The sequence below is a fragment of the Ascaphus truei genome, chromosome 14 (assembly GCF_040206685.1).
Source record: "Ascaphus truei isolate aAscTru1 chromosome 14, aAscTru1.hap1, whole genome shotgun sequence".
Taxonomy (NCBI): Eukaryota; Metazoa; Chordata; class Amphibia; order Anura; family Ascaphidae; genus Ascaphus; species Ascaphus truei.
Genome location: NC_134496.1, coordinates 48013705 through 48085793, shown reverse-complemented (window position 1 = coordinate 48085793; position 72089 = coordinate 48013705). Strand labels below are relative to the sequence as shown.

Below are 72089 nucleotides of genomic sequence, written 5' to 3'. Positions count from 1 at the left end.
CTCTCCTGGCTTCCAATCAAATCCCGTATTACTTACAAAATTCTCCTCCTCTCCTTTAAGGCTTTGCACTCCTCTGCTCCTCCTTACATCTCAGCCCTAATTTCTCACTATACACCATCCTGACTCTTGCGTTTTGCTCAAGGATGTCTTCTCTCTACCCTTTTTGTATCTAAAGCCCTCTCCCACCTAAAACCTTTCTCACTCACTGCCACACACCTCTGCAACGTGCTTCTCGTCAATATCACAGACACCCTCTCTCTCCATCTTTAGGACCCATCTTAATACACACCTCTTTAACGAAGCATATTGGTAGCTCTGGTTGCTGATACTATACTGTACATCTCAGATGCACTGTCCTTGGCCCCTTGCAGTTGTACTTACCATAACATCCTCCTACTGTCTCTGTTAGTTCTCCCTAATTACCACTTAGATTGTAAGCGCTTCGGGGCAGGGACCCTCTTTCCTAGTGTTACTGTCATGTCTGAAGCGCTTATTCCCATTCTGTGGTATATTATTTTGTATTACTTCTATGTAGCGCTATGTACATAAAGGGCGCTATATAAATAAATATATACACACAGACATACAATTCAATATTTAAGTTATTACAGCGCATTGAAAATTTGTTGTATATTATATTGTAAAAATAAATAATGCTATTTAAAAGCAAAGATGAAAGAATATATTGTACATATTGGTTTTGTTAGGGCCTTGTTAATTAATGAGGGCAGAATACAGCAGGGATGTGCTTTGTGACTAGTCAAAAATGAATCACAGACACAGCATTTGATGCATTCCATTGTAATATCTTCTCCCCGTGCGTTTCACTAACGCCTCCTATTGCTGCATATAACCTCTTCTCCACACATCTCTAGCTCACACAGGCAAGATCAAATGGGGGCAAAATAGCTGTGTACTGTTCAAAGTGCTTCTCTTGGCATCAATTTTACAGCAACATTGAGCTTCAAACATAAACTTTTTAATGTGAGGCAGTTTAGCAGAAACGAAAGTTTGAAGCTACCCATTGACAATGTCTCAGACTAATTCAAATGGCGAAGAGTTTCATGATCATGTTTTTCGCCCACTAAGCAGCTTTTATGCTGACTTTCAAGACCTGTCAGCTGAGCACGTCTTCAGGTGTTTCCTTAAGGCTGCTTTTTGTGGAGTTGAAAGCGCATTATTAATATAGTAGACAATAAATCCACAGCGGTTTTGTGAGAGCCAATTCAACAGGCTGTCATAAAGAAATCAGTCACAGCCTATTACAGATTCACAGTGTACTTAATACTCCTCACTTGTCGTCTTTGTGCAACTCCTCTACTTTTTGCTCTCAGACTTACGATTATCGCTGAGGTGGGGGCCTGACTCCTTGTCTATAACGTTCGGGGCCACAAGTGGCCCAGGTCAGACGGCAGGAAGAATACAGACTGAAAAACAGCTGCATTCTCTTTTTTATTTCAAGGATCTTCATTCCACGAGTTCCTGCAGCTTCTGAAGGAACTCTGCTACCTGTTCAGTTGCCACTAAACATTTTGGGTTGTCTTTCATCTACCCATTACTATAATAGAGAAACCTCTCCAATTCTGCAAACATTGGTTTGCCAGAAAGTATGGGGTGGTTATTTTTTGTTGCTTTTTTGTTTTGTATGGGGGCACCGGTCCATCCTGGACATTGTACTCTGTGATTGTACCACCACGGGGAAGGTACAGGACCTGGGCACAAGTGGTTATTGATGAATACTGAAAAGAAATTGGGGTCGAGGCCATTTGTAATGTTTCAACACTAAACGCCATCTCTGTGTGCTTTTTCTAATTGTTCATTAAATGGAGAGAGAGATCTGTGTGTTAAGGCAGTCTTTAACGTAGATAACAATAAAGTATACTTATTGCAGTTTCAGACCCCGTTGTTAACCCCCAAGTGTGCTGGATTAACTGTGTGTGTGTGTGTGTGTGTGTGTGTGTGTGTTTGTTCATTGGCTGTGTATGCATCTTGATAAAGGTTCACCCAGAGGACCAAATCGTTGATCTTTGGTCTTCATTAGAGCACTTTCTTTTTGGAGGAGGGCCTGTGTGTGCCTGGATTTGTTTCATATATCGTAGTTACATAGTAGATTGGGCTGGGGAAAAAAAGACATATCCATCGAGATTCTGGATTTATCCCTATGAGTCCCCTCCGGGACTCGTGAACACATGACCACTTCGTCACTGATGACGGAACTAGTCCTCCCCTTCCTGTCCCACGTACCGACAGAGCACGTTCTGCGCTGGGCGCCATTATGACGTAGCTAATACATCATGGGACTCCTGGGGCACCAGACCTCGTAATGTAGTAGCTACATCTAAAGGGCACCCAAAGGATTAACAAAGATGGCTGAATGACAGGGAACATGTGTCTATGGTTGCAGATGAGCACTGTGATGTTAATTTGACTTGTGTGTCAATTTCATGTTGGGTGGCTTTGTATCAATATATTAAGGAGCTGTTCATCAGCTGTATTCCACGCCCATCAGTGAGCAAGCTAAGGCTGCGCTTATAGTGACAGAGACAGCGACGCGACATTGCGTCAAAACAAATGCATTGTCGCCGTTATCGGCGCTTATAGTGCATGCGACGGAGCGACAGCGCTACCAAAAATCTGGTAGTCAGTGTTATTTGATTTTTTGACATGACCAATCAGAGAGCTTCTCCGTCCCCCTTTCTGCCGTCACTGGCCTTGTAGCCAGCGATGTCGCCTAAACTTAAATTATAACTATCGCAATGGCAACAGGTGATGTCATCGGTCGCGTGGCCTGCAGTGTAAGCGCAGCCTAAGGCAGAAGGACCGGCTCAGTGAGTAAAGGCACTGGCTCTGAAAACAGCGACACTGAGTTTGAAGCGAGTCCACCCTGAATGTTTCCCGTTTGTCTCGGGTTTAACCCAGGGGAGCTCAACTCCAGTCCTTATGACCTCCCCAATGGCTCAGGTTTTCAGGATTATCCTTGCTTCAGCACAGGGGGCTCAATCAGTGGCTCAGTCTTCGACTTGAGGACTGGAGTTGAGAACCCCTGGGTGAACCCAAGTGCCTGAGGGGTCGACGTGAAATGTAAGAAACTCACATTTCGTGCCACTGCGAGTAACAAGACGCTTGTCGGGTAGAAAATGGCGCCGTCTTGTTTCTCATTCCGCAGAGGGTTTTCTTTGCCGGTTATTTTTAACGGAAGAGAAATGTGACTCTGTGTTGTGTTCATCTTTATAGATTTATTCCTATCTACAGAGGACCAAGCCACACCTACAAGGTACAGAGGCTGACGGAGTTTACTTGTTACAGTTTCCGAATTCAAGCTGTAAATGATGCGGGGGAAGGGCCCTTTTCTGACGTCTGTTCGTTCAGCACAACCAAATCTGTGCCTCCAACTATAAAAGGTGAGTGCGGCGAGGGAGCGTCGCTACTGAGGAAACCCGCTACTGCGTTTCATTGTGACTTGCAAGTGAGAGCTTTTACGTCTGCAGAGCCGGTGCGAAATGATGTGCAGTGTGTGTGTGTTCACGGAAGATAGGAAAGAGGTATAATAATGGTTTTACAAAATGAGGGAATGTATTTATTCATACTGAAATGATGAACTCAAACATGTTTAAAATGACTTTAAAAAAAATGGCCAGTACTGCGGTTCCATACGGGCCCTGGTGAGAGGTCCATATGGAACCTGAAACGTTGAACTCTTCACTGCTCATTAAATAAATGGAAGATTAAAATGGCAATCCAAGCCGGGTTTTTTTGCCCCCCTTCATTTTTTAAATACAAACTTGAAGCAGGGGGTCTCCGGAGCTTGAACCCATTCATTTCTGGGGACCCCCTGCTTCCGGAGGGACTTACCTCCGTCGTGGGTGCCAGTAGCCACACCAGGGTTTACATTGTGACCGCATTTTCAAAGCTCCCGGTCCCTGCGGGCCAATAGGAAGCCGTGACATCACCCAGTGCGGCTTCCTATTGGCCCACTTCACCGGGGCGGCTTTAACCTGCAGAACATTGCAGGAGACACCGGCGCCCCATTCCGAGGAAAGTATCTTCGGAAGCAGGGGGTCCCCTCAGCCGAAGGGAATGGGGGTTCAGCTCTGGTGACTCCCTGATTCAATCCTGTATTTAAAAAAAATGAAGAAGAGAAATAACCCGTGGCTTTGAATGCTACTTTAAGAAATTTCTGAGGAGAGATTTGTTATAAATCTAAGTTGTGCTAGCTGCACACACAGAGCTACCCCCCAAATATTTATTTCCCCATTTCATATATTTGGCAGTACTGTAGTTCAACATACTGTATCTACTTGTATAATTTTCTGAAACTGAAATCTTTTCAGATACAGGGCTATGTTTACTTAGCACTGGTTACTAAATATGGGCCTAAATATCAAGGGGGCATTGTTTATTTTGCAAGCTGCGTCTTTCAGCCTTGATCTTATACTATGCCTCTTCCACTAAAATTGTGTTATAGGGGTACCCTGCGACTATTCATTTGACTTTGTGCACTGCAATGATTATCAATACAATTGTGGTCTTCTTGGCTACATGACCTCCTTAATAGGAGACAAGTTCATTTATCGGGTTGTGTTTTTCAACATGAGAGTTTTCACATCTCCTCCAATCAGTGTCTGAATAAATAGGCTTCCATTAAACACCATTAGTTTTCCTGTGATTCACATCCTACTTTCTAGTAATTAGCGTGAGTGATTAGCCATTAAAAAAAAAAGCATTATTGTACAACATGGCATCGTGCGAGACATATCTGACATGCTTAAAATACTAAAGCCATATCATCCTCATTACATCCTTTCTATATCTGGGAAGATTGCAAATAACTGCTTCATAACAGTCTCTAATGTTATGTACCACTTAAATTAGAAAGGATGGATTAATTAGACCGCAATTTAAAATAGCTTCTCTGCACATGAACATAAACATGTGCAGGGCTCGACAAATGCAGTCGCCCGGGCGACTGCATTGTGGCCGCTGTCGACTGCTTACCTGCGGCAGTGTCCCCCGGCGTCTCCCGGTCTTCTCCGTCTTGACCTTCAAAATCATGTTTTTCTCCTGCAGCACCATTCAAAATGACCGCGCGGCGTCATATGATGCTGCGTTGCCATGGTAACGGGACCCCGTGTGACGTCACCGCGCCCCATTGCCATGGCAACACGGCATCATAGGACGCCGCGTGGCCATTTTGAATAGTGCGGCAGGAGAAAAACCATGATTTTAAAGGCGGCAAAACAGCAGAAGGCCGGGAGACGCAGTCAGGACCCCGCCGCAGGTAAGTGTCGTGGGGGGACGGGGCGAGTGACTTTTTGGGGAGGCGAGTGGGTTTTGGCCCAGTTTGTCGGGTCCTGAACATGTGCATTCGTACTTAACATCTTTGCAGCAACTACTGCGAGAAACTCGGCATGCAATATTGCATCTATATTCAGACTGGGAATATAGTATAAATATTGAGATCATATTTGTTTTTAGACATTAATGTGTATGTGATGTATGTAGATGTTTCCCATACGTATATGGGGCACATTTTTACGATGTACTGTATGATGCTTCTGGCCGGTGTTCTCAACGCCAGTCCCCAAACCCCCCAACAGGTCAGGTTGTAAGGATATCTCTGCTTCAGCCTAGGTGGCTCAATCAGTGGCTCAGTTGAAGAGCCTGCTACTACAGGTGGCTCAATCAGTCTCTGCTTCTGCACAGGTTTGCCACTGATTGATTCACCTGGGCTGAAGCAGGGATATCCTAAAAACCTGACCTGTTGGGGGGGGTGGTCCTGGGGATGAATTGAGAACCCCTGGCGTATGAATTTGCTTCCCCCCTTGGTTATGAAAATGAACCTTTTTATTTCAGCACCTCGGGTAGCTCAGTTGGAAGGGAACACATGTGAAATCGCCTGGGAAATGGTATCGCCCATGAAAGGAGACCCTGTTGGTTATATATTACAAGTACAGGTCGGCCGAGACGCTGAATACAAACAGGTATAATTTATTATTAACAATGTACAAAGTACAGGCACGGCTCCGAAGCTTATTCTTGTTTTATAGGGTTTTATTTGCACAATATTAAAATCTGTAATACATCTGTATTGAAACTACTTTAGCTGGAGGGGTGAACTTTTTTATTTTTAAGTATGTGACACAGAACAAAAGCAACAGAAACGGATTGCTCTTAACACTATAACATTTGCACTCCTGGAGGAGGGGAGGCCCGCTCTCCCTCCTCCAGCTCCCCCCTCCTCTAGCTCCCCCTTCTGGTCGGGTGAAAGTTGTATCCCAGCTCTGACAGAAGGAGGGAGCATTCCTTGTTCACCTTGCCCTCAGATCGGCCTTGACTAAGCCCCTTACCCTAAAACCCCTTACCGTTGACTGAGCCATTGATTGAGCCACCTGTGCTGAAACAGGGATATCCTGAAAACCTGACCTGTTGGTGGCCCTTGAGGACTTGAGTCAGGTGCACTCCAGTACTGATGGACTGTTTTGCATAAGGGATCCTTCAGCATGGATATGTTCCAGGAAATAGGAGAAGAGCATTCGGAAAATCAATGTGTGTTCTCACCTACACGTAATAAGGAAGCCAGCGCCTTGGGGGCTGGAGTTGGCCACCCCTGATATACAGCCTACCAACTATGTCAGCAGAACCCAGTTGTACTGTTTGCCAATTTCCCTTCACTTAACATTATGAGCGGAGTTTCCTACGCGTATTCTTGGAAAGAGCGTTCAAAAGTGTAAGGCCTGGGACCCGCTGCGCCCAGCGGCGCGGGCGGCTGCACGAGCTTTCCCCACCAGCAGGGGAATCCTCCTGAGCCGGTCCCGGTCCCCCCTGGCTGCACAGCTCACTACACGCTGTGACGCGTCAGCCGCTAGGGGATTCAAGAGAATTGTAATCCCAAGCGGCGACGCGTCACGGGGTGTGGCTGTGAGCCAATGAGGAGGGGAGGCTTCGGGAGGAGGAGAGGCTTCGGGGAGCGGGGAGGAGAGTGTGGAGGGAAAGCAGCATGAGTGCCTGTCTGTGTGTGTGTATGTGTGTGTCTGAGTGCCTGTCTGTGTGTGTGTATGTGTGTGCCTGAGTGCATGAGTGCCTGCCTGTGTGTGTGTATGTGTGTGTCTGAGTGCCTGTCTGTGTGTGTGTATGTGTGTGCCTGAGTGCATGAGTGCCTGCCTGTGTGTGTGTGCATGAGTGCCTGTGTGTGTGTGTGTGTGTGTGTGTGTATATGAGTGCCTGTCTGTGTGTATATGAGTGCCTGAGTGTCAGCGTGTGAGTAGGGCAGCCCAGAGCAGCTCCCTCCTGCAGCCCGGGAGCCCGAGCCCGTGGAGGGGGGGGGGTAGCGGGTACCTCCGCTTAAACCACGCCCTCCCTCCCACTCCAGCCCCGGCTCCCGCTCCCTAAAGACCGCATATCGCGGTCTGTGTCTGTCAGCGCCCCGCCTGTCTGCAGTGCGGGCGCGCTGACTGAGGGAGCGGGGCCTTAGCCTAACGCTGCCGACGCCTGTTTTTTCTTGACTGTTTGCTCAAATCCTGAACGTGTGTTTTTTGTTTCCAAATAGAATGTGTTTATTAGATGAGGCTTATTATAAATATTTTGATGACCCATTTCCTGGAGATACTACATGTGTGTACAGAAAGCCTTTCTGGGGAAATTCTAGTTAACCACGTGTGCAAATATATGAGGTAGTGACCATGACAGTCTTCGGAATAAAAAGATAAACATTTTAGTTTTTTCTCATGAGAATGGTTAGAGAATTGAACGTTTCAGAAAGTGCGCAATATACAATAGGCAAGAGGTGACAAGTCCAGTCCTCAAGCCCCCCCACCCCCCCAACAGGTCAGGTTTTCAGGATATCCCAGCTTCAGTACAGGTAGTTCAATCAGTGGCTGAATCAAAGACTGATCCTCTGAGCCACCTGTGCTGAAGCAGGGACTGATTAAGCCACCTGTGCTGAAGCTGGGACTGATTTAGCCAGCTGTGCTGAAGCAGGGATATCCTGAAAACCTTACCTGTTCGGGGGGGTGGGGGGGCTTGAGTGGGGCACCCCTGCAATAGACTATCCCCTTAGAGTTGCAACATAATTGCTGTTCAGTTGCTTTGCTATTATTCTAGGTTCCAAGTTGTTATTTTATGTTCATTCAAGTTCAATTAGAGTTTGAAGTAAAAAAATAATCACGCTTTTTACAATAAGTTTAATCATATTTAGGCCAAACTGGCTAAAACCAAGCCCAGTGGCACCTGTCCATCAGAAAAACTCAAAACCCAAACATGTATGCGATGCAACATTAATTAATTCAACGTAGTAATAAAAATAATAATCAATACGTAACAACATGTATGTGTCTGAATCTTACAGTATAACGTTTAGGGCAGATTATATGAGTACTTCAGTATAAAGTGATACCGGTTTTATTTGGACTAACAATTGATATTATAAGACACACTTCCGAGAGGACTCTCTCTTCCTCAGGTCAGCAATGTATGTATGTCTTTATTTATATGGCGCCATTAATGTACATAGCGCGTCACAGCAGTAATACACGTGACAATCTTATAAATAACAGATAATACAAATAACAGATCATGGGAATGAGTGCTTCAGACATAAAAGTGACATTTAGGAAAAGGAGACCCTACCCCAAAGAGCTTACAATCTAATTTGCGTTAGCTCTATTTTCTGCGTGTAGGCTGGGGTAGGAAATGGGTTGGTAAATGTGACACAGATTTGCTTGGCAGGTACATTTATTTTACCAAACACCTGGGAACGTTTGAGACCGATGTTCAGAATTCCTAATCAAATCACAAGCAGATAAATGAGGTCAAATTGGAGAAAAGCTCCTGTGGAGCCTAATTGCTGCATACATCCAATGTATTTTATATGGACCGTTGATTTCTGTGTGTAAAAGTGCAGCTCCTCCCATTTATTTGGGGGGCACAATTTGGGGCCTATGCAGAGAGCAGCGAATTTTCGAAATTCGCCATTTTTTGGAGAAAATCGCGCAGAAAACAGCAGAAAATGGCGAGTTCCGAAAAACGCGCCAATTTTTCTTTTCTATTTGTAAAACTCGCCTCGCGGCTGGCGAGAACCTCAATCTCGCAAGTTTTAAAAATATCCTAATGCAGAGAGCCGCGAACGGCATCTAGCGGCTGTTCGCGCCAATAAAATGGCGCGATTGTCTCCTTTTTGCCTCGCCAGAAAAAATTGGCAAGAAGCTGCCGCTCGCGGCCATTGCAATGGGAAAAAAAAGGCGCGAATTTGTTTTTACACGTTTCTGAAGCGCGCATCTCGCCAATTTAAACTCGCCACACGCATCCATGTTAAACATAGCAGAATTCGCACTTTTCTGCATATGGAGAATAAAACTCTCCAAAAAAGGTACTTTTTACTAAATTCGCCATTTTTAAAATTCGCTGCTCTCTGCATAGGCCCCTATGTATGTTAAGGAGCTTCACATATTTAACATTCAGCTTCCTTTCCAATTCTTCCTTGAAATGATCAAATAAGTACTGAATCGTTTAAATAGTATTCCTTCTCTAAGAGAAAACGTCTACTTTCTTTAATTGGCAAATAAATAGATACAGTATGTAAAATAAAACCTATTATCGTTTATTTGCAAAGCGCCTACATATTGGGATGCAGGGATTTGATCATTTCATCAACAGTTACATACAAACACGGGAAAACAGATACAAGGAGGTAGGCTCGAATCCTGAGAGCTTGCAAACCTGACATTGCAACCTCTGACTGCGACATGATAACAAGGAACAGTCTCCATTGAAAGCGTAATCGCGCTGGTAGAAAGGTTTCATCATTAAAAGCGGAGAGGACGGGAATGCTGCTTTCATTCTTTATCTCCGTAACAAGCAGAAGTTTAAAGCTACCGTTCTGTAGCAGCGATCCAGCAGCTGTAGTATTTTTAGTCTTCATAAGCCCATCGTTGTTACTGGGGCACATGAAATAACGTTTTGCTGGAAGCGATGCCTTTGGATAGGAACGTTGCAGATTCACAGACATGTTTGTGTTTTTTTACACGCCTGTCGGAAGCACTTGAAAGCATTGCACTTGTTATTCTTACACACCGCTCATTCGTTCAAAAGTGATGGAATACTGGTACGAAAAAAATGGTACCAGATGAATTAAAACACGCTGTCGCATTAAAATCGGTGTCATTTGGTCTTTGACAAGACCTCTCGTATTTCTTTGCACCATGAACCGCCATACCTTCCATAGCTAGATTATGGCTCCACCTGTCCAAAATGTGACGCGTGTTACCTGGCTTGTGTTTTACAGGTGTACAAAGGAGAAGACGCATCATTCCAAATCTCAGGTCTTCAAACCAACATGGATTACAGATTCCGGGTGTGTGTATGCCGTCGATGCCTGGAAACCTCGCAGGATCTCTGTGGCTCTTTCAGCCCGTCTGTGTCTTTTCTCGTGAGACGGAACGACCTGGTACTCCCCGGGGACACGGCACACCTTGAACGTTCCAAACTGGGCATGATACCCACCGATGAACAGTTTGCAGCCCTCATTGTAGTAGGATTTGCGACTTTGTCCGTTTTATTTGCCTTTATACTCCAGTACTTTTTTATGAAGTGAATATCCAGCACAGGTTTGAGGTAAAAAAAAAAAAAGACATTTAAAAAAAAAAATACAACGTAACTAATGCTACGCATTATAACCCCTCACATTTATCCAAATATTCCTTTTTAAAGAAATACAAACGTCTTGAGTTCTACATTTTCTATTCATCCTTGTGGTGACCATTTTCAGCTAGATACTTTGTCCGTGTTTTGCTGCACCTTTTTGAAATGCAAAACCAGAGTGGTTTTAACGCCTTGGTTGCCAGGAGCAATATGTTTGTAGGCTGGTCTGGCAGGGAAGGGGTTAACTAGATGTCCAACTATGGGGTGGGCAACTCCAGTCTTCAAGGGCCACCAACCAGTCAGGTTTTCAGGATATCCTCTGCTTCAGCACAGGTGGCTCAATCAGTGGCTCAGTTGTTGGCTGAGCCACCTGTGCTGAAGCAGGGATATCCTGAAAACCTGACCTGTTGGTGGCCCTTGAGGAAATGGTGTTGGCCACTCCTGGTCTAAGGGAATCCGATACCAAAGGTGTTTTTTTTTTCTTTCTTTCAAATTATAGTAATCTATAATTCAAAAGAATTTACTCTCATACATTTGTAAGTCTCTCATATTTTTCACTCAACAATAAACATTTCCAACTTTTTTTTTTCTTCTTTAACTCACACACATGGTTCACTCCTGTGTATATACACCAGCCTGATTTTATTGGTGGGTGCTGTACCTCAGGGTGTCCAAAACCGTGGAATTCATTCATGTATTTGTCATAAGAGTTCTGTAGCAAAGCATTACATTTCCGCGATTAACTACTGTACTCCTATTCTGTAGCAATATTTGTTACTATAAAATGTAATACTTTAATCATGTATAAATTTTTTGTAAACAATACATTGTATAAGTTATGGTGGGTATAAAACGTGACAAACACCCTCCACCGTGCAGTGTATGGCAAATACACATCCCATTTGTGAGCACATGCACATGTCTCAGACAGGTCTGCAGCCCTGTCTTCCACTGCAGCAAGGGATTCTGGGACATTACATGCAAATGAGCACACAGTGTCACCTTTTGCTTCATATCCATTTTAACATGGACCCCCTCTAAGCCTATACCTGCCATATTAAAACCATGACATATATGTGAGAATCTGAAAAGCCCCCCAAATAAATTGAAGAAAAAATAATAATTTAAATATTTTTATGTCCGTGTCAAGTTAAAATAAGCGGGCAGTGTGCAATAGTTAGATATCGCATCCATTCGGCTGCTTAAAAGCTGCTTTAATGCGTTGTCTTAATATCAGAGTACATAACTTCTCCCAGCCTTGTCAGTGTAAAAACCTTGACACACATTTCTACAAATTCTAAACTGCTTTAACGTGAGTCATTTTCACAATACCATTTAACGTTGTATGTGTAATAATCTTAAAATTATGTAAAAGGCTGTGAAATTAAACATTAAGTTGTTCTACTAATGCCCCATATTTTCACATTTACAGTGGGTGAATTATTGTGTTAGATAATATTAGTTAAATAACACTAAACATTCAAGTACTTGGAAAATAAATGACGTCCTTTTCATTTTAACAGATTTGCATAAAGCACCCAAGTTAGTCCAGAAATTATAGTTTGCTCAAGTTAACATTAAATCAAGTTGACATTATTTTGATCAAATCATTCACTGTATATACAGTCATCTCTGTGACAGAAATAATGCTGTCACATTTATATTTCCGGGGGGCTTAAAATGACCGCCATTGTGAATTTTCTCAGCACTGCTTTTTAATTTCCGCGCTCAGATCACAGTATCATTTGAATTGTTGCCACCAAAAAAGCATATTATATATATATATATATATATATATATATATATATATATATATATACACACGTGTGTGTGTCTGTATATATATATATTTATATATATATACAGACACACACACAGACACGTGTGTGTGTATATATATATATATATATATATATATAGTGAATAAATGAGAACAAGGCACTCCGTCAGGTAGATATAGGTGGGTGCTAATCCTATATAAATCAAATAGGCTATACGATACCGTGTAAGCAGATATCTGAGGCAGCACTCCAGTAGATAGTAAAAAAAAAGGTATTTAATGTGACATATAAACCAACGTTTCGGTCCTCCACACGGGACCTTCATCACCTTAAGAAAGGTCCCGTGTGGAGGACCGAAACGTTGGTTTATATGTCACATTAAATACCTTTTTTTTTACTATCTACTGGAGTGCTGCCTCAGATATCTGCTTACACGGTATCGTATAGCCTATATATATATATATATATATATATATATATATATATATATATATATATATTTATATATATATATACATACGTGTGTGTATATATATGTGTGTATATATATATATATATATATATATATACACGTATATGTGTGTTATGAAGAATGGAACGTTCATTCATTTTCTGCCAGAGCGCGGTCAGCAACTCAACTCAATGCAAAAGTGAATTACAAGATGTTCATGAAGTGTCTTTGTCATCAACTCTATAACCTCATTTTCAGAGAGGACTCCTATTGGTGCAAAACAGTGACGCCCAGCAGTCATTTAATGACATCTGCTATCAATAAATAGACCATGGCTCTGATTGGCCCCTAGGTATAACCAATGTCTAACTATGACATGTAGGGGTCTATCCTATATCCTCCGAAGCAGCCAATAGAGTCAATGAATTCAATGGGGAATTCCATTGGAAACAGCCTGATTGGCTGCTTTGGCCGGTGTAGAATAAGCTGTGAAGTCTGCATTTTTGGGGGGTTACTGTATATAGCAGGTATTCCGCAATGTCTCATTCCACTCCAATTCATTTGCACGTGTTGTGGTTTCACACACGGCCCCTAAACATTGGGGACAGTCCCTAAATATGGAGGACAGCCTCTAAACATTGGGGAAAGTCCCTCACTCATAGGTATACGTGGGAAAAACATTCCCCCCTCCTCTATTCTGGTACCTGTCAAACTCTTACAATGAGCATTCCTCTCACAACCCACCCTATTACTAAGGTAGGAAAGAGTGAGGCCAAAACGCGTCTAACTTAATCACTCTAATTACCAAACTCGCACATTCACTTAACACGTCAGGTTCGTGTATGCGGCCAGACATCATGAATACTCTTTCAAATACCCTTTTAACCTAAGAGATTCATATTTTTAGGTGAATAATTAAAAAAGAAAAGTACCTCAGGGAAATATTTCAGCTGAAGGTGCGACTCATTTCCAAAAGGGTGCAACAGGCACAAAATATATACTCTGCTTTTATATAAATATATATATATTGTATATTTTTGCTGCTTGATTTTGCCTTGTCATAGATTTTAATTGTTGCCATTCTTTTGAGATACTGCGTCCTATTCCGACAGTATAACAGCTTGCTAAACCCATAACCAAAGTAATGGGGAAACAACAATATTTAGTTTTAGTTTTATTTATACAGTATATTGCATACAGTACTTTAAATGCCAATTACAGTGCAATATTTTATTTATTGTAAAAAAAAAAATGTACTTAAGTACTAATTTTTTTGTAGCACATTATATTTCCTGTTTTGTAAGTTAGGTGAACTTTTACCCAGCAGCATTAATTAGAAGTGTTATTAGTCTTCTTTACCTATACCTGTTGAGTATGTTTTTAAAATAAGAACATCCAGCGCATTTAATGCCAAAAAACATCAGTGATTGGAAGCGTTCTCATGAAACCAAATGCATAATCATCTCTTCAGTGTTATGAATCACAAATCATGCTGTGTGCCTATATCGATGTAGCAACTGTTAGCCATGTCTTGTAATTTAAAGTTAACAGTAAATACATTAACATCGCTTTTGCAAACTAATTTTTCGGCCAAAGTTGTGGCACGTCAATTTTACGTTTTTTTCGTTTTTTTATTTTTATTTAAATGTATTTTTTAATGCAGGTTATTCTACTTCTGTGTTTTTGTGAACAACAAAAAAATACGCTGGTGTTGAACAGAAAAAGGTCTTTTTTTTGTATTTTTTTTTTTTTTTTACGAAGTAAAATGTAATCTTTGTCCCATTGATTAAGCAAAACGTTTTTGTGATTTTATGAAGTGTTTAAGCAGGGCTGCTATGTAATAAATCACATTTTCTTCAAACTAGAAGGACACCATTGGGGTCAGTTGAAATGTTATGCTTCTAAATCGATTTTCAACACTTTATTTCAAAGCCGCATTATTACCAATGTCTGACATAGCAGAAGAGGCCTGGTAGCCGTGCTATCGGTAGGCAGTATTCAGCAAGCCTTGGAAGGGGGTTACAATGTTTAAAAGATCAAGTTCATGTCTTATCTAATATTTATTACCCACTGGATGCCAAAGTTTTGCTGGAAGGCAAACGTCCGACTGTTTTCAAAATGGCGACGGTCCTTGTGTAATCTCATAGAAATCATAGGGGTAAATACAGATTTAGGAAAACGTACCTGTTTTCGCCACCGGGGGCCACAGTGGGGCAGGAGGATTATAGCTGCGTTTGGGGAGGGGGGGGGGGCGATCCGTAAGCATGGACCCCACCCCCACATCGCAGCATCGTCTCCGGAATATTCCACAAGGAGCAAAGAGATGAATGATCAGCAGTAATTGCACCTTATCTTCAGAAGCCCATAAAGGGGGGAGAGGGGGGGGGAGTTGGAAGGTGTATTTGTGTGTGTGTGTGTGTGTATATATATATATATATATATATATATATATATATATATATATATATATATATATACACACTGTAAACGGCTGGATTTCTTCCGTTTGGTTAAGTACGTAACACTACTGCTTTGAACATTGTTTAATAACTATTCACTAGCAGTCTTTGTGATTGCACTGATCAGCACAAGCAGGTGTTGTAGTTCCTATTATTCAACGTTATCAAGCCGCTATGTTAAAACGTTATATAAGCAATGAGCATAATTTGCCATTTTTACAATATGTCTTTCCGTTCTTTAGCTTTTTTTTTTTTATTATTATTATTATTATTATTATTTTATCAATCATGAAATGTCATTTTATAGAACATTTTCCTGTGTCCATCAAAAGTTTCAATCGACAAAAAATATATATTTTTATATTTTCCATGTTTTTCACACACTTTTTGTGTTGGTTTATGACAGCGGTGGCCAACTCCAAAAAACACGTACCCCAAGGGGGCTGTCGTGACTTTAGTGGCGATATGTGACATACAGTGGTTAGGTTACCCATCCACTCCCCCCAGACGTGGTACAGTGGTTCAGGGTCATACTTGGGTACCCATTTGCAAAAGGTTGCCTCTGGCTCATCACTTCTTCATTGAATTGTAACCTGCCTGAACGTGTTTGATGGGCCTCCTTGCACAATTGTTTCAAATTGAATTACAAAAGTATTTTTTACCTCACTGTTGGACGTACATTCCAAGCATTTCATAAGAGAAATAAAATCACATTTCCTGATATTGTAAATTTGACTACTTTGTATGCATTGTATTAAATCCGCCATATCAACTCTAATGTATAGAATTTGCAAAAATATGCTACAGTATGTAAGACGTAACTGTACCTTTAGTGTATATGTAATATATTTATGCCCAATAAATGTTTTACTTGCTATTGAGATGGTTGGTGCTTTTTTTCTATTCCATTGTTCATTAGGATAAATGAAAAGGTTTTTGTTTTGAACAAACAGTTGGAAGACGACACAGCGTCCAGATCCAATGCTGTTACTGAGACCGATAGCTGAACATAGAAACATGATTGGTCAACCAACAAACTCTATAGTCAGCGGATATTTAATGACAAAAACAGACAGGGAATCCCTGCGCTTCTCCCTTTGGGATAGCAATAAATGGGGATAAATATATATATATATATATATATATATATATATATATATATATATATATATATATATATATATATTTGTGTGAAAATCTATAAGATAAAGGAGACTTTTGGTTACATCCTTTGATCACATAATGCCAAGCCTGCTAAACACATCAAGGTAAGTCTCTATAGCAGGACCCTACGCTAAATACAAACTGGATATTTAATGTCGCCTTAAGAAACGTGTTGGTAAATAAAACTCAATCGTGATTAAGAACTATTTATCAATAATTTCGTTTAAACAAAAGGCTTTCATTTATTATTGTTTTTTTAAGTAGTATTTTATATTTAATATTTTTCACTAGCTGATATACCCGGCGTTGCCCGTGATGTAATGTTCTGCCTCCCCCATCCTCCCTCTCAACTCCCTTCCCCCCCCTCTTCACAGCTGTTCAGGTTTCCCCCCCCCCTTCTCTCCTGACTCCCCCCTCTCTCTCCTGACTCCCTCTCTCCCCCCCTCTCCTGACTCCCTCTCTCCCCCCTCTCTCCTGACTCCCTTCCTCCCCCTCTCTCTCCTGACTCCCTCCACCCCCTCTCTCCTGACTAACTCCCCCCCCCCTCTCTCCTGACTGCATACCACCCCCCGCCTGTCTGCCGCCATCTTACCGGTGGCATCTGCAGGAGGAAGGGGGTCCTTCCGGAGGCTGCCTGCCCACTGCTTGTCCGCCCGCCGGGGAGGGAAGTGAGCGTTGGCGGCTGGGGCAGGCGGGCCGCGCCACGCTTCCCCTCCATCCGGGAGCAGGTGGGGGAGAGGGAGAGAGAGAGTTGGGTGAGGTCATAGAGCCGGGTGACGTCATAGAGCCACCAATCTGATTGGCCAGAGGCTGAGGACCAATCAGATTCACCGCAGCTAGTACCAACCTTTCGATTTTATATATTAAGATATTGTAACAGTACAGTATGTAGATGTCATGCATGACCCATTTTGTGGTAGTGTCTGGGATTGGATTAAAGTCTTTCAACACCGCCCCCTGGAGTATACACACAGTGCTTCATTGTTTGCTTCCCGAAGGAAGGAGCCCCGAGAACCATAATATTAGGTCACCTGAAGTTTGTTATTACATCATAATTAAGCTTTTGAAGCCAGGAGTCCTGTCCCTACAGTATATCAATGCTCAAGGAAGCTGTAGCTGAAGCGAAACTAGAAGCATTAGGCCGCGCTTATAGTCACGGCGACGCTGACGTCACACTGCGGTCGCTGAAAAAATCAAATTGAATTAACTTTCAGCGATCGTGACCAAGCCGTCACTCAGTCTCGCCGTCGCGACGCTCTTTCTATAAACGCACGCGACATATTCAATACATTAGTTTTGACTCGCCGTTGGCGTCGCCGGGACTATAAGCGCGGCCTTATTCACAGTGCAACCAAAATTCACATCGGATTGAATAAGGTCCGAAAGCCTGGATTCACCTAAGGTTGATACATTTTTTTTAAATGGCTTTATCTCTAGAGGTCTGATGTCATAACTAAGAGCAGGAAGTGTGATAAGCACAATGACTGGTCGTTTTATCACGTGGCCTAACAACACGTGGTATGTGATGGTGACGTGCCCTTTAAAAGGGACCATTACCTCCCATATCACCTGAGTTGTTGGAGAGAGCTCTGATTTTTTTAATTTTGACTGTAAAGTGGTGAAGACCAGAATAATTGATGATTTTTTAAATGCTTTTGGCATGGACCTACTGTATAGTATATAACGAAGGGATTAGTTCCAGGAGGTCATTGTCCTTAAAGACCATAGAGGACTTCAAGATGGAATGGCTACCTGATTTTATTTTATCATGAATCCCATCGGGGGCCAATGAAGCAAGATAGGCTTTCCTTGGTGGCCTAGGTAGCCTTGCTGGCACTGAATGGGTTAATGACCACTAATCGGTTAATGACCACTTAACGAATATTGGTTTGTGTCGTGTTCATTTGTAAAATATACTGTTTATGTTTTATTTGTTCAGTGACCTACAGTCCTATTGGCCGTCTATGGCTAGTAGAGCGGTATGTCTTTTATATAGATGGCGGGTCTTGGTATGGTGGGGTGGAAGTAGTTTGGGTGGTTGATGGGAGTAGGTGCACCAAGGTGGGTCTTTAAGCTTTGAGGGAGGGATTTCGTTCTAACCTTGTGTTTGCCAAAGCGGTCGGTAATGCATTGCCAACTAATGTCTTACTAGCCTCTTTGATATGCAAGGGGGATAATCAAACTACAGTAGTATTTGGTATGTATTAAGTCCTTAGTAGACCATAGTGGCCAACTAGCCATACTGTAGGTTGCCATTTGGGATACTGAGGAGTTATTAATAACAAATGTATGTCCTGAGTCAGCTTATTGTGCGTATTGTTTTGCATGGAAGTTCTGTAATAAATCCTCTTACATAACCCGATGGTAGAATAAAGTGATATTTGCATGTGGGGCTTTGCCGTTATTCAGGGAATTGCGATAATAACTTTTGTGGTCTCCTGCATTATCGCCAACACACCATTATGTAGAGGAGGCCTTTTATGCAGTTTTTTATCACATAGAACTCTTCGTGAATACAGAATTAAATCTGAATACATAACCTAGATTATTTATTTTCAATCATACTGAATATTGTCACCGATTTAGTAACTTTTTGTCAATCTATGCCTAAGTGGTATGTTCATCAACCTATTTGTGTACTTATGAGGAGGCCAAAAACATTTCATGACACACAAGAATTTAGGAGGAAATCTGATGGAACGTTCCATGAATATAATTGCCCATGTTCAGCTCATAAAAGTCTGCATATTAATAATAAAACTTGCTGATATATGTAGATGCCAGTACCGTGTCCATAGACATTTCAGATGGATGAAATGTTCGTTCCAGACTCTACATTATTTCATGGAACTTCCATGTAACAAAGACCAGCTCTGATTCTGGCCAGGTGACGATGGTCATGTGGTTGCTGCTAATCTCACCCTCACCTCTACATCTCATTATAACCTTCTCTTGCATGTCATGATGCGAACACCGGTCTCTGCAACTATCTGCATAGTTGTATTTTGTACTTCAACATGTCACAAAATAGCCACTAAACATACAGTGCACAATACAATAAGAAAATAATAAAAGAAGCTAGACATGTCCTTCCAACAGCTTCACTCCCAGCAAAACAAATGTTATACTTGGGCGTATCTTTTATTATCTTGATTTGGTTAGAATTAACCGTCAATCATTGGTCTTCTTCAGGGCTTCTCCTTGCAATGTGTTGCCAGCAGCATCTGAGTCCAGGACTGGGAGCATTAAGCACAGATTTTTTCCAGTAACTGCTTTTGAATAATGGTGCCTAGCACACCGCACTCCACTTCTAATTCAAGCCTTCAGCTTTCCCGAGGGTGACAGATTTCTGACATTTAATTATGTTCCAAGTTATGTATGGTTTGGTGAAAGCTTCTTAATTGGCGCTGTTGAGGGCTTTTTTTTTTTTTCGCAATAAAATGTTAAGGCTTGACAAACGCAATATGCAATTACTACCTTAACCACTTCATATGCAGCAATGCATGGCTGACCTATCGGGCGATGACAGATTAAACACTGATCAGGTGTCAGAGAATGTATCCTATATCATCACTTTTTACAGGTGAACTGACCACAACACCCAGCTGAGGTTTGATACAAAATACTTTTTTCATGTCCCATAAATTAATTTTTAAATTCATTCAGTATCAATCTGGGATTTTAAAAAATTGTCTTGTGAATTGATTTGATGAAGGAGAAAATGATTAATAAATGTATGAACTTTTGAAAGTACAAAGGCCTCTTAACATGATGAGAATACTCGCTAATAGAATTCTCAGGTACGGGCAATTCATGGTGATTCAAGCAAAGATATGAGCGTTGAAAAATGTCTATGAACAATGTTTATGTTGGCTTAGGTGACATTTCCGTGTGAGATGGAAGCGAGAGACAGAATGTGGAATGCACATAGATGGGGCCTCAGTTTGTTTTGGTTAAGAGAGAACCAATTGTACAAATACAGCTGTCCAGGTGCTTAATTGGTGAGGCTGCTCATATACAGTATATATATATATATATATATATATATATATATATATATATATATATATATATATATATATTACTAGCTTTTGTGCCCGGGGAGCTGCCGGCACATCTCCCCGCGCTGCTGCCGCATCTCCCCTTGCTGCCGGTACATCTCCCCGCCCCCCTCCCCCGCTTCCGGCACATCTCCACGCCCCCCCCCCGCCCCCCACTACTGGCACATCTCCCCGCGCTGCTGCCGCATCTCCCCTCGCTGCCGGCACATCTCCCCGCGCTGCTGCCGCATCTCCCCTTGCTGCCGGTACATCTCCCCGCCCCCCTCCCCCGCTTCCGGCACATCTCCACGCCCCCCCCCCCGCCCCCCACTACTGGCACATCTCCCCGCGCTGCTGCCGCATCTCCCCTCACTGCCGGAACGTCTCACTGCGCCCCCCCCCCCTCCCCGCTGCCGGCACATTTCCCCACCCCCCTCCCTCCCCGCTGCCGGCACATCTCCCCGCCCCCCCCCCTCCCCCCTCCCCCCACTGGTACATCACCCCCCGCTGCCGGCATATATCCCCGAGCTGCTGCCGCATCTCCCCTCGCTGCCGGCACGTCTCCCCGCACCCCCAACCCCCCCCCCCCCCTCTGGTACATCTCCCCATGCTGCTGTCGCATCTCCCCTCGCTGCCAGCACATCTCCCCGCCCGCCCCCACCCGCTGCCGGAACAACTCCCCGCGCTGCTGCCACATCTCCCCTCGTTGCTGGCACATCTCCCCGCCCGCCCCCACCCGCTGCCGGAACAACTCCCCGTGCTGCTGCCACATCTCCCCTCGTTGCTGGCACATCTCCCCGCCCCCCTCCCCCCTCGTTGCTGGCACATCTCCCCGCCCCCCTCCCCCCTGCTGCTGGCACATCTCCCCGCGCTGCTGCCGTATCTTCCCTTGCTGACGTCACATCTCCCCGCCCCCACCATCCCCCGCTTCCGGCACATCTCCCCGCTCCCCCCTCCCACCGCTGCTGGCACATCTCCCTGCGCTGCCGGCACATCTCCCCGCGCTGCTGCCGCATCTCCCCTCGCTGCTGGCACATCTCCCCGCCCCCCCTCCCCCCTGCTGCTGGCACATCTCCCTGCGCTGCCGGCACATCTCCCCGCGCTGCTGCCGCATCTCCCCTCGCTGCTGGCACATCTCCCTACCCCCCCCACCCGCTGATACATCTCCCCCCGCCAGCTGGCACACCTCCCCCGCACATCTCACATCACACACTCACACAGAGACACAAAGCCCTGATCCAGCCAAGGACACCTCCCTCCCTTAGTAGCCATGCCACCCCCCCCCCCCCCGCTCCTGCTCTAACATTTTTGCAGGACACCCGATGGAAACTTAGAATGTCCATAATTTGGGAGGTAAGTCATTTTGGAAGCTCAAAATAGCCGCGTTGACCTACAAATCCGCAGCACGGTGTCCAGTAAAAGTTTTGTTGTGCTACGTCGTGCCGTTTGTGAGATTTCGATGCTTCGGACAAACAAACAAACGGAATAACAAACTTAGAAATATAGTATAGATAAAGAACAAGACTCCAAACCTGGACATTTCTGATGGATGTTATTCCTAGCCCAACTACACCATTTTTTTTTCTCTGAACAATAGATGGTTTATAATATTTTAGTTCCACCAGAACTATGACATTGTCCTCTTTTTATTGTCACTGCTCAACATATATGGACATTTAGAGAAATGCAATATCGAAACCTCCTTCACTGCGCATAGTTTGTAGAATAATGTATTGTCGGTAAAACAATAAAAGACACAACCTTTGCTATGTTTCATCACTCTTTATTTTTTTTTGTTTCATCTCTCAAACATTTGGTCTCATTTGACATTAAACAACCTGACTGCATTGAATAACATGACCACTGGTCTTTGAATGCAAAACCCACAAGAACGGCATTAAGCTGAAATAATGCATCACAAAGACTGATGGGCCATAGCAGCACTCCATACCGAGAGCTGAGAGCGTATACCGTACTCTGTCACTTTATCAAAACTCCATTACTGCCGGGCTGAGCAGACTATCCGAGCCATCAATCAACATAACCCAGGGGTGGCCAACTCCTCTCCTCCAGGCGCCACCTGCAGGACAGGTTTTCAGGACATCCCAGCTTCAGCTCAGTCTTTGACTGAGCCACTGATTGAGCCACCTGTGCTGAAGCAGGGATATCCAGAAAACCTATACCTGTTGGTGGCCCTTGAGAGCTGGAGTTGAGAACCCCTAACGTAACCGAATACTTTCACTGGGGAAAAATGGAACAGTAGCTTTTTCATTGAGGCAAAACTGTGTTAGGTAATTCCCCCCCCCCTCCCCCTTCCTGCTGTTTGTTCTTTACGTTCAACACAAAATCCTGCGTTGGACCCAGTAACTAGCGTCTGTGAAGGTGGAGCACACCGATGCTGGATTCTGTAACGTGCTCGGATGCATTATGGCTGCTCTGTTGGCTGGTAAATGTTTTGGCCACTTTTTCCCTTTGCAGATTGTTCTGGTCACGTACTAACATTGGACTCTGTCCAGGCCGGAGAACTTTCCTCGTTTATTATGTACGGGGCTTTCCGGGAGATCTGCTTGAGCCTGAAAAGCCTGCAAGCTGCCACCCGGTATTTGTTCGACATGATGTTGTACAGAATGGGGTTGATGGCGGCACTTAAGTAGAAAAGCACAAAGGACACTAAGTTACAGTACTGGCTGATCACAGCTATTTCCCAGGATCCAGCTTCAAAAGATTTGGAAAACAGGTAACGTGCTACATGAAAGGGCAGCCAGCAAAGAATGAAGGCAAACACCACCACCACTGAAAAAGAGAAGAGAAAGCGTTTTATACAACACCCCCGGCTACCGTGTTCTCTGATCTCTTCCACGCAGAAGGAACAGAATCCCAAATGATGCCCCCCCCCAAAAAAAGATAAACGCCAAGGAAACAGATTAAATAGTTTAATGCTTTTCTAAGATGTGAAACATGAGAAGTTAAAGGGCATAACATAACCACAACTATCACAGCTCCCAAACAGGTGTTAGAAACTTGTAAACAATGTACGCTTAGATTTAGATTGTAAGCTCCTCGGGACAGGGATTACCTGTCTGATTTTGCCCTTTTTGTGTTATAATTCCCTGTGTTGTCTCTTCTGTACAGCACTAAGTACACTGTGGGCACTATATAAATAATGATATACATACATGTGCAGATGAAATGAGCTCTTTTACGTAAATGAGATGGATATCATGCAGTTATCGGATTTATGTTAGAGAGCAGGTTACAATGACAGCCAAGAGGCTTTGATTTCATTACTCTCCATCAATATTGATCCACATTGAGAAAGGCAACATGTGTCAATTCTGTTACAAGCACAATTATTTAATTTGTGGCTTTTAAAGGAACAAAACTGAGTTTACGCTGTTTATTTATGACAATTAACATCTTAAACCCATGAGAGTAGAATCTGCCACATACACAAGCAGCCAACGGATTGAAAATGATTCATATTAGTAAAAAAATAATAATGAATATTAATGTCCACTCACAAGATGGAAGCAGGGTGGACTGTATACTATAATTACTTTCGCATGATGAAGAATCTACTAATTTGTTGTTTCAAAGTATATTACAGCCATCTCGAAAATGTCTATGGGGGTTATTTATCTTGTAGCCGGAGTACTGCTGAGTTTCCGTTTGCAGTTTGATGTAAGATTCAAAGGATTTGCAGTATTTGGTGGTTTAAACTGTGTGTCGCAGTAATACTGCAAATCCCTTGAATCTGACACTAACACGTTCTAGAAAAAAGCCATAAAGAGATTTCTGGCACCTGCCGTTTATTCCCAGACCTTCGTTTCCAGGTTGAATGGAAGAACATTGATGAGTTTGTTTTGTGCTCACTGTCAGCGCCATCACATTACAAGTTTTGTCCCTCGCGATCACATCACAATGGGATTTTCTAACATACTTGAATATAATGCATATATGTCAAGGTTGGAATCATTAAAATACACTTACTATAGTGTAGATAAGAAGAAGAAGAAGAAAGCTATTTGTTATGGCATTTCCGGGGCTTATCTTGAATTATAAAGACCAACTGTTATTTTCCATTCTTTATTTATTTCGTGTCTATAATTGTATCCACCACTATTTGGGATGCATGTCGACATGCCTTGTATCACCGTGACCTTCAAGCAGACTAAGGTCACCGAGCGTTCTCGCATCACAGGGCGCTTATTATAAGCGTGGCACATTACTACATGGAATGTTGATATAAATCTAAATGAATATAATCCTGGCATTAGCATATCATTATTCTTTTTTTCTAACAAAATTCGGAACAAAATGTAGAAGAATTTATTAAACACATAAACCAACAAAGGTTAGATGTTCACGATGCAGATATATATATATATATATATATATATATAGAACTTGTTAATGTATTTTTTTTTTCATTCTATTGCTAATGCACGTGAAAGGCCATTACAAATTGCTGCATACTCTTAACCTCTTGACTGCCAGAGGAGCAATGCACAATATGTGGCAGAACCCTAAGAAATGTCCTGCAACTAAGGGGTTAAAGCAGGGCTTCTCAACTCCAGTCCTCGAGAGCCCCCCCCCCCCAAAAGGTCAGGTATTCAGGATATCCCTGCTTCAGCACAGGTGGCTGAATCAGTGGCTCAGTTTTGACTCACTACCATTCTGCAGGCCTGTCCCTTGCTAGCTAGCAATGGGCATTCCATTGTTTGTAGGAAATAATATGAGCCTGCAATAAACATTTTAGAAAACACAGGACAGAAACGTATTATGTATTTTTCTACTTTGCAATGTGACATAATAACTAATAAGTCACGTGTTGACCACGAGTCGCACTTTAACCCAGGGGTTCTCAACTCCAGTCCTCAAAGCACCCCAACAGGTCAGGTTTTCAGGATATCCCTGTTCAGCACAGGTGGCTCATTTAGAGGCTCAGTCGAAGCCACCTGTGATGCAGCAGGGATATCCTGAACACCTGACCATAGCTAGCAAGGGGCAGGCCTGCAGAATGGTAGCGAGTACAATTATTTGTTTCTATGGGAACCCGTTGCAAAACATTGTTTTTATTAAACAATTATTTTTCTTGCGTTGTCCTTTAACCCATTCGCTTCCAAAGAAAGGGTAAAGTAATATCCATTTATTGAGCTTTGTATCTCCTCTTGTCTGCTTGCTTGACCATTGTGTAGTTTAACGAGGGCGTCTTTACGGGCAAATATTCTGTGGATAGTCAGCATTGGAACATAGCAGGGTTCAAGAACGTTCAATTAAAAAAATATTGTGCCAATGTTGTGTACTTTGTTGTTAATGTGAGTTATTCAACATACACTGTACATGGTATATTTTGAAAGCTGTGTGGTAAAGTGCACAAAATAGTAATTTTTTTCTTTATGAAAGAGCATAAAATAGCAATATTACACATGGCTCAAAACACTGCTTTGGTTCAGTGTTTCCCAACCCCAGTCCTCGGGGAACCCCAACAGGTCAGGTCTTAAGGATATCCCTGCTCCAGCACAGGTGGGGCAATCAGCGGCTCAGTCATTTTGACTGAGCCACCTGTGCTGGAGCAGGGGTATCCGTAAGACCTGACCTGTTGGGGTTCCCCGAAGACTGGAGTTGGGAAACACTGCTTTGGTTAATCTTTCATTTTTGGAGTTTGGTAGAAAAAATACTATTTAAGAACACTCTATAGACAGTCGTAGCTGCACTTGTAATATAAATACATTCCATATAGGAGGTTTTGTTAAGAACAGGGGAAAGTATATTTAGAAGCAAATCAAAAAATTAAAGAATCAACATCTCGATTCATGGTAAAGATTTAGATTTACGTTGTAGATTGAGGTACCCTTGATTGAGTACTGCATTTTCAGATGGTCTTTTTAAACTGTATTAACCATCCAAGGTAAATAGTTCTGTCATCTCCCAAACCCCATGCACCCAAAGTGTGTATGGTTTTCATGGTCCAATAAAATATACCATAACCTGAAAATAACCCTGTTTTCCTTGCATCAGTAAATAGGCTAGAGATTGTAAAATATGTGGGTTGGTTAACTAGTAGATAAATTATATTTTAAACAGAAAAACACTGTAAAAAATAATAATTTGACGAGCACAAAATCATCTCCAGTGTTGCTCGTTCATTGACAATTCACATCAAAAGACACAGACAATGTACAACATACATGAGAATCATACCTAGCATTTTCACAGTCTGTTTGTTGTTCTTATCCCTGATAGATGTGTTTGGTCCTATAGTCTCTCTCCTTCTTCTCCATAGTTTTCTTCCAATTAGACTGTACAGCACAGTGAGGCAGAAGACTGGCAAGAAGAAGAACACGCTGGATGTCCAGACCATGATAGTCAGGAGACCGGACTTGATGGCATACTCAGTAGCTTTGCATTCGTTTGTATCAAAAGGGTTTGTCCCATTCTCGTGTTCAACCCCAACCAAGACAAAGATGGGTCCAGCACTTACAAATGACACAGCCCACAGGACTAGGATAACCAGCTTGACTCTACCTTTGGTGATGACTACTTTTGCTCTCAAAGGGAAACATATGGCAAAGTATCTCTCCACACTTAGAGCTGTGATGTTCAGGATTGTGGAGTAAGTACAACTTTCACTGATAAACTGGAAGAGTTTGCAGAGGATGCTCCCGAAATTCCAGGGTCTATACTGCCAGAGTTTATAAAGATCAAGTGGCATGCACAGAAAGATCAAAAGGTCAGAGAAGGCCATACTAGATAAATACAGATTGGTTGTAGTCCTCATGTCCTTATTCTTAGACACTACTAACATAGTCATTATGTTTCCAAACATTCCTATGATAAAGAGAAGAATGCAAGTCACAGTTATTCCAGTTAGCACTGGTACAGGGAAAAGATGGTCAGGTTCTACTGGCCTGGAGTTGTTGTCAACGTAATCCATGTAATGCAGAGTAAAATTGTACAGGTAATGTCTGCTGGATGTCTCATTGGACATACTTCTGAATGCACCATTGGATAATTGGTGATATTTGTCTGGTTCCATGATAATCAGTGTTTAGAAGAGATCCATTAGGAAGATGGCATATCCACATTTCCAAATGCACTTCAATTAAATCTAAACCCACCATTCAAGTCAATAAATAAACAAGGTCCTACAAGTTAAGAAGCAGTGTCTATTTCTAACTGATAGAAATCCCATTGTCTCCAGGAGAGTTACCCCACATCTCTTCCAGATTTGTAAAACAAATAGAAAAGTAATATTTTCAAATGATAAAAGTCAAGACTATGCCCAGGTTCATGTTACATGCAGTTACTGTACCATGTCTCCTCCTGAATATAATGCACTTGAAGCTGTGATCTTCTTTCCTAGCCTGTACATTTGTTCCAGGTAAAATAATCCCTTTGGCATTCCATGCTTTGAGATTTATTCTTGGTTAGGTTCATTTAGACCCTTCTTGTTCTTCTTCCAGAACTGGCCACACATGCTGACAGATGGTGGACCACTTGTGCTATGAGGGAGGAGTTGTAACACAATATGTCTGAGATTTGCAGTGAGCAGTGCACCTTCTTTCGTGCCTTGATGTGGAGGTTTGGGTTGCATAGCACAGGATTGAGGCTGGGTAAGGGATTCTAGCCCTCCCCCTTCTCTCTTCTCTCTTCCCTCCCCTGTAGTATCTTTCAGCCTGTTTGCTGTCAGGAGGATACTGGGAAAGCTGAGGCAGGACACATTGTGTCAGGCTGTCACACACACATAGCCCATGATGTGATCTTACAATGTAGAAGCTGGTTGTGTTATTGTGGTGTTTAGACCTTAATGAATAAGAAAATATGAGATTCATTAAGGCAAATTAACAGATAGATGGGCATATTTTATTTAAAAAAAAAAAAAACCCCTTTATACAATGAAAAGTGATATGAAACATAATAGAAAAAGCAAATAGTTTGCTCCACTGTGTCTTTGATAGAAGGAAACAAAAAATACTATATACATATATATACATAGCTCCCCATCCGTCACTAGTATAGTACCTAATAGTAAAAAAAAGAGATACTTTCTGAAGAGCGACATCACAGAGAAATGACATCACAGAGAAATGACATCACAGAGAAATGACATCACAGAGAAATGACATCACAGAGAAATGTCCTGTTGAAAGGAAACATGAAGAAAGGAAATGGTTCAGACTTTGGTTATCATGGATTGCACGCTTAGATTATCTCACTATTGGGCAGATCCTCAGACGGTCGTAACATTTTTAACGCGGCATTGTCTATTTTTAACGTATAGATATCCGTAACGCGTATCTCCAAAGGTGCTTCGCGCTCCGATGTCCTGGCATTTTCCTTTAAAATACTGTAAGTGAATGATACATTTGAATGGGCGTTAGGATTACTCATCTACAAATCATAAGTAATGAGCAGTTTACCTAACACGGGAGATCCTCAGACCTCTGTCACTGTTAGCGCATGGGAATAACGCTACGATATTTAGCACCTTCCAAAAGCTGCCGTTACTCACATCCAGACTCTGATTATCATTGCGTTATTTCTGGGGGTAACCTAAAAGTAATGTAATGAGTATAGGACGTAACCCTTTCATTGCAAAAAGTTACATGTCATACAAATATATATATATATATATATATATATATATATACATATATATATATATATATATATATATACAGTTGTGTGAAAAAGAAAGTACACCCTCTTTGAATTCTATGGTTTTACATATCAGGACATAATAACAATCATCTGTTCCTTAGCAGGTCTTAAATTTAGGTAAATACAACCTCAGATGAACAACAACATATGACATATTACACCGTGTCATGATTTATTTAACAAAAATAAAGCAAAAATGGAGAAGCCTTAGCGCGAAACGCGTCCGAGTGTTACATCTCTGTTAATAGCCCTGCCTTAATAACGCGCCTTAAAGTTTGACCAACGTGCATGCGCAGTGTATTAGAGAATGCGTCTCTGAGACATGGAAATCACACTGAATAGCGCTTTGAAGAACGGGCGTCATTATCTTTGAGGATCCCCGTTACTAAGTATCGTTATTAGGTCAAAATGACCGTCGCTCTGAGGATCTACCCCTACATGTATGTAACTAAGCAAGCCTACATGTATGTAACTAAGGAAGCCTACATGTATGGAACTAAGGAAGACTACATGTATGTAAATAAGGAATCCATTTGTGTTACACCTTTATTCAACAAAGGCAGCTGGACAATTACAGTGGTATCATAGTGTAACCTGTAAATGTTTACTTATAATATTCAGTCTGACAAGGGAATACAACTTTTTACATACTGGCACACAGATAATATTCCTAATTAAGAACAATTAACAATATACAGGACAAGACAAATTGCATAACAAAGACGACAATGTGTACTATCATGCAAGGCAACTGGCTACACTGTCAAATATATTGTAGTCAGCCTTTGCTTAGGAATAATGCCAGTTCTTGGTTCATCCAAAGACTGGAATGACACATTTGAGCTATGGTTCATTACACATTATGTTCTTGTTTAAAGCACTTTACAACCAGTCCTTTGTTTTAATGTAGCTAAGATTCAATCTTAGCGGTGACACTAAATCTCTGGACTTAATTGGGAGTTAAGCCCTCATAAACGCCCAGAAAAGGACCTGGGGAACATCAAAGCAGAGGAGGGAGAGGAGAAAGGATGATACAAATGTAATTGTGGCATTCTCTTGCAACAACTGCTCAGTGTGATGGCGAGATCCTTTACAACAGAACAATCTCCAGACACAAATACATTCCCATTTGGAAGCAGTGTTATGCATTGGGAAGAGTCACTCCAATCTGTATAGGAATGAAGTTCAGTGAATACTTATAATTTCTCCATAGAAACACCCCCAAATCTCACTCATTGGGCTCTGTAGACCTAGAAGTATTACTTACTATACAGTAACTTACTCTATATTTTGTATTTGCCTTGGTTATTTACCAATCAGAATATCCTTTACAGATTATAAACACTTCTTTCCCCCCGAATAATGTTACAGTACATCTTATAATTTATGTATTATAAAGGAACAGTCCCACAAGGGAAGCTGCAGTGTCCTGTTTAACAGGTCGCGGGATCCGGTTCACATCATTTTTAATGACAAGTATAAGTAATGATAAATATTATTTCAGCTTTTAACATTTCCATGGAAAACAGGTGTTTTATGGACTTTTACAATCTTTATTCAACATTTTATGGTGGTCAGTCGGATAATACTCAAATCTACAGGTCAAATTTTATTTTTGTTTGTAAAGTAATTGTTATACCCTAATTAGTGAAATAAATAATAACAAAATAAATAACTAGCTACTGTACTATGCATGAATGAAAAGGACTCAGAGAAAAGGGAAGTATATACATTTGTCACAGCGTACAAATAAGAAAGATATGATTACTTCAGGCGTTATTAAATCTCTCCAAGAAAAACAAGACTGATAAGTAGTTTAAAGAAATGTTTGGCCAGCTACGTGGGACATTCCTGTGAAACATTTTGGTACAGCTTTATAATTGCCACATGGCGGGGATTTTATGCTAAAATTGACTTGCACCATTCTCTATTTGTTACAGGGAGAACACAAGTGGTCATGGGCGCAAAGCACCCCTATCTATTTAAGGAAAATGCATCCAAATTCAATGAAAAAAGATCTTTTAAATATACTTTGATTGTTAGCTCTTCGGGGCAGGGACTCCCTTTCCTCTTGTTACTGTCATGTCTGAAGCGCTTATTCCCATTACGTGTTATGTTATTATGTCCCGTGTATTACTGCTGGGAAGCGCTGTGTACATGGATGGTGCTATATAAATAAAGATATACACGCACACGCACACGCACACGCACACAAAGCCTTTGTAAGAAGCTTAAAAACTCCTGTTTGGTTTCTGTCCCAAATGAAGATCAATGAAGTTGAACTTGTTGTGTTCTATCGCCATCTAGTGGTAAAAATAAAAATGTGCACTAAGACCACTGCACAACAATTCATTTCTGGGTGTGATGTCTGTCCGACTATATAATATTATATAATTTATTATAATATAAAGAAAAAGAAACACTGTTACTGACATGTTAATGTTTCCCAGAAACAAAATAGGTCAGAAACTACAATCTCTGCCCTGCTTATTCTGGAATCTACTTCCAAAAAATAGCACAATGTTTTTCATTTTGAAAAACTACAGGCATAAGAGAAAAAAAGATAAATATATTGATAGATATATAAAGATAGCTAGGCCAATATAGATGGATAAATAGATAATGCATCTATAAATAGATACAAATATAGTACTGTAAATAGATACAAAATCTATGTATCAAAAGCAAGATGTTGACTCCAAGTTGTTATTTTGTCCGACCTCGCACTGCGATACATACCTGCGCCACGACATACCTGCACCACGACATACCTGCGCCACGACATACCTGCGCCACGCAACATCTGTGTGTTCATATTTACACCATTTTCGGGTATGTCTGCGTAGGGTCGCCACTTTTAAGTTTTTATAATACGGGACGCCGAAATCCAGTGTGAGAGTGCGACGTCATAATTAGGGGTGAATGATTTGCAAATACTTCAAGCTGAATGGGACATCCCGCGTGACTGCTATGTTATTTGGGTTTTATTTTCTCTGCTCCTGGCCGGGCGGGGGAAAATGCGCGCTGAGCTAACACATAGCGGTGTGAGAAAGAATAATGCCTGCAGGGGTGGGACAGAAAGCAACGCCTATAGGGGCGGGTGTCGTGGTATTATAAGATGACCGGGCAGTGTCTAACTTTATTATTTTAATAAGTAATTAGTAAGGCAACATCTATCAGAAAAGGTCACTATAGCCCTCAAGTAGAAATCTATTAGGTTTTTAGGACTGATTTAATTACACTAATTTTAAGTTCAGGCATTTCACGTCAAGTCGCTAAAATACAGGACAATTATACACCCCGACAGACCTTTCCGGAACAAGTCAATGAAATAAGGGACATATATACAGGATGTCTGGGAACCCTATGCCTGCGTCTGCCTGCAAAAAGATGAGGGTTATATGTAGCAAGTGGGAGGAGTTATATTCATATATTTTTGCCAGATAGATACACAGATAGATAGATTGATAGATGCACAGATAGATTATAGATACAGATAGATAGATAGATAGATAGATAGATAGATAGATAGATAGATAGATAGATAGATAGATAGATGAATAGATGAATAGATAGATAGATAGATAGATAGATGACGTCAGCCAAATTCCCCTGAGGAAGTCACTCACGTGACGAAACGTAGCGCAGGCACTGAGGCCGGAGCCTAAGAATGTGTTACTGCTTAGTAAGTGTAACCCAAGACCCCAGCTGTTTGGCTGCAGAGCGGCAGTTTTGGTAATCAATTGCAAATGAAACCTGCCTATAAATTCCACATGTTGAAACGGGTATCACCATTCATCACATCTTCACCTGCTTGCGCACTCTTCTCTCCCTACAGCAGAAATCTGCTCATGGTTTTAATTTATTTGTAATTAACCTGAACAGCATGGTCTCCATGAGATGATCTGTTGTGCCCTGACATCTGGGGACCGCTCCAGTTCCGGAGCGATCAGATGTTTGGTCCAGCAGGTAAGAATACATGTCCGTGGGCACAAAACGGGCATGGGGTCAGTGTTGCATCAGTCGATTGAGAACCGGACTGACCCGGATTAAAGTTAGACCTTTTTTTCCATTGTGGATTAGTGCTTCATATGGCCCGACAGGTACTCATCCTTACATCTGACATATACTATGGCAGGGCTGGCTAACTCCTTCCTCAAGGGCCACCAACAGGTCTGGTTTTAAGGGTATCCCTGCTTCAGCACAGGTGGCTCAGCCACTGAGCCACTAATTGAGCCACCTGTGCTGAAGCAGGGATACCACGAACACCTGATCTTTTGGTGGCCCTTGAGGATGGAGTTAGCCAGCCCTGCACTATGCTATTTCCAAATGTATTAGCAACTACTAAACCTCTTTTATTATCTCACCTCTGTAGTCACACAATCTATTTGTCCTTTAGGTCACTTTGCTGCCATTCTTAACATCATTTTCACTGATCAGAACGGATATAAACTGCATCCGACTATCAAACGTGGAACAAAATGTTCTTTTCAATCTTGTGGTGGACTGCATAGCTTGAGTGCAATTACAGCTTTGCTTGTATTTTGATAAACAAATATTAGACGCATTAGTGTTGCTATTGAAGCCAATAATATTACCACAAAGCGAACTAATGTGTCCAATTTGCCATGACAGTAAATGTAACTTCCATTAGATACCCAATTCTGCACAGTTAAATGGGCATTCAGAAGAGCTGATCTTTTGCTGAATGCAGTTTGCTGTCCGTTTGCCTTTTCCGTGACATGACATCAGCAGAGCAGGTCACATGACTCACTGGTGTTCTTGTTTCCATCTCGAACGTTCCTGTTTGTCTAATCCTTGTGTTTCTCCTTCTCCTTTGGGATCATTTACATGTGTGTAGCCAGGTTCCATCCGGTCTCCCCGCTCCCCCCCTTACCTCCGATGCAGGGGGATGTTGCAGAGAGGGCGACGGGCTCGCGGCGGCTCCCTCCGCAGGGCGCCGCCATGTTCTGTGTGCGCACGCATGCGCAGAAGCGGCGGTTAGTCGGATAGGGGCTTTCCCGGTTCATGCATGTGCAGGGCACCCCACGGCGGCCATTAGAGTCGCGCATGCGCAGTGTCCTATGCGCACACGGTCCCAATGATAAGTAGGCAACAGACAGACTACAACTCCCATGCTGCATAAGGAGAGGCTGCCATGTGACTCACTGCAAGGAATGGGATGGCTGGGTTGCTCCTGGAAGGGAGGAAAGAGTCATTCACCCCAGGCTCCTAGCGGAGGAGGCTTAGGCTCCTGTGAGCCAAACAGGTAAAAGGGCAGCACCAGTAGCTAATTACAGTCACCCCCCCTAATCTCACTTAGGGGGGGGGGGAAACAGGGCTACATGTGGAAAAAAAACAGGCAAATATCAAACGATACGAGGAAGTTCAACAATATTAATACAATATAGTGGACAAAAAAACCCCAAGCTTTCACATTTACCAACTTTGGAAATCAAAGGTATAGTGTAGAATGTACATAATGTATAATGCAATAGGATGTGGCAGTGTTTCAGGACGGAAGTCTCCTTATTGTCCATGTCGTTAAACAATACGTGTTGTTTATCCAAGCCATCGGTTTAAGGCAGGGGTGGGCAGCTTCAGTCCTCAAGGGCCACCAACAGGTCAGGTTTTAAGGATAGCCACCTGTGCTGAAGCAGGGACTGATTGAGCCACCTTTGCTGAAGCAGAGACTGAGCCACCTGTGCTGAAGCAGGGACCGATTGAGCCACCTGTGCTGAAGCAGGGATATCCTTAAAACCTGACCTGTTGGTGGCCCTTGAGGACTGGAGTTGCCCGCCCCTGGTTTAAGGCAACGTGATCGTCACGCCACTGGCACAATATAATCCGTAGGATGGTGCTGTTCGATTATCACCACGGATATCCTCTCCACTTCTGTGTTTGCAGACTATGTATTATTGCCTTTCTTGTCGCCATTGGTTTTTATGTGAAAAGGGGCTTCTCAACCATGTAACAACGCAGCAGTCCTGTATACTGTATACATAATACATGCAGCTGCAAAGTGCCTGGCTTGTTAAAAAATATCTCAAACAATACAAGGTCACACTTGCTTAATAGACAAAACAAACACCCATTAGACACAACTGCACCAGCTGTATTTCAGAATATTGTTTCATATCATAGAGAACTGACCAGAAAATATGTAAGTTGCAACTTCATATTGGATAAACAGTAACGTTCCTGATCATTTTCATCACAATATAAATGCCAATGCTTAATTCAAATTTAAGTTTTTAGAAAGTCTTAAAGCTGCAGTTCAGTCTTTATCCTGCATGTGTGTTTTTTTTAATAAATCAGTTCTGTAGTAAGAAAAAATACTTTTAACATTTTCTGTTTAAAAAAACAACAACTTTGAAAGACCAATTTTCTTGTATTGTATTTTAACAAGCATGCTTGTTCCTATAGCAACGATTTACATTCCCCATATTTAAAGATGTCGCCACACTTTGCTGATCAATAGACGGAGAACGAATTGACCGGCAGCTATGCAGTTCTTTAGGTAATTAGAGATTGCCCACATGAAACTATTGAAGTAAAAAAATAAATTTAAAAAAAAAGACTGAACTGCAGCTTTAAAGCAGCAGTCCAAGCTGCCATTTTTAAATTTCATTTTCCCCCCTCTAATATGAGCATCATTACAATCCACACAATGGTAAGTAATTAGCTAAGTTGTCAATCAATACGTTCTCCTGTGATCGATCGGCGAAGATTCGGCTCGTGATTCACTAAATGGCTGTCAGTGCAGCAGAAGAGGACCAAAGATGCAAAGTTCTGTGGGGAAGATCATGTGACCAGGCAGTCACTGCGCATCCCTGTTCTAAATGGTTGCTGCAGCAACCAAAGAATGATCAGTACGTTTAATCAAAATCATTAAAAATGGCATTAAAAAAAAGTGCACAATATTATCCAACACTACAGAACTGATTTATTTATTTTTTTAAATTTGATTTGTCATGTTTTGCTGCTTTAACTCTTAAACCAAGTGTAGTAATAGTTAATCGTGCCATGTCTGGGTCTGGTGTATATTTGACAGAATACTGAAAAACCATAACAGCTTCTTCATCCGTTGGAAGATGGAATGAGGAGGACGTGTTAATAAAAACAAGCTAGCAGGTCTTTGCAGAACACCGTAGGAAATGATTACACACCTGAAAGGTTTCATGTTGGTACCTGCATGAAATAATCACATAACAAGCATGCACATTTACCAGTAAATCTGTAGATGTCTCATTATCCCTTTTTTTTAAACAGTGGTTGGTAAGAGCAGGCAAACAGCAACCCCCCCAGGCCAATCAAGCAGCCAAATAAAAGTCCTAAACGGCTGTGCTGTGTACGTTTCTATGCCACGAGTAACTGAGATGCATGAATGGACTTGAGCCATTGTGTTGGAACCTGCAGCCATGCTATTATCCAAACCCTGAAGGTTTCATTAATATCTGCCTGGCTTCCGGTTCAGAGCAGTGATAACCCTGCACAGGATTGAAATAAGGCTTAATGGTTGGAAATCACTAAACTCTGATAAGGGGTATCGGGGCATGATCCCGTATCATCTGCCCTTGACTTGATTTGGCTGCAAGCATGGGTTCGAGCTCAGATATCCCTTACTGGAGATTAGGGAATTCCCCCCCCTCCCCCCACCAATATTAAAGGTACTTTTATAGTACTGTAACTACACATTTGTTGTACACAGTGCCAGTGAGTTTAACAAAAGAACTATCCCATTTGTACAAATACTGTGTATATAATACATAATAAAAAAAAAAAGTATAGTCAAGATATTATGTCTATGTTTCAGTGATTGTGGCTTTAAACAAAAAGTCCAAAAGGATCATGAACTCTCCGGAGATCCGTTCAGTGTTTACTCCGCTCTGCTGAACCATTAGGGGTTGCAGATAATGGATCTTTCTTTGAAAAATCCAGTTGAAGAATCAGTGCATAACTCCTTGTGACCCTGGCAATGCCACGTATCTACCCATGCCCCAGGCATAGAAAGGTGGCATTATAAGATTAATACTGTAGGTTCTGTAAAACTATCTGAATAGCACAGTGTGTACCTTGTCAGCACTATATAAATATTATTTTCTTACCTTTGTCAATTCTTGGTCCATATACCCATTACGTTTTCATTCTTCTCTTCAAGTCTTCTATACCAGGGGTGGCAAACTCCAGTCCTCAAGAGCCACCAACAGGTCAGGTTTTCAGGATAACCCTGCTTCAGCACAGGCGGCTCAGTCTTCGAGCAATAAGGCTCTAGTTATTTTGCAGGAAGGCACTAAATTGCATGATTTGGGGGTGAATATAGCGCCCTTTTGCAACTCGCTGTAACATTGACATGAATATTGAACGATAAGACGTTTAAACTAGCACCAGCGGGACGTGCGTCAGTGTGCGATCCCGGTTACAATCACTGCATGTTACCCTACAAATGTATGTTTGTCTAGTTACAGAGATATAGATGAAATTGTTAACTATTATGTATAAAAACATAGGTGGATTTGATAAAGGGAATAACTTCACTGCCATCTTGTCTTTCTCATACAAACTATTAACCCCGGCTGTGCTGCGAACGCGGTGTAATGCGGCAGGCATAAGCTTATCGGGGTTCCTTGATAAAATGGATAAGTAGTAAAGTGTGATATACTGTGAGTGCTCATTTGCATGACATTACCCAGAATTCCTGGCTGCAGTTGAAGCATTGTTTGCTTAGCGGGGAAACCAGGGTTGCAGACCTGTCTAAAGCCGTGATTATACACCATCCGGCCAGCCGCGCGGCGCCAAAACAAAAGCATGTTTTGCGCTGAGCTTGCGCTAACGGCGCGTGGCGAACGAGGTGGCAAAGCACGCGATTTCTGAGCAGACCTGGGAAATTGTTTTCCCTGAGTGACGGTCGCGTCAAATGAGCGGTTCATCCAATGAGAGCGAACTGCTCAAATGACATCATGACCACACCTCTGGCACACCTCCCGATGCCTCCTGCCTGCAGTGCAGGTGTCGGGCGGCGCATGGCGCTGAGGTAGCGCACGCGCCGGGCTGGGTTGGGTATAATCGTACCCTAAGATATGCACGTGTACCCACAAGGGGTATTTTTCTTTGCTGTGCAATGTGGAGGATTTTTGTCACCTTCTTTTTTAACCATCATAACTTTTTTTAATGTCTGGTTAATACAAACTAGCAAGACTTTAATACGTACTTTGAAAAAAATCAACTTGAAATCAATGGTTTTCTTCCTTTGACGAATCTGTTCTATCTTTGCATGTTAAATATTACCTGAAGTATTTTTGTATTCAGTGTCCTATTACTCATTACTCATGATAATGACTAATTTCAGTATTGTACACAATTTAAACGTTCTCTCTGTTTTACATTTAAAAAAAAGATATTTTGTGAAGCCAAAACAGACCATTTTCATTTCATATCAGCAATATTTTTATTTATTGAGATGTGACAAGAAAAACATATATATTTTTATACACACATATAATGTGAGAACAGTGACCGATTGATAAAAAAATATATACAGTATTATATATATAAAAAAGGAAAAGAGAGGAGAGAGCGCACGCCCATAGCGTATAAAAGTATATTTAATGAAGGGGAGGGGGGAGGGAGGGGTAAAAATCCCTTTGAAAAAGTTAGCCGAGACTGACGAAACGCGTCAGGGAGCGTCGTGACGTCAGACGCACTGACATTCAAGTCTACATCCAGCGCAGGAGTGGATTGATCCTAGCGCTAGTGCTGCAGGCACTATCCATACAGAACTTTTGTCTGGGACTATTTACAGCACACCAGCCCTGGGACACTGCTGGTACGCTGCTCATTTGCCAACGGAGCCTGGGAATGCCCCCAAAGTCTGCATTTTGACCGGATGACCTACATCAGTCCTGGAATCTGCTGAGACGCTGCTCCTTCACCAACGGAGCCTGGGACTGCCCCAAGAGCTTGCAGTTAGACCGGATGGTGGTGATTATTATCACATATGCTTGATTTTATTGTACTTCTTGTAAGTGCGTTTTTTACCCCTCCCTCCCCCCCTCCCCTTCATTAAATATACTTTTATACGCTATGGGCGTGCGCTCTCTCCTCTCTTTTCCTTTTTAGATATCCTGTGGACGTGGTAGATCCACATTGAGAGCTGCCGGAGACCCTACATACCAGCACCCATATTCATCATCGGAACTATCTGAGGACTGGTTTATCCTTTCAATTGCTTTTTTTCCATGTGTATATGTTTTATGTTTGTAATGGGCCTATCTTATGGTTATAGGTCTGTATACCTACACATTATTGTTTAGATCATTAGGTTATACAATAGATATATTTTTACATAGACATACATAGTTTATATGTTCCTGTAAGGCGCAGCTTTTTTCCTTCAGTATTATATATATATATATATATATATATATACAAAGCTGTGTTATTTTTCATTGTTTTCATTCTTTACTATTAAAAATATCAAAGAAAAACATATATATTTTTATACACACATATAATGTGAGAACAGTGACCGATTGATAAAAAAATATATACAGTATTATATATATATATATATACAAAGCTGTGTAACAAAAGCTCATGTTAAAGAAGATTATCTAAGACCACATAATTCCGATATTTTATATGAAGTACTTGCCTAGATTTGCACAATTGCAATTTTACACACATGGTTAACGTGTTAGTAAAACAATATTTACTTATCTTTGATCAGCCAACTTCAAACCAAGACACCTGTTGCCCCAGCCCAGGACCTTTCGCCATGGCCTCAATGGTCTACCGCTACAACTCACCGCTAGAGTAGGTCACCGCTCTGCAATTTTCCGCACTTGGGCCTCCCAGCGCTCCTAGTCCCGTGACCGCCCGGCGCTCCTTGTCCCGTGACCGCCTGGCGCTCCTTGTCCGGTGGAGCGGTGGCCACAGGAGTAGGAGCACTCGGCGGCGAATTGTATGAGTTGTAGTGACGGCGCTCGGCCAGCGGCACTTTGGTCGCGGCTGCCTGTAGCCTGCCTAGTTTTTTAGTAGTAAGACCCAGTCATTTACTTCCTCAGCCTGAGAACGTTTTACACAGTAATACAAATCTTTAACTATAAAGGCCAAAAATACAATTATAATGTGTAGAGAGAAAATGTACAGGTTAATCCAACATGTTCTGTACAAAAGGTAAGCACCAAGTCCCTGATTCAATAAGATATACTATTTATATACAGGTGAGTATGTAAGTGCTATTTTGTCTTAGCATGTGTTATTTTTCATTGTTTTCATTCTTTACTATTAAAAATATCAAAGAAAAACATATATATTTTTATACACACATATAAATCTAGTACGAAACCACATAGGGGCTATTTATCAAAGTCAGTTTAACAAAACAATCCAATTGGATGTAATTTAGGTGTTTTTCTTTGCTTAATCTGTCTAAAAAAAAAATCCCTACAGACCACATAGTTTGACACATTTGTAATAGCTTCATATAAGCTGAACATCATCATTTCAATTGAAATATTAACCATCCCAAGCCATTTGTGTTTGCACAAACACAGAAATCTTACCCCCCTTAATTTCTCACAATAACCAAATGTAGAATTTCAGTTCAAACCCCCCATGTCAAAAAACCCAGTCCCAAAAATACCAGGTTGTTTGTAGATATTTGAGGAGTAATTTCATAGAAAAATACAGCATTCTTTTAAAGGATACTTGTACATGTCTTTTAGCGGTTATAACATGTTTTGTATTAATTAAGATGTTACATGTAGCCCTCCAATAAGCTAAAATCTGTTCTTCAGCACATTATTCAAATGTAACACACGTTGCTTCCTACACATACAGTGTCACCGAACACAAACATTTAGTGTGTGCTAAAAATCATCTCCGATCTTACGTTAAAAGGTGTGTATGGAGATACGTCTCATTATGTGCTGTAAACATCTTTCCTGCTATTACCAGTTGCTGTTTGAGTATGTGTAGTGAAGGTCAATACAGAACAAATAGTTCATATAGAGACTCAATGTGATGGGATATGTTCCTCTCTTACTGAAAAAGTCTGCCTTTTGTGTGTGGTTTCTTGCGTCTGCGCTGCGGCTTTACAGGGGGCCGATCCGGTGTCCCCACAAGGCGGACCCTAATGAAGTCTGAAACATATCAGGAGTACGTGTTCATGCTATCTCAGGGTCCGACCTCACTGAGGAACACCCCTACTGCACATGGTCCTGGACGGCAGCAGTAAGCCATCTTTCCGAGGCCCTTTGGTTGGATTCCTATATCGCTTTTAAATTGTGAGCGTACGCTACTTATTTCATTTCTCAAATACATTTTTGAAATTTAGCTTTGGTGTACTTCTTTCTTTCTTTGAATGTCAGTGTAGACCAGGGGTGGCCAACTCCCGTCTTTAAGGGCCACCACCAGGTCAGGTTTTAAGGATATCCCTGCTTCAGCACAGGTGGCTCAGTCATTGACTAATGAGAAGTTGTAATAGGGTATAGACCAAATCATTTGTCAGTATATAAAATGGCCCATTATCATCCTTTTCTCTTACAAAATGCCACATTAACCCTGAGCTCCCTGAAATAAATAATAGATTTCTTATTATTTAGACAACAAGGAAAGCCCCAAAAAAGGTTGCATTTTCATCCATATCAATCATACTTATATCGCTAACCGTGACAAATATTCTGTCATTTTCATTTAGCTTAAAAACCCCTCCTTGGTAAATGGACTGAAGTCCGTACTCTGCGTCTTTGGACCAGCAGGTAGTCTTTGCATTTTTCATCAGAAGAATAGGATCCGGGTAATTTGCTACTTTGTAAATCTGTTGAACTAGCTGTTTCCCTTTGCCTTCTTCTGGGTGTCTGTTGCTGTCCTGTCGAAAATATGTCTGAGAGTAAACGTAATAAAACCCACTTTTTGGAATAACCAGCTCACCATGCTCTATGCGTAAATTGTGCAGAAAAGAGGGTTTGAGAGATTTCCATCCGTGTATTTTATGCCCAGTAAATTTTTTCATCAACGTATCTATTAGGAGAGAGAGAGAAAAAAAAAGATAAAATAAGAAGCATTTATGTGGTTGGTAAAAAAAAAAATTAACTGTAATATATTATATATAGACAGGAAAATAAATGAAACGCAGAGATAGAATGTCATACTTCCAATCACAGTGCGTTATGATTAGAGTTGCCAGATGTCTTATATATACAGGATTGTCCCTTAATTCATAGACTTGTCCCATTGTCCCGGAAAGGTCTGTCGGGATCGCGTAATTATCTGGCATTTTAGCGCCTTGACGTGCAATGCCTGAAGTTAAAATGACTGCAATGAAATTAGTAATAGAAATGTAGTAGATTTCTACTGGAGTGTAATAGTGACCTTCCGCCTTATTCAATTACTACAATAATAAAGTTAGGACACTGCCTGGTCATCTCATAGTACCATGACACCCGCCCCTATAGGCGTTACTTAGTCTCCCACCGTTAGGTCAGCGCGTGTCTTCCTGCCCCCGGCCAAGCGCAAAGAGGATAAAAAAACAAAGAATTTAGGGGTCACATGGGAGATCCCATTCAGCTCGAAGTGTTTGCAAATCAATCACCCCTCATTATGACGTTGCACTCTCATACTGGATTTTGGCGTCCTGTATTATAAAAACTTAAATGTGGCGACCTTAGTTATGACGGGATCTGATCTGATATTCTGCGTTATCACAGCCATTGAATCCTATAGGAACTCTGCGATATCCTACGTTATAATAATGCAATATTTTGCCTTATTAGGAGGTAACATAAAGCTTGTGATGTCTGTATTTCCTGTAGATAATAAGCTCTCACGGACAGGGTCCTCATTACCTTTTATAAACACTGCCTCACATTTTTATTTTATAGACGTATTGTCTCCTAATGTGGCAAAATAAAAATGCAGTTAATTTATCAATTATCACATATTGTTCGTTTCATTTATGCCAGGCAAATATGGGGTATTAGGGAAGACAATCACAAAAGTGTCAGTTCTTGGTGCAACCGTATAAAACTGTATCAACTCCCAGTAACACTGTATCCAGCAAGAAGCAGACTGGAACTTTCCTGCTTGGTTATGGATCTGGAAATAGTCCAATTCAATACTTTCTTTCATTTTATATCCTCAGTATTAAAATGATAAATTAACCTTTTACACGTGTATTGCTCGAAAACGTGATTTCGCTGGTTCACGAAACCCGTCCCAACGAACATATTCTTCTCGCATTGTAACCGTGCCGATAAGGTAATCTCTCGAACAAGTTGGGCAGAACAGCTCAGCGGAATCGGTCTAAATACAAGTATTACTAGTTGGTTGTGATGGCAAAATATAAAAGTACTTGTATTGAAACACGTTTAAAAAAAAACAAAAAACAATAATAGAGTATTTGCCAAGACGTTTTGACCAGCAACATGCCATAGTCACTGATATTTCACACTGGTAATTACATCAAGCTTAAAATAGTATAATTCTACACACAATAAAACAATGAATCAACTCATTACAATGAATGTACTGCAGCTATAGCTATACACTCCAATCACATTACCTATAAAACCCTTGGATCCCAGCCATTTCTCTCTGTACCAACAATTTCTAATTGTCACGGTGACTGTGACTAGTCTTCTGCTTGAAACAATTTAACACACACAGGGGCCTATGCAGAGAGCAGCGAATTTTCGAAATTCGCCATTTTTTGGAGATAATCGCGCAGAAAACAGCAGAAAATGGAGATTTCCGAAAAACGCGCCAATTTTTCTTTTCTATTTGTAAAACTCGCCTCGCGGCTGGCGAGAACCGCAATCTCGCCAGTTTTAAAACTCTCCTAATGCAGAGAGCCGCGAACGGCATCTAGCGGCTGTTCGCGCCAATAAAATGGCGCGATTGTCTCCGTTTTGCCTCGCCAAAAAAAACTGCCGCTCGCGGCCATTGCAAAGGGAAAAAAAAAGGCGCGAATTTGTTTTAACACATTTCTGAAGCGCGCATCTCGCCAATTTAAACTCGCCACACGCATCCATGTTAAACATAGCAGAATTCGCACTTTTCTGCATATGGAGATTAAAACTCTCCAAAAAAGCTACTTTTTAATAAATTCGCCAATTTTAAAATTCGCTGCTCTCTGCATAGGCCCCACAGGGTTTACTTTTTCTCCATCAGCATAATTTGTTCAATATTTATTTTGGGCAATTTATGTAGCTGTAGCGCGTCATTATGATTCATTACTTGTTTTATTCTGTGTGGAATCACACTGTATTCATTTGATGTACAATCCGGTGTGTGTCACCTGAAGACGGTTTGTTACACAACCAAACTGCTCAGGATATAAGCTATTATTGTTTTTTTTTTTTTTTTTAAACATTTCAATAAAAGTATTTTTATCTTTCTTCATCACGATGGACTAGAAGCAAATGCGTTCAGTTTGATTCCTCTGAGCAGTCCTCCCCATCTCGTTATACGGAAATAACACGTTCATGTCGGGGTGTCAGAGTCCTGTCTCTCCAAAAATAAGTTTGTGAAAGCTTTTATTTTAATAGAAAAGCTGAGAATATAATATAAAAGAAAGCGTTGAATTGGACTGTTTGCAAATACATAATTAAGTAAGACAGGGAGTTCTCAACGCCTGTCCTAAAGACCCCCCCATCCCCCGCCCCACCCCCAACAGGTCATATTTTCAGGATATCCCAGCTTCAGCACAGGTGGTTCAATCAATCAGTGGTTCAGTTCTTGAGAACTGGAGTTGAGAACCCCTGAAGTAAGAGAGCGTCAGTCAGTTTCGTCTTGCCTATTTTAATGTTTATGGGAGTCCACACATTTAATTTATGCCGATCCATAGGTACAGGCATATAGGACGCTCGATGATATCAGTATTTTGATATGTTTTCTGGTAATATCTTACTTTGTGGCGGGCTGGAAGCCTTCTGGTTATTGCCAGTTACATGTGCAGCTATTGCATGGCCAGGATGTTCTTGGTTTTGACTAATGGCAAGTGGAAGAATTTCGGAAACTTTACCTGTGTAGACAAAGACAAGGATTTTCAGTTCTGCAAAAGTAGACTCCCAAACCTGTTATCGCAGAAACTGTATGCCTGGTACACCCAACTTTTTTCCTGTAGATGTAGTTCTTTCTTAGGCTGGGGACATGGTGACTTCTCCCGTGTGGAGGCGCGCGGAGGCTGTTGGAAAGCGAGTGCTTTCCCTGGCCATGGTGGATGGGCCATGGGGGGGCGTTCCTGGGGGCGTTCCTAGTGACGTTACGGAGCTGGTTCGCCCTCATTGGGCGAACCGCTCACGTGACCTGCCTGTCGCGCTGAGAAATCAGTTTAACTGATTTCTCACGCAACGCGCACCCCCTCCTGCTTCCGCGCGGATGCACCCGCACGCCGCATGGACGCGAACACTGCCTTAAGGCAGTTTGTTCGCTCAGCGCACGGTCTGCAGTACCATGGCCCCAGCCTTATGTATACAACGAATACAGAACAGTACTAAATCTAATAAATAATATCTCACAACGCCATTTTGTTTGGTATAAACAACTGTGGAAGCAGTGTAGTTTAGTAGAACGGCATCTATTGCTATAAAATGTATGAAATAAATAGAGAAAAAAGTTCAAACACAAATTACCTTTAACTGCAGCCGATATCTCAGACTTGTAATTTTTCAACAGAATCTAGAAAAATAATCAGTATTAATTTTTGGGGATGGATAAAGGTAGGCATGGTTATGTTTTTAAACTGTGCATTGAATAGCTCTGATAATATATTTCAATGTATTGCTTTTATTGTATTTATTAATACTCACAAATTATAGTTAATTCTTAACCCCGTGTCTTTTTTATTTGCATCCTAGTTTTGTTCCTGTATACAGTATGCAATGAGCAAGAACACACATTTCTGATGGTAATTTTTTTACGGCATAAAAACATGCATAGTTGCCAAATACTATGTTCATGAAACTCCAGAATGCCGACTGCCTCGTGGCCGGCAGTGGAGCCACAATGGAGTGGGCTATTCCAGATTTCCAGAGATCAATACCTAAGTGTTTTAAGGGATGTCTTCTTCCCACCTGCTACCATCTCATGGGATTTGACAGATTAGGGAAGTAAATGCAGATTCCCCATTCATTTTAAAATACTATTTCATGCAGGACTTGGTAAATCTGTGCAAAAATGGAATTATCTTTTATAAAGGTGCCACACAGACAATCGTGAAGAGTACACCTCAAAAAGCAGAATTCCTTCTTGATATTGACAACTTGACTCCATGTCATAATGCGACCTGAGTCCTGTCCTTGTTTTCTCTTTCGAATTCTAGTGTGCCCTGGATTGTCCCGTATTCCTATGGGAAATGGTAATTTAGAAAACCAGAACCGGATACTAACCTTAGAAAGACATGAAAATCTACCACAAGATTCCATGATTGTATTTTATGCGTGGCTGAATATACTTTCCATGCTTACAACACACAAAGTAAAAGCATGAAACTATTCTAACTTCTACTGGCTCACAATGCCTTTGTCACAACTATACATTGCTACTAAGCATGGTGTGATATTATGGTGCACATATTCATACTATTTTGTAAGAGCGGGGTGTACTGTGTAAACAAATACTGGGTCATAGGAGGACAGAACACATTGTATACTATATATATGTATATGCATATTTATATACTGTGTGCTCATTTGCATGTCATTTCCCAGAATCCCTTGCTGCAGTGGAAGCACTGCATGCTAGGTGATAATGGCAAAAAGCAGGGTTGTAGACCTGTCTAAGACATGTGAATGTGCTCACAAGTAACATATATATATATATATATATATATATATATATATATATATTATATATATATATATATATATATATATATATATATATATATATAAACCACACCCACACATTGGTAATACATCTTAATGTCAAAACAGTTAGTTATTCAGATGGAATTACCTTTTTGATTAAAATTTGCAATTGGGACTTTACTTCCCAGCACGGGTCACTTCGGCCGTCCCCATCCCAGGAATCTGCAGAATGGAAAATATCGCCAAGATCTGCCCCACTCAGGCAGGCTATATTGCTCTTCATGTAGGTTTCCCGAAGCTGGGGGGAAAATCAATGCAAGAAGACTTTTATTTCCCTGGATGTTCAAGGAGCTGGCCATTCAGTGTATAACCACTAAATTATAGCCCTTAGGCTGAAAGCAAAAAAACATTTCCTAAGGGGGGAAAAAAAGCAGAAAGTAACTGCTCATCTTTATGAGAAAAAGGTGATTTTTTTCATCATTGTTTCACACATTGGCATTATATTTTCTCTGTTCAGCACCTTTCCATTTTCAGCATTTCCTCTCACTTTTCATTCCTTATTCTCTAAACAATAATTACAATTGAGATACAGACGCGATTTATCACGATTGCTGTAACTGCCATTGCTTTGTTGACATGGCTTAGGTTTACAACCAGCCTATAATGAGGGCCTATAAACCAATAATTATCCAAGTCATAAACAATAGTAGCGCTGACCTGTTCCTGTACGTGCAAGACCTAGTGTTCGCCTCTCGATACAAGGAAGTAAGTTTAAGTCTAAGGGAGTGATATATTGTCCCAAACAACCCAGCAATAGGACAAAGAGCATCAGTAATCTTATACTTCCAATGTCTAAAAGGACACAATAAAGTGATATCAAGCACTCTTCAAACTGCCTAATATTCATACTACTTGAAGATCCATCTCCCACTTCCTTATATAATCATGGTCCATGAGGACACCTATGTATTCAGCTCTTGATATATGATGGACACCAAAGCTTTCTGATATTTCTTATTTCGGCAAAGAATCTCAAAACTTGTGAGAGATGGCAAGACCGGCGCCAGGTAAGTATCTAAGTAAGCTCTTTTGGGAGAGCGCACTTCAGACATAGATCATCAAATTTGAGAATCTGTTCCATTGAAACCAAGTTACCGAAATACAGTATGTCTCTTTTCTTCCAAAGATCTAGGCTGTAGAGTCTAAACCTGGGGTAAAGCTTGGGTTGGCTTGTCCTGCAGTCTATATTTGGATTTGGCAGAGTAATAGATACTACGTGTAAAATGAATTACTCCATGATTACCCTTGTTTGTTCACTTTTTTCTCTTTATTCTAATTCCACCATAGAAAGATGGTAGTTAGATAGGCGCTATGAATGCAGACTCTATATCCACCCAACAGTAAGACTTGGCTGAAATGTGCAAGTACACCATTTTCTTTAGGCGCCATGCTACGGAGTATCTTCTCATATCTGGGACCACCAACCTTCCTCCAAGTTTCGAAGCTATCATGACTGATCTTGATGTTCGCGCTCTGGTTTTTTTGCCAGATAAATTGGAAAATAGCTTTTTGTATGTCCTATAACTGCTTGATGAAGGCAGAGACTGTCCAAGTCGGAAAATAATATAGAAGTCTCGGCAAGATATTTATTTTTATTGAGGTTAGGCGCCCCAGCCTTGAAATTTGAAATGTATTCCATCAGATATTTTCTGATTTGAAAGAACAGACCTTGGTAATTATATATAAATAGGGACTAATAGCTTTTTGTGAGGTGAATTCCTAAATATTTTATGTGAGTTACATTCAGATTTTTCTGAATTTACCTGTATCCCGAGGGGGCCCCGAATTCCATCAAAGCCGCTTGTAGGTTTTGGAGGGACTTTAAAGGATCCAAAATGGACAATATAATATTGTCCACAAAAAAGGGACACCTTATAAACTTCAGGTTCAATTTTAATTCCCTGAATATTTGGATTAGTCCTGATTGCACACGCCAAGGGCTCGATAGTGAGACCAAACAAAAGCGGGGAGAGTGGGTAGCCCTGTCTGGTACCATTAGAGATTTGACATTTTGTTTAAATGTTCCCTTGGTAATCGCAATATGGCTGTTGGGATGTTGTATAGCGCTTATATACCCTTTAGGTTGGGTCCTATAAAGCCAATGGCCTCCAGTGTCATATTGAGGAATTGCCAATTGATCCTATCAAACACCTTCTCGACAACCACCCTGAAAACATCATCATCAGTATTAGCCTGTAACTGCAAGGACTAGCCAACTTCTCCTTCAAGTTCCGTGGTCCTTTCTACCAGCTACTGCGTTGTATACATCAGCCTTTATAGAGCCTTTAATGTCCTTAGAAATTGTCTCTACGTCCTTGAAAGTTCTTCCTTTGGTCTCTTCCTTTTCTATTTCAGAATCTGAGAACACGTGGGAATCTGGTGGAGGAGCGCCGCCAATTTCCTCGTGTAAGGTAAGCAGCGCGCCTCTACTAAAAAAAAACCAGAATAGCTCCTGGGAGGTGGTTTTTCTGTTATTCAAAGGCATTCTATGTTACGCCCCTGAGGTTTCGGCTGAGAAATATATAATTTCTGTCAAGATTCAGACAAATTAAATTATTCAATTGTGGCAGGACCAGTGCAACTGCTCTAGAACATCTCCATTCCACCCAGTGCCTCCAGAGCGCCCCCTCCTGGGGATTTTTTTTTAACGTTCACATGGACTCTGGTCTCAGAACAGAAATATCTCATGCTGACTCCTGGGGATCTTGGTTCAGGAAACATGAAATAAGGATACCTGACACCCATAAAAAAAAATAGCTGCCGACAATGACACAAGATGTTCCCCTTACTCATTTGTTTCAAATTACAAGACCCATTTTTTTTTTTGTAACTTCAAGTTTATTGAAATTTTCAGTACAAATAGCATTGCGGTATATGTAACATGAACATTCACTGTATTACAGTCATTTACGATACTGTTAGTCTCTCCCACTGGTACATCTAGTAATCACATAGAGACATAGCGTCCTTAATACCAGCCAGAATGTTTAGGCAATTTAAACTTGGGGGAACAAGAAAATAAAATTCAGGGGGGGGGGGGGTAGGGAGGCAGGGGGAGGGGGGGGCACTCTCTTCTACCTCTTTCACGTTAGTGACTGACTAATTCGCTGTGTTCACTGTGTTTGCTATCCACTTGGGCCACACAAAATGTTTATAGGATGTACCGTCAGATAGGTCTCGTAGTCCGGTTCGCTCTCTTTGAACAAGAATGCACTTGGGACTATCATTGCCAGATCGTGGCTACCTCTACCCCCGGGATATCTGTCTGTGCCAGCCAAGGCGTCCAGACTTTTAGATATTTGTTGCCAGTGTCATTGACCAAACTCGTCAATTTTTCCATCTGGCATATGTACCATAATCGATTCCGGATCTTGGGGATATTTGGGATCTCTGGTTGTTTCCACATAGCTGCGATCTCGCACCTCGTTGCTGTTGCAAAGTGTGCAACTAGTTTATTACCTGATTTTGAGAGGCCCTTCCATGGTCTGTTCAATAGGAACAGCCACGGGTCAGGGGGAATAGTGAGGTCAAAAATCCTCTGGATCCAATGTCTAATTTCTTCCCATAGGTGTGAGATCCGAGGGCAAGAACACAGCATGTGTAACAGGTCCGCCGATTCTCCACACTGTTTAGGACACAGCGGGGAGTATCCAGTGACAAACCTTGATAATTTTAGTGGGGTGAGGTACCACCTCATCAATACTTTATATGCATTCTCCTTCAAAGTAGTGCATATGGAGCTCTTGGCTGTAGCCTCTATGATGGCCGTCCACTCGTCCTCCTCTAATTCCTCCCCTAGGTCCGTTTCCCATCTAACTTGGTACGCCAGTTTTCGTTGCTACTGTGAGCTCCCAGAACCGACCACTTCTCCATAGATCTGCGATGTAAGTCCCCGTGTGTCTGTTTTCGTCAGACAGAGCTTTTCAAATGTAGTTAGGGGCGGGTAGGGAGAGTTTTTGGTGAAGAACGCTCTGATCTGGAGGTATCGGAAGAATTCGGAATGTGGGATATTTTTCTCGGATCGGATTTGTTCGAATGATTTAACCTTGTCCGGTATACCCTCCAGATCTCTTAGCCTATGATATCCATGTCTTTTCCAGTGCCCTGCGGCGCCTGCTGCTAGACCTGGCGCAAAGTCAGGGTTGCCCCACAATGGGGACATCAAGGAGTGTCTCAAAGTCAAGGCATATTTATATTTAGCAGTCTCCCAAACTGATAGCGAGTTGGCCACCGACGAAAGCGGCCGTTCAGCCCATTTAACAGCTGTTTTGGGTAGCCACAGCAAATTGTCTATCTCCAATGGGGCACAAGCCCTCTTTTCTAGATCCACCCATCTTTTCAATGCTGGGTTGGTCTGCCATTGTGTGAGTTGACACAATTGCGCCGCTTTATAATAAGAGACCAGGCAAGGTACCGCTAGGCCCCCTGTCCGTGTGGTTTTTTCATAATTGTGTTATTTACTCTCGGTTTTTTCCCTCCCCATATAAACTCGGAGATATCAGACTGAAGTGAGAGTATGTCCTTCAGTCTCAGTGGCACAGGCAGAGTCTGAAACAGGTATAGGATACGGGGGAGGAGATTCATCTTTACGCTATGTGTCCTACCTATCCAGGAGATCTTATAGGGCATCCATTTTTTTAAGTCATCTTTCAGTGTCTTAATTAGCGTGGGGTAATTAGCGTCGTAGATGGCTCTATAGTCTTTGGTGATGTGAACTCCTAGATATTTAATATGTTTCGGTTGCCAATTAAAATTAAAGTTCAGACTCAGTAGTTTTTCATTTTCTTTTGGAAGGCTAATATTCATGGCCTCGGATTTGGTTTGGTTTATTTTGAATCCTGATATTCTATTGAATTTATCCAATAGGTCAAATAGGTTCGGAAGGGAGGTTAGAGGCTTTGAGATCAGCAACAGTATATCGTCCGCATATAGGGCAACCTTATGGGATTGTGAATGCACCGTAATCCCTGATATATCTGGGTTGTTACGGATCTGCACTGCCAGGGGCTCCATACATAGGGCGAATAGCAGGGGAGATAATGGGCACCCCTGTCGTGTGCCGCTTTTAATTTGGAATAGATTCGAAGGGAATACAAGACCCATTTTAACGTTTAAATTGTGGCGGGACATGAGGGCAATATTTCCTGAACTAGGAACCTCTTGGATTTGTGGCTAAATCCTAGTAGTGGGATTATGGTCAGAGATGGCGATCTCCCAAATTGTCTTCTTTTCATGTCACCTGTGTGGAGGGAGGGAGGCATTACCAGCCTCTTCAATATACACTGTTATATCATAAAACTAATTTACTTAAAAGATGAGCAGCTCTAACATCATTATCATTTGATTTTCAGGGGGAGGGGTGGGGGGGTCTTGGATGAAGTTCAGGTGCAACAGATTTTTAGATATCCATTAAAATATAGCCACAATCACAGTAAAGCAGCAAAACATCTGAAATCTTATTTAAAAAAAAAAATACTATGGTATTAGATAATAATTACTGCCTTAAATTTTTTTTATATTATTCAACTCTTAATGCAATTTTGAATGTTTTAAAGCATCCTTTGATTTCTATAGCAGGTTTTAACCCACCTCCCAAGCAGTGCAAGATCTTTGAAACACTTTCCTGTTTGGGATAATTTGCTACAAATGTTCCCAGCAGTTTGAGCGGCAAACTGTAACAATAGATAATGTTACCTTAGCAATACACGGATACATTGTAGCTGCTGAGTTACACTGACTGAAGCAGCCCATTATGTTAGGCACACAATCAGGATTTTGACACATGTATAACAGGAGCACCAAACGACTGCCAGCTAAGGCAAGAATGTAGAATGGTACATTGTCACACGCTTTACATATACAGATAAGAAGGAGGGGGGGGGGGGGGGTTGTATTGCTGCTTTTCTGAATCTTCCTTTTAGATAGTTCCTATAGTTCAGTTTCGGTTTCTTTGTGCTGATAAACAATGGAAACAGGAAAACAACCAAACCCACTGCTAGAATCCAACATGTTGTTTTGTTAGGAAGTCTTTGTAGATGCTACAGGGGCACCCCAGTAATCACAGCCTCTTACAGTGAGGACCGCTCGATCCTTGCTGAGATCCCTTTGTCCCAAAGCAGGATCCTTGTCATGTATTTGCAGTGTAGAGATAAAGGAGGCACACAGGTCTTAGATTATGTAAATGCTATTGTATATCTTATTGCATTACCGGGTTATGAGCAGTAAATGTAATGTGTCACCCACCCATAGGGCTGCAACTGCGACCCCAAAACATTCAATTTACTGAAAGTAACCCAGTAATTCAATAAATATTCAATAGCATTTATAGCAACTAAGACCTGTGTGCCTCCTCCATCAATGCATTGCAATTGGGGTGGGGGTGGGGGGGTTAGCACACGGCTGAAAAGTTACATTGCAGTTCACAAACAAATAAGTAGGTCCAGTTTCTGAAACCAGTGCTTTTAAATTGCTTACTGGACCAATCACTTAATTAAGTAGTTTGTCCTTTTTTTTTTGCTAAATCAACAGCTAAACAGAAATCAACCGTATTTTTCCAAAACACTTAAGGGCAAAGCAAACATTCAGTAGGGTTATAATCAACCCTAAAATTTGCATGTGAGTTTGACAGCACCCCACACCCTACTGCCAATATCTTATCCTGGAGATTAGGATTATTGTGTTAGTTATAACTTTGGGCTAAAAAGAAAGATAAACAGTCAACACAGAAAAAGCACTGGTGAACCAAATGTGTGATCTGGAGAACTTGAGTATTTGCTTTAATTAACCGTGGGATGCTTAATGAGAATGTGATACTCAGTATTGTTGTACAGTGATGCATCACACAATGACGCCCCTAATCTCAACACTGAAATTCAGAAAATAAAATGTGTTTTAGTGTTTCTAAAATGATGCATTTAATTTATGGGCCAGTGGTTGGAGCTGATTAGCCACCGGAGTATATACTCTCCAGATATATCTCTGTAATAAAGTGTGTGATTTGCTTATTATGCGTGACTCCAGCCTGCAGACTGCAATGTTGTAATTTGTGCCAAGAGATAGAGATTTTGCACAGCTACAGGAAAACATATGTGAGAGCAAAGGAAAATATTTAGTTCCCCGCAGAATCTCCAATCCCATAACACAACTTGTTAAACATTACAGAAACCAGTTATGCAGGTCTTGCTTGAATAGATCTTCCAGTAAACTCACATTCTTCTGCTAGTCAACTGTTTTGCACACACTAACAATTCCTCACATGTACACAGAGTTCTGTGTATATACAGTATATATAAAGCCTGCACACATAGTTGACTCAGCACCTTAATACAATACATTATTTCTGTTGGATGCATGTTGTCTTGATCACTACAATTAAGATTGGTGCAATAAGGCACCCAGTTAATGTATGTCAGTCTCAAGTTGCTTACTTTAATTTATTAGCTGATGGCTTTGAACACAATAAATAATCTGATCTTAAGCACAAAACATAAAAGTTAATGTTACACACACAGCTAAAGGAGTTGGGCAGTGATACAGTAACCTACAAATACAGGAGAACAAGAGCTGCTTCTGCAAGGAGGAAAATGATGTTAGTGTCTAATCTAATGCTGACTGTCTGTGCATGTACTCTGAAGCCTTGTACTTACTGAGCATTAACCCCTGCAGCCCTGCTGTGCAAGTGCAAAGAGTTAAGTCTCCCTGAAAATGTGATGTTACAGTATCTGTATGCACTGCAAACATCTACAGCAAGAAAAGGAAAGACAGAGGTACATGAGATATATCCACATGATATATGATATATGCAGAGATTTGAGATATATACAGGAGATATATCCAATGGTAAAAAAATAAAACAAAGGTTTTATTAAGGTTTAGTTCAATTTCAGAAAGAAGAGTTGAAGGGAGGAATGAGGTGGGAAGCTTGTAGGAGGAGAGTTGGAGGAGCAGCCTCTCTGACAGCCTGAGAGTGGCATAAACGTGCATACTGTACCTGTTTAAGTTCATTTGTGAAGTAAATATATGTAACTGCAACAAACACAGACTGAAGCAACACTGCTAGGATTAGCACAAGTCCACATAGAGGGAAGGAATGGGAGCCGGGTGCAAACATCATGCTGAAAGGTAGGGAGGACAGTGGGGAGGGAATGGAGAGTTGTTTCCTTAGTACAGGAGGGCAGAGCTAAAGTTAGTGTACACGCCCTGTAAAGTACAGCCGCACGGAAATCCCCTACTCAGCGTGCAGTATATTTATTATTATATATCACGTTTTAAGATATGGTGGGTGAAAAAGGCAACAAGAAACCTCCATGTTAGCATATAGCAAATAAAGAGAGCACTTGTGAGCACATTCACATGTCTTAGACAGGCCTGCAGCGCTGCCTTTCACCATTATCCCCTAGCACAGCAACTGGGGGGCGCGGGGGTTGCAGAGGTCCCGCGCTCTTCCCCAAGTCATTTCAATTAATGCCGGGGGATCGCGCGAGGCCTCTCCAACTTAACTTACCTTTTCTTCGTCAGCGCGTCTCGTGGCAACATGACGTAATGTGTCCCCGCGGTGTCATTTGACGCTGGAGAGACGGTTAGGGAGGGGGGCGCGAGCAGGGAGGGAAGCAGGCAGGGGGGGGCGCAGCAGGGAAAGATTGCACACCCCTGACCTAGCATACAGTGCTTCCACTGCAGCAAGGGATTCTGGGAAATAACATGCAAATGAGCACACCGTGTCACCTTTTGCCTGAAATCCATTTTTACATGGAACCCTTATGTGTGTGTATATATATATATATATATATATATATATATATATATATATATATATATGTGGCCCCCGATGAAGCCCGTCATGGTGGGGTACGTCTGACGTCACCATCATGTGACGTCGGCTCATCGGAGTGGTGAGGGCTTGTGTACCGTCTGGGTGCTTCGTGGACTGCATTCGTGGGCAGCAACAGCACCCAGACTTTAGTGTCAGTCTGTTTTAATAAAGAGTTTGTGTCCGAATATATTTAGTTAGAGATTAGCTACTTAGATAGACTTAGGGCTATATGTATGGCGGCCCTGGACATAGGTGTCTATCTATATAGCTACAATCATTCTCTCCTTTCATACTCTATGTAAGTTTATGGCTACTCCCACAAGGGATCAGTGATATAACAGTATCCTTACTATACTTACCTGTGTGATACTTCTCTAACACTTACAAACCATCAAAGGGTCAACAGACCGACAATAGGGTTTATATATAATTCCCCTATGTACCTCTCCGTTTTTTTACTATTTTTAATAATAATTTGTCCTGCATTTATGGTTACTCCAAACAGCTTCATTTTAAGATTAATTAATAAATATTAAGTTTTAATTTGGGTGCACTCTCTAAGTGCCACAATATAGGGATTCTATCTTTCCTCTCACTTAGTTTATCATTTATTCCCTGTGAGCACCACCCTTCCCTTATACTGTTTGGGGTATTATTCCCTCTACATTCGCTTGAGCAGGGTATATCTGCCAATACTATAACCGCAGATTGTACTTGGTTTACACATATATATATATATATATACACACACAAAAACATGACGTCCGCAGCACACTCAATAGAAAAAAGGTTATTTAATCTCAATAAATCATCAGGCAATCACCAAAACTCCAAAGCGACATACGTTTCAGAACACAAGGTCTTTTCTCAAGCTTTGTCGTTGTGGTCTGAAAACGTACGGCACTCTGGAGTTTTGGTGATTGCCTAATGATTTATTGCGCCTCAAGCGTAATGTGTCCACCGAGACAGGTTATTTAGAGAGAGCAGGGGAGATGAGAGAGAGATTTTATCAGAGAGGATACAGTCATGTGGAGAGAGGCTTTAAAAAGGCACTTAATACATCTAGGGATTCTCTTTTTTGTCCGAAAGTTAAGTCTCCTTTTGAACAAAAGATAAGGTTCATAGGAACACATAACAAACAGTGGATAGCATTACGTACCACACTATAGAGCCACTGGAATGTCCTTATGACAGACCCTTATCTTAAAAGCGTATTAGGTAATAAGATTACCATGGTTAGCCGCAAGTCCCCTAACCTCAAGGACAAACTGGTGAATAGCCACTTTGTCCCAAGCCTTAATGAAACCTTTCTATCCATCTCCAGAAAGAAGGGGTTCTTCAAATGCAGGAACTGTTCTGCCTGCAGATACATGAACCAGACGGAAGTGTTCACGGATTTCCTAAAAAAACATACTTTTACCATCAAAGATTCCCTTGGCTGCAAATCAAAGGGAGTAATTTACTGTATTACCTGTCCCTGTGGTCTTCCCTATATAGGGGTGACCACACGAGAATTCAGGTTTAGAGTCCTCGAGCATGTCAGAAATAGCAAGAATGCTTCGAGAGACTTGGATAATTTTAAGAAAGTTACTTCGATAGCACGGCACTTCCTTCAGGTACATGGTTCTGATTTTAATTTACTCAAGGCCTTTGCGAGAGAGAGAGTTAGTTTGGGAATAAGGGGAGGTGACTTGGAGAAGGCATTGCTACGTAGGGAGTCCAGGTGGATAGTCCAGATGGACTCAATGATCCCTCGTGGTCTCAATGACTACCTGGGCTTCTCGATGTTTTTGTAGGTTTTTTGCCAACATGCTTCCCTTTATTATGTAACCCCCCTTTTATACCCATTTACAACTACTATTAATATTCTATGTTGAGGTACTTCAGGGCATATATACATCTTCAGCATTACGATGAGAATCTCATACACCACTCCTCTCTCTCCCCCTATCCCTCTGCTATTCCCCTTGTCTGCCTTTAGGATCCTGGGTTTGAGCGTCTCTGTATCGATTCTGGATCGACTCACATCTCTACCCCTGTGATGTCTTCTGGGAGAGAGTACCCCTTGGATGATGAGGCTTCACACCACTACCCACTAAGGATTTTTGTTAGAAGACAAACCAGGGGATCCTGGGTTCGAGCATCTTCATTTGGAACCTGGATTGACTGTCATCACCATCCTTCTGATTCTACCTGAGATAGACTATTTCCGGAAGGACTAGGCTTTATATTAATGATGTTCACCTACATTGGGAACCTTCTCAAGTGACTCTGACTGATTTATTTGTCTGCAGTAGCGGTCTTTAAATATTTCTTCAACCATATCGTGTTAACATAAGGAAAATATATCTAATTCCATCCTATTTTTGTATGTGCATACAACATCAGCATTGATATTTTCTTATCATATGTATTTATGTGATTTGAATTACATATTATTCAATGACACTTATTTCACTTAATAGTTTCGCACATCTTTAGCCTTTTCAGGAATGTACTAAACAAGTATGTGATGATCTATGCTTTATTTGGTTGTCATGAGTGCATGGCAGATATTTATATATGTCTGGCTATTCGTTTGGGGGCACTGGTCTTGTGTGCTGGGCACTTCTCCAACATCTTGAGTCCGTTGTGCCTGCTCCCTAATGGAGGTGAGTAGACTCACGCTACTATATCTGCAACAGAGGGTGTTTTGTTGAGCATGGCGCACTGCGCATGTGCACAGGGAAGCCCTCTGTGTGAGGGAGCGTTTTCGATGTGGATTGTGCCTCTATTAGGTTGCGCATGCGCGCTTCACTGCATGACCGGTTTTGCCTCATTGGCTTAGTGTGTACAGGGAGTGAGCGACGTATTAACGTATCGGGTATTTCCCGATGACGTCACCCGCATGCGCACTTCACCGTGTGAGGGGAACCGCTTGCCAGTTCTGCCCTAACAAAGGGAGAGTGTCCCAGCATTTTGTCTTGTACGTGTAGGAGTGGGTGCTGTAGGCAGGATCCCCTGGTTTGTCCCCTCTTAGGGACACGTAATTATGTTTTGAGCCACTGCTCTTTGCTTCCTCTATGATATTATGTGTTTTGATGTTTAGGTGACATGTGATTTAGGGAATACAGTTTTGGAGTGTGCCTTTCCTAGTTTTTATCCTTTGCTCTAATTATTGTACATATGCACTTTACTTTCCAGGGATCATTGTGTATGACTCCCTTGGATTGAGCATTGGATATCATGATCTGTTTACTTGGTTAGAGCTATTTTCTCCTCATTATAGCCCACTTCTGCAGCACTTAGCTTCCCCTTATATGAGATACCCAAGGGTACACACTTTTTCATTTTGAGACATCATGTCCATCTTGATTTGATTGTTAGAGGATGATAGCTATATTTTACGTACAGGGCATCCATGCCTGATTTTAATTATTCCATGCTTTCTTTTATATTCTTTGTTCTGTGACAGCTAAATCAATAAAATTTGTATTTGTATATTTACTTGGTATACTAGAGTGCTATTATTTAGGGCTTCTTGCTCTTTTTCTCATATCATACAATTTGGCCCTTGAAGCACCACTGACTTGCTATTAAGCATTTATTGAAGTCGGTATTTAGTAACCTGTATATCTTGTGGATGCGGGGTCCGCTCTTTCTCTTAGCATATTCATTTATACTACCTAGGTAGTTTCCTGGATCCCAGCTCCCTTGATAATTAGCTATTCAGCTTCTTTGTCACAGAGCTTGTTTTAATGGATTTTCTTGCCCGTGAAGAGTGTCGCCGTGCCTATGCTAATGAGGCTTTCAATATTAATACAACAGGGACTGCACAGATTCTTGATTCCCAAATATCAGGGAGTGGCGAGAAAATTAAAATATTGAAGCAATTGTCCCAAAAACGACTTCGGTCGTGGTGGAATAAGACAGCATTAGAGAAATACATACTATATCAGTTTATATATGAAGGAGAGGGGGAGGGTACAGAGAGGGTAGCCCAAAAGAACCTATTTGCACTCACTATTTCAAATAAATGGTTAGGAAAAATTTAATCCCTGGGAGGAGCCCATGCACCATCTAAAGATATATCTGCTTTAAAACATTTTATTGAACACTTATGCAAAGACAATTACCAATTAATGGGTTAAAAATATTCAGGGGGTAAATGGGGACGGAGGGTGGTGTTTGAAGTGCCTCTTGTATGTGTAAAATACTAATATACTTCAGGTAGTCCTGTGGCACTGATAGTGGGTTCGCGTGTAGTAAATGCTACAGCTGTTCCCTCACTTGGATGTGAGTCCTTCCCTATTGCTCACATGGAGCTGGGGAGCAGGTGTGTATTCGTATCTTGTCTCTTATGCACTCACTGCACAGTGACACTCACCAATTCATGCACTCACTGTTGCCATATGACACTGTAGTCTACTGGTAAGTATGTGCTGTATCAATGCATGTGTGCTGAGACCCTCATAGAGTAGTTGGATATCAACTCCTGCGGCTCTAAGCCACTTGTTGCGTCACCCTGCACTTGCTGTTAGTGACCCGGTCTCAGTATACCCTTTGAGATGGTGTCGATCATAGGGGAGCAGTCCTGTGGAGAGGATACTATACAACCTGCTCACTCCGTCTCTTCGTCTTACAATCACCTCTCCGACCCCGCACCACCTGATGACGTCATAGCGGAGACGTCTAAGAACGGAACCGACGCACGTTTCGCGCCCTCTGGCGCTTTTTCAAGGTAATGCAGGTACTGCTAAAAATGTCATTACCCTGGTGTTTTATCTAGATTGGCTGGAAGTACGCCTTTCAAAAGAGCCAATCATCTTCGGCAGGGTCGCATGACGCGGGCATTTCGAGTCCTGCCTATTATTTTAGTTTGGCATTTTGTTAACTCTTTAGTGCCCTGTTAAGGGGATATTCCCACATAGATGGTCCAAATGTGTTGATATAGCAGATGGACCTCACAGGTGTTAGTACACCCATGACTTAGATAAACAGATGTAGTGTGCCATAGATGTAGTTAGAGAATTGCTAGATATATGCGGTGGCAGTAAGCTAAAGTGGGGTATGAGGGGTAATTAGTTCGCACCAGTGATGTTAAGTCTCTGTATATGCTGTTGCATATGTGTATATTAATACATATGTAAATGCGCCCAGGTATATGTATTGATCGTAGGAATGTATGATCCTTAAAGAGGCCGCCTCTAAGAGTCAAAACGACCAAGGGGAATTTTTTCCCCAACTGTATACCATGAGTCCCCCCCCAAAAGAATCCAAATGTACAAGATATTGTGCATGTGTAGGAATGTATCCCGGGCAAGATAGACAACACAGAACATACTATCGCCAGTTTTATCAACTGCCTCACAATGGGAGTTATATACCTCATTTCCTGCAGGTGTGGTATGCGTTATGTAGGGAAAACCCACAGGGCTCTCAAGGTGAGAGTCCTGGAGCATTTGGGGACGATTAGAAATAATGTCGATACCTTCTGTGGGATAGAACACCTCCCCTGGGGCCCCCGCAAAGGCGATTGGGATAAGCGTCTCTTACAACGTGAATGTCAATACATATTCACCTTTCAGACCCTCCAACCAAATGGAATTAATGAGGGATACATTTATTCCCCGTTTTTATAGTCTAGGGTGTCCACCATCCCCTTCACCATGAGTGTGTATTATGCATCTACTATACTTGTACCTTCAATAACAATGTAATATTCACACACATTTTTTTGGTTTTTGGGTATACAGTCTGAGTATTAAACCCGCTGTGGCTGTATTGACTATTAGAGGCGGCCATCTAGGACTTAACATTCCTACACATGCACAATATCTTGTACATTTGGATTCTTTTGGGGGGGGACTCATGGTATACAGTTGGGGAAAAAATTCCCCTTGGTCGTTTTGACTCTTAGAGGCGGCCTCTTTAAGGATCATACATTCCTACGATCAATACATATACCTGGGCGCATTTACATATGTATTAATATACACATATGCAACAGCATATACAGAGACTTAACATCACTGGTGCGAACTAATTACCCCTCATACCCCACTTTAGCTTACTGCCACCGCATATATCTAGCAATTCTCTAACTACATCTATGGCACACTACATCTGTTTATCTAAGTCATGGGTGTACTAACACCTGTGAGGTCCATCTGCTATATCAACACATTTGGACCATCTATGTGGGAATATCCCCTTAACAGGGCACTAAAGAGTTAACAAAATGCCAAACTAAAATAATAGGCAGGACTCGAAATGCCCGCGTCATGCGACCCTGCCGAAGATGATTGGCTCTTTTGAAAGGCGTACTTCCAGCCAATCTAGATAAAACACCAGGGTAATGACATTTTTAGCAGTACCTGCATTACCTTGAAAAAGCGCCAGAGGGCGCGAAACGTGCGTCGGTTCCGTTCTTAGACGTCTCCGCTATGACGTCATCAGGTGGTGCGGGGTCGGAGAGGTGATTGTAAGACGAAGAGACAGAGTGAGCAGGTTGTATAGTATCCTCTCCACAGGACTGCTCCCCTATGATCGACACCATCTCAAAGGGTATACTGAGACCGGGTCACTAACAGCAAGTGCAGGGTGACGCAACAAGCGGCTTAGAGCCGCAGGAGTTGATATCCAACTACTCTATGAGGGTCTAAGCACACATGCATTGATACAGCACATACTTACCAGTAGACTACAGTGTCATATGGCAACAGTGAGTGCATGAATTGGTGAGTGTCACTGTGCAGTGAGTGCATAAGAGACAAGATACGAATACACACCTGCTCCCCAGCTCCATGTGAGCAATAGGGAAGGACTCACATCCAAGTGAGGGAACAGCTGTAGCATTTACTACACGCGAACCCACTATCAGTGCCACAGGACTACCTGAAGTATATTAGTATTTTACACATACAAGAGGCACTTCAAACACCACCCTCCGTCCCCATTTACCCCCTGAATATTTTTAACCCATTAATTGGTAATTGTCTTTGCATAAGTGTTCAATAAAATGTTTTAAAGCAGATATATCTTTAGATGGTGCATGGGCTCCTCCCAGGGATTAAATTTTTCCTAACCATTTATTTGAAATAGTGAGTGCAAATAGGTTCTTTTGGGCTACCCTCTCTGTACCCTCCCCCTCTCCTTCATATGTATCAAGTTATCCCGTATGCACCCTATTTTTTACACTGTATATTATTGGTGGAGAGCGGCAACATCTTCTGTTTCATATATATCAGTTTATACCCAGAGGCTAACTTTTCCTTCATTTGAGTTTGTAGAGACCTCACTCAAACAAAAGTGGGAAGATACCCTCAGCACCTGCTCTTTTGAGCTACTTAAAATTCTTATAGAACACGATCAGGCTCGTGTTCGGGAGATTACAATTGAAATCGAATCAATCGAAAAGGAGCTTACCAATATTGAAGCATTACAATTTAAAAGGATCGAAATTGATCTTGATAAATATGAGAAGGATTTAATCTCCTTTAAGAAGTGCAAATTTGATCGTGATCAAGAAGACTACAGGACCAACACTGTTTATAAGTGGCATAAAGGGAGGCGTGCTTCTAAGAATAAGAGAAATAAAAAATCAAAACCACACACTAATTCAGTCTCTTTGTCTTCTGGGGTGTCTGCTTCGGACTTAGAACTATCAGACGTTGAAAGAATTCCATCCACTGCACAACAAACTAATTAATTGCATTTTTTAGATACAGGAATCAAGACTACAACTCCAGAAGGAGGACAAGGAGGGGATCGAAGAGAACTAAGAGGGAGGATAATCCTGGCTCAGAAAACAAAGTGAGTAAAAAAACGAAATACCCTGAGAGTGAATTGACAATTATTAACCTCTCTAACATTATCCTCACAGAACAGCAAATTAGTGTTCTGCAGCGTGGCCTCTCCTTCTCCCCGACCTCCTGTATGGACCACTTTGAGTGGACGAAAGATTTGAATTTATTTTGTAGAAAATTACTTTTGTTTAAACATTTTTCCAAAGGTAGCACCACAGACAATAATAATGTGGATTCTATACACTTGAATACACAAGAAGAAATGTATTTACAAGATCTGGACTCATTACTGGATGATCAGGGTATACAGCAGATAGAGGAGAAAGGTATCCTCTCCAAACTGAAACCTCAGTCTGTTTTCTGTCCACCTTGGCAGACTTGCCCGCAAGTGGAAGTTTTTTCAAAATTAGTGACGGAGGACCTCAAGAAGATTACAACTAAGATGGGTGATACCAACCTCAATAGAGGAGAAATGATGGCGATATCAAAGAACTCAAGGCTCTACAGGATGTGATCATCAAACCCAGTGACAAGGGTGGCAACATAGTCATCTGGGCCGAGGTGATGTATGAGAGGGAAGCATTTAAACAATTAAAGAACCGTGAATGTTATGCAGAGATTGCCTCAGATCCTACTATCCGTTTCAAGACAGAAATTGACCTAATTTTGAGGTCTGCTGTCTTGGATGAGATAATCACAGAGCGTAACAGTCAAGCTCTCACACTGAGATTCCCCAGGGTGCCTACGTTTTATATGTTACCCAAAGTGCACAAGAACCTCGCCCACCCCACAGGAAGACCCATTGTATCAGGGATAGGAGGGCTGTGCGAACCCATCTGCAGATTCATTGACTCTTTTCTGCATTTTTCAGTGGGGACCCTGCCTTCATACATCAGAGATACGATGGATGTATTGGCGCGCTTGGACCACATCACAGTCGATGAGAATACTCTTTTCGCGACCTGTGATGTGGAATCCCTCTATACCTGCATTGATCATAATGATGGATTACGTGCCACACAATTCTATCTCTCAATGCAGAATGTCTCCACTGAATTAATGCAATTTATTCTTAAGTTATTGAGTTTTGTTTTAACACATAATTATTTTATTTTTAGGAATAATTATTATCTGCAGAAAAGAGGCACTGCGATGGGTGCCACGTGTGCACCCTCCTATGCAAATCTCTTCCTGGGTTGGTGGGAGAGAGAGGTTGTGTTCTCTGAGGAGAATCTATGCTATACACAGTGTGTGTCGTTGTGGTTGAGATACATCGACGATATCCTCATCCTCTGGCAAGGTACTGCCACGGGGTTTGCGGATTTCGTCGATGTCCTCAACCACAATGATCTGAACATTAAATTGACATTTAATTGTAGTCCAACACAAATAGAATTTTTAGATCTGTACATCTCCATCGGGCCAGATGTATATCTTCCGTAAGTAGACGGCAACAAATGCTATACTGCACGCCACAGGTTTCCATCCAGAACATCAAATTAGGGGTATTCCGACGAGTGAATTCCTGCGCCTCAAGCGTAATGTGTCCACAGGTTATTTAGAGAGAGCAGGGGAGATGAGAGAGAGATTTTATCAGAGAGGATACAGTCATCGCTGTGTGGAGAGAGGCTTTAAAAGGGCACTTAATACATCTAGGGATTCTCTTTTATGTCCGAAAGTTTAGTCTCCTTTAGAACAAAAGATAAGGTTCATAGGAACCTCATCCACACCGGGGGAAGGACAAGCACAGATAACATTCCAAGAGACACTGTTTTTAAGTATACCCTTTGCTTGCTTCATTCATTGTAACATCGCCGGAAGAAGAGATCAGTGTATCTCGAAAGCTCGCACAAATAAAAGCATTTCGTTAGCCACAGAACGGTATCATCTATTTATTTTTTGATTATTGAAGCTCGGCTAACACGGTACTGATACCTCTACATGTATATATATATATATATATATATATATATATATATATATATATATATATATATATATATATATATATAATATATATATATATATCACCAACAATGTACGCAGCGCTTAAATACACGATAAATAAAGTACAAACAATGGGGATACGCGCAAAAGGTAAATGGCAACATAAGGCAAAGGGAGACCCTGCCCCAAAGAGCTTACAATCTCAGTGACCTTTTGTGTGGTCCCTGCAACTTTCGGTGTGAATCACACCATAAACACCATATTGATTATGCATTCGATTGACCTGCCTCGCCGGCTCTAATCCTGCATCTGACTAATTTTCCTTTGTCTTAGATGCTTTGTAATAAACCTTAAAATAAACAAGAGACTGCGATGTGTTTTATATATATATATATATATATCTTCTTTTAGTATTTAAAAAAAAAAGAATAATAATTTCTAAGGGTTATTTGAAGCCTAATTAGTCCATTGGCGTTGAAGAGGCAAAAAAACTCCACAACCAAATGTGTTGATACGGTATATTTTAATATACAGTACTAATGCTCCACAATGGAACTTTATCTTCCAAACTGAAAGCTACACACACATTTAGAAACGGGTTCATCCCTAGGGTGATACTACACGGTATCAAATCAACACCCCTCCCTGTGGCTGTTTACGAAAAACTGCACTGGGCTGTAACCCAAAAAAGTTGGCTTAGAGTGAGCAAAACAGACCTGTAAATGTGCTGATTGCAGCAGATAACGTCTGGATTGCTGCCAGCTTCAGGACTAGAGCCAAAATCGAGAGCTGAGAATGCAGTCCTGACTTCAAAACACAGGCGCAGCCCTTATACTGTAAGTGCAAACATAAACTGTATCTCAGTGTAAATAGAATATATGTATACAAGTCTCTTGGCTGCAAAACTGGAGTGAGTAAATAACACCAAATTCATAAAAGCACATTGCGCTAAGTGACGTAATGAGATTTCTTGTTTACATTCAGTAGTACAGTTTTTTTGTCTTCAGTGTTCCCCCAGAATTGGAAACCCCCAACCCCCCAGTACATTTATCCATGTGATTTTGATAAGGGGAAAGGCTTCCAGTTCTCAAGGGCCACCAATAGGTCAGGTTTTCAGGATATCCCTGCTTCAGTACAGGTGGCTCAATCAGTGGCTCAGTCCTTAAAGGCTACCAACAGGCCAGGTTTTAAAGCAGCAACACAGGTTTCATATAGAAAAAAACATAAAAAATGTATAACAGGATTGAAGCAGAGGGTTCTCCAGAATTTTCTTGGCAAATACTGTTTTTTGCACATATTTCACAGCGTTTGGTAGGAAAATGTCAACCCAATCGAAGTTGCAATGAATTTATTGAAGTTTAGTGAATCGGCCCCTAAGGGTGCCAAAGTAAGTCAAATTGCTGCTTCGATTTCCAGCTACTGTGAAAGGGTCCAAAGAACAATGTGTTATTTCCAAGGTCGATAAGAAAGGTCACTGAACAGACTTTTTTATTATCACGCTGCAAACAAACCAAAGGTAAATCATTCCCAAACAACATGCCCGCTAGTTTATCCGGTTATAAAAACAAGACAATATTCTAAAAGAAAAAAAAAAACCTAACATTTAAACAAGAAGGTAATAAAATACTACTCGGATTCCCTTTCAGCAAGCAACATACAGGCATACCCCGCATTAACGTACGCAATGTGACCGGAGCATGTATGTAAAGCAAAAATTTACTTAAAGTGAAGCACTCCCTTTTTCCCACTTATCGATGCATGTGCTGTACTGCAATCGTCATATACGAGCATAACTGATGTAAATAACGTATTTGTAACAGGCTCTATAGTCTCCCCGCTTGCGCACAGCTTTGGTACAGGTAGACAGCCGGTATTGCTGTTCAGGACGTGCTGACAGGCGCATCCGCGAGCTGCCATTTGCCTATTGGGCGATATGTCCTTACTCGCGAGTGTACTTAAAGTGAGTGTCCTTAAACCCGGGGTATGCCTGTACATTTTGGTATACATAGAATAATGCCAGCAGAGGGAAGAACTGCATACGTTACAGGAAACCAATCAAAGGTGCATTAACAATGCATGATTGATGACCACAGGGGTGATAACAATTCCATCTTCAGTGTCCCTGAAGATCCCGGGCATCTCCGTTTCCCTACTAGGACAGATGGAACTTGGGAAGAAACCAGGCCCCATAGAAAACCTCATGGCCCATACAGTGGCAGCAGGTGTGTTATGGCAGGGGTGCGCAAACTTTGGGGCGGGGGGTGCGGCGATTGCAGAGGCCTTGCGCTCTTCACCAAGGCATTCAACTTACCTTGATTCAGAAGGCTGCTATGATGCGGCGCCATGGCATGGTGGCGTCAAATGACGCCGCAAGGTCATGTGACAAGAGGTGAGGGGGGTGCGAGCATGGGGGGAGAAGGCAGGGAGGGCTGCTCTATTAGTTTGGGCACCCCTGTCTTATGGCACAGCACTGCTTAGTATATAATGTATGAGCCAACACGTCCATATGAATGTCAACAACTACATATGCAATATATACCGTATTTAGACCAATAGCACGCGGCCTACAGATTCTTAAATGCATGCTCGCAGTGTGCTGAAAAAGCAAGGGTGTATGTATAGCTCTGAGTGTCTACTCTTCCAATACAACTTTCCGAAGTCTACTCCTTGCGTACTATCTCTTCTTGCTGGACTACAATCTGGTAAACACACACACAAACATATATACCGGGTCCTAAAAAATACCGGGTATCGGGTACCTGGAGGGGGTTGGGGGAGAACGAAAAATGACACAGCCGGGTAGGTTTAGAGGCAGCAGCCGGTGGCGCAGGCAGTGGAGGACCATGTGAGCGGAACAGGAGCAGCACAGGAGTACGGCTGGGGAGGAGCGGCAGAGGTCCTGTACCGCTCCTGTGTCGCTCACACAGTCCTTTTCTCCCTCCGCCGCTGGTTGCTGACCGTTGCACGACGCCGTCATCTCCCCCCACCACTAGCTGCTGACCGCTGCAGGATGCCATCCTCTCCCTCCACCGCTGGCTGCTGACCGCTGCAGGATGCCGTCATCTCCCTCGCAACTGTCTGCTGACCGCTGCAGGATGCCATCTTCTCCCTCCACCGCTGGCTGCTGACCGCTGCACGATGCCATCTTCTCCCTCCACCGCTGGCTGCTGACCACTGCAGGATGCCATCCTCTCCCTCCACCGCTGGCTGCTGACCACTGCAGGATGCCATCCTGTCCCTCGGCCGCTGGTTGCTGACCACTGCAGGATGCCATCCTGTCCCTCTGCCTCTGGCTGCTGACCGCTGCAGGATGCCGTCATCTCCCTCGCAACTGTCTGCTGACCGCTGCAGGATGCCATCTTCTCCCTCCACCGCTGGCTGCTGACCACTGCAGGATGCCATCCTCTCCCTCCACCGCTGGCTGCTGACCACTGCAGGATGCCACCCTTTCCCTCCACCGCTGGCTGCTGACCACTGCAGGATGCTGTCCTCCTCTCCCTCCGCTTCTGGCTGCTGACCGCTGCACGATGCCGTCCTCTCCCTCCACCACTGGCTGCTGACTGCTGCAGGATGCCATCCTGTCCCTCGGCCGCTGATTGCTGACCACTGCAGGATGCCGTCCTCCTCTCCCTTCCACCGTCAGTTGTCTTCTACTGCCCCGCTCCTACCGTTCTCCGTCCTGTTCTCCCACCACCCCGGAGGAAGGGGAGTGATTGAGGAGAATCAACGCGGGAGCAGAGCAGGACGGAAATACCCGGCCCCCGGTTACAGCGCCCTGGGCTGGGTTCGGGTAATTTTCGGGTAGCTTAAATATGGCCAGGTATGCCGGGTACCAGGTCATTTCCGGTTACCTGTTACATCACATATATATATATATAGATTATGGAGGCACTCTAATCCTTGGTAAAACAGAAAGAAACAACAGGGTTTCTAACAGCAGAATCATGCGCGTACAGAGAACAAAAACGGCAGGCACATCCCTTCTGCAAAAATGGTGAGATATACTCCATCGTGACATTAACGCTTCGGTATATATAACCAGGTAAATCAGGGCACACAGTTAGCAATTATAGTCCAGAGAACAGGGGGTGAGTTCATGCCAGAATAGTTGTCGAGTATGAGAAATAAATCAAAACGGCAGGCACTCCATGCTTGCACAACGGGATTCTTTATTCCTCGAAATTGCATCCTTTTTAAAGATATATATATAAATCTCAAAAGCAAGTATAGTGTATTTTTGTATTTTTCTGACTTCCACCCCCTATCTCTATTGATGTTATTTATACAGGGTGTTTCCTGGTACCAGAAATATATATCGTTTTTAAACACTGAGTTGTGATCATGCATAAAAGCAGCAATACTACATCCCCCCTCACATGTAAAGCCTGACAATGTATCATTCTACATTCTTACCTAAGCTGGCAATCGTTTGGCACTTCTGTTATACATCTGTCAAAATCCTGACAGTGTGCCTAACATAATGGCTACTTCAGTCAGTGTAACTCAGCAGCTACATATTACTAAGGTAACATTATCTATTGTTACATTTTACAACTCAAACTGCTGGGAATATTGACAACAACGTATCCCAAACAGAAAAGTGTTGCTAAGATCTTGCACTGCTTTGAGAGATCTGCTGTAGAAATCAAAGCATGCTTTAAAACGAATTAAAATTGTATTAAGAGTTGAATAATAATAATAAATAAAATACAGTAAGTATTATCTAACTACAGAGCTGATTTATTTAAAAAAATAATAATAATATTTAGCATGTTTGCTGCTTTGACAGCTATTTCTGAATCTCCCTATAACATAGTCCCAGCAAACCAGTGCTGCCTGAGTTTAAGATGTAAGAATATTCTGGTAACTAAACTTACAGCTCGATACGAACGGGCACTTATTGATAATAGAATTAAATCCTTACACTGCTGATAGCTATTCGGTACGTAGGTTCAGCGCTAAAAGCAACTGCCATTGCCAATGGCAGACAATTAACTAATATTATTCATGCAATGGGGATCGCAAATGAAGTTTCCTGATGTGCAAGTGCTGGGGAAGTTTCTGAGTGTGTAAGTTGTGCTGTAAATATTTTCCCTCACACGGAAAAACAAGCATTAAAAAGTTGAATTGCCAGGACATGTCACGTTGGACAAGAATTTGCATGACACAGAAGTGAGTAAATTCGGGAAGCTTTTTCTTGTTTGATAAGACTGGATTGTCCTGTTGTAATAAGGAAGTTATGCGCTGCTGATAAAACAGGGAAGGCAGAATGAATTTCATGAGCACAACTGCCAACTGCTCATCTTAAGGCTGCGGTCCCAGTGACTGCCAGAGCGCACGCCTTGGCGTTCGCTGTGTGCCCAAGCACCGGCCCCCCAGTCACTCAGGACTGAGTACATGCGTCGGCGCACATTCAGCAGCCATGCTGTACTGCAAGATTCCACACACACAAAAAAATTGTGTGTGGAACTTGCGACGGAGCCGTGGCCACGCCCCCGCCGGCGGGTCAGCCTATGAGGGCGAAACAGCCGCGTGAGGTCATGGCCACGCCCCTGCAAACCCCCCGCCATGCCCCCTCCCATCGCAACCTCTCCCTCTCAGGACCGCGTGTGCGGGTGCAGCGCTGTGCACGCGCCACACACCCCCCCCCCCTGCCTGGCGCGCGTGCACTGGGACCGCAGCCTAACTCTGTTCCCAGGACATACCTGAAAACGAGAGGTAACTCTCAATGTATTACTTCCTGGTAAATCATTTTTATCAATAAATAAATAAAAGGTAGGCCGCACATTTTAAGTATATGATTAAAGCAGCAATCCCTGGTATTTTGGGAGGTGCGAGTTTATCCTACCTGAACTGAACTTTTCCGTGGTCCCTCCCCCCCCCCCCGCGACATGCTGGTTTCGACAATTATGGTTTGCGGTGGGGTCACCCATAGAAAGCTGCAATGTCATCGTTATTCTATTGGCTGCCTAAGCGAGCCCTGACCCTGCGGCCATTTTGAATCTCAATAATGCGGCCGGAGGACAGCTGGTCCGCTGCTCCTGAGTTGAGGTCCCTGAAGTTCCCGAAGAAGTCCGAATTGGACGAAACGCATGTGGAGGTTATTCTGACGTCACGCAGAGGGATGCTGCGAGTGTGAACAGCTCAAAGTCTGGAGCAGAGCCAGGCGACCTCTGATGCTCGCTAAAACTCATCTGTTTGAGACTTACGCCTGGGATATGGTAAAAAATGCCACGCTGAGCTGCGCTGACACTCATGCTCTCCTGCTCAAGCAGGAGCTTTTTTGTGTCCTGGCATGAGCATCAGCGAGCGCGCTTGAGAGGCGGGTGGGAGGCGGGGCTAGCGCGCCACGTCACGGCGGAGACGTCGCTGAGTGCCATTGGCTGTTGCCCTCCGCTTCCCTCAGTGCGAAAACTAAAATCCGACTGTTGGGTGAAAGTCAGCACGCTTCTGCACGCCTGCGGAAGCGTGCGCGA

At 42.2% G+C, this 72089-nt stretch overlaps 3 protein-coding genes and 1 long non-coding RNA gene across 6 annotated transcripts in view; 2 read left to right on the top strand and 2 right to left on the bottom strand.

The window, feature by feature from the left end:
- The window catches only part of FNDC3B (fibronectin type III domain containing 3B), a 226689-nt gene extending 214250 nt beyond the window's left edge, over positions 1-12439 (top strand). For both annotated transcript variants that reach the window (XM_075570783.1, XM_075570784.1), the window contains 3 exons: positions 3235-3401; positions 5854-5981; positions 10280-12439. In XM_075570783.1, the coding sequence (XP_075426898.1) occupies positions 3235-3401; positions 5854-5981; positions 10280-10588 (604 nt within the window). In that variant the 3' untranslated portion in view covers positions 10589-12439. The remainder of the gene's footprint in view (positions 1-3234; positions 3402-5853; positions 5982-10279) is intronic.
- Positions 12440-22313: 9874 nt separating this feature from the next.
- On the bottom strand, positions 22314-28320 carry GHSR (growth hormone secretagogue receptor). Its single transcript, XM_075570782.1, has 2 exons — positions 26735-28320; positions 22314-23323 (listed from the first exon to the last, which is right to left on the bottom strand). Exons 1-2 carry the CDS (start codon positions 27567-27569, stop codon positions 23019-23021), a joined length of 1140 nt encoding a protein of 379 aa, XP_075426897.1. The 5' UTR covers positions 27570-28320; the 3' UTR covers positions 22314-23018.
- A 12334-nt stretch (positions 28321-40654) lies between these two features.
- TNFSF10 (TNF superfamily member 10) lies at positions 40655-55216 on the bottom strand. Of its 2 annotated transcripts, XM_075570779.1 has the most exons (5): positions 55058-55216; positions 47156-47305; positions 45832-45877; positions 45108-45221; positions 40655-42220 (listed from the first exon to the last, which is right to left on the bottom strand). In XM_075570779.1, the coding sequence occupies exons 1-5, from the start codon at positions 55178-55180 to the stop codon at positions 41799-41801; spliced, it is 855 nt and encodes a 284-aa protein (XP_075426894.1). In that variant the 5' UTR covers positions 55181-55216; the 3' UTR covers positions 40655-41798. The 2 variants fall into 2 exon arrangements, with proteins under 2 accessions (XP_075426894.1, XP_075426895.1); XM_075570780.1 differs by lacking the exon at positions 45108-45221.
- Positions 55030-59365, top strand: LOC142466077 (uncharacterized). Its single transcript, XR_012788048.1, has 2 exons — positions 55030-55188; positions 57861-59365. It is a non-coding gene; the product is annotated as an uncharacterized LOC142466077 (long non-coding RNA).
- Positions 59366-72089: the final 12724 nt, after the last annotated feature.

What these genes read in the sequence shown, in the direction of transcription:
- GHSR (XM_075570782.1), bottom strand. Translation starts at nt 27,569, where the DNA reads ATGGAACCAGACAAATATCACCAATTATCCAATGGTGCATTCAGAAGT. An exon ending in ACAGACTGTGAAAATGCTAG is followed by an intron (nt 23,324 to 26,734) that starts GTATGATTCTCA and finishes TCTCTTTTTCAG; the next exon opens with TGGTGGTGGTGTTTGCCTTC.
- TNFSF10 (XM_075570779.1), bottom strand. Translation starts at nt 55,180, where the DNA reads ATGATGTTTGCACCCGGCTCCCATTCCTTCCCTCTATGTGGACTTGTG. An exon ending in GATATCGGCTGCAGTTAAAG is followed by an intron (nt 45,222 to 45,831) that starts GTAATTTGTGTT and finishes TTGTCTACACAG; the next exon opens with GTAAAGTTTCCGAAATTCTT. An exon ending in GGCTTCCAGCCCGCCACAAA is followed by an intron (nt 42,221 to 45,107) that starts GTAAGATATTAC and finishes CTCTCCTAATAG; the next exon opens with ATACGTTGATGAAAAAATTT.